Here is a 64,797-nt window from a genome sequence, read left to right as displayed (position 1 = left end):
AGGAGGTGCAAAAAGGCATGGAAAGCCAAGACAACAACGAAGATCTATCAGAATTATAAAGCAATCCTGCCCCTAGTCAGTGGAAATGAATATTAGCTGGTTAAATCCCAACACCTACAGCACCAGGATGATGAAGATGAAACAAGCAAGACAATGATCCCAAACACAGCCAGGGAAACTCTCAATTGGTTTCAGAAAAAGAAAATAAAGCTGCTAGAATGGCCCAGCCATTCTTGAATCCATGACTTGACTTGAATCCAATAAAAAATAAGAACTAAAGATCAGAATTCATAGAAGAGTCCCACAGAACCTTCAAGATTTGAAGACTCTGTGGAAGAATGGGCCAAAATTACACCTGAGCAATGCATGCGACTAGTTTCCATTTTATTACACATAACTTAATGTTTCTGTCATTACCAACAAAGGCTTATACAAAGTATTTAATAAATTTCAGTAGTTCAATACTTTTCCCCTGTGTCATTCCATTTTATTACACACAACTTGATTTCTGAACGTATTTGTTTTGTTTTATTTGTATGTATGGAATACTTGGGTTGTAACCGACATCTGGTGAAAATTTCATGACAACAGCACCTTCAGAAATATATTTACTGAGAAAAATGGTGACGCGTTCAATACTTATTTTACCCGCTGTATATATACAGTGTTGTTGGGGGCAACGCATTACAAGTAACGCTAGTTACGTAATCAGATTACTTTTTTGCAAGTAACTAGTAAAGTAACACATTACTTTTTAATTTACAAGAAAATATCTGAGTTACTTTTTCAAATAAGTAACACCGGTTACTTTTCTTTCCCCATTTTTTGATTGACAGCTCTTCTGTCCCCATGATGAAAGAAATCGGGAACAAGATGTCACTGTAGTTGTAGAATAAATGTGAACATGCATTAATTCATCTCACTTGCAAAAAAACAAACAAACAAAAGAACAGATTCAGTATTCCTTAAAATTAATAAAAACAGTGAAATGCAACTCAGAATGTGATGCAAGCCTGCAATAATTAAATGTTAAATAACACAAATATCCTTTATATATTTAATCCCATTTTATTAACCAATGTCTTTGCTGCTGACCTTCAATGATCCAATTCAACCATACTAATAAGCAAAAATTACACTAGATAAACATTTGTGCTTTTTTTATTGCTGAATTGTTGAACTTTCTTCTTCTGTGTTCTGTACACATGTGAATTTACTTTCTCTTCAGCCTGAGGCTTATTCATTTCACTTTTGGTGTGCAAGAACCTTTTTATATTAAAAACAAGCAAGCCCTGCCCAGATTGAAAAAGTAACACAAAAGTAACGTAATGCATTACTTTCCATAAAAAGTAACTAAGTAACGTAATTAGTTTAATTGCATTACTTTTAGAAGTAACTTTCCCCAACACTGTATATATATATATATATATATATATATATATATATATATACACACACACACACACACACACACACACGTCTGGACCTTCGTTTATAACACATCAATTTACCAACTCTTTTGGCAAACACTTTTAGGGACTAAAACTCTCCTGACTTCTAACTCCTATTTGATTCTAAGATCAAACCCATAGAGAGTACTTTGACTCCCAGATTCCTCCTGCTCTCTGATTTGGTTTCTCGGGATGCTTTTGTTTCTGACATTCTGGAGAAATAAAGTGGCAGCTCAGGTGCTTTGTTAGAGAAACACCTGGCACTGAGAGAAAACAAACAGACACAATCAAACGGAAATGTTCAAATCAGACATATAATTAGTCAAACACACTATGATATTGTATAAGTAGCTTTCACCTGATGTTTTTGTCCCACATTCTTTTTCAGTCTGTGCTACCTTTAAATGTAGTATATAACATTAAAAATATTCAGAAATATATGGGGGGGAAAAATTTATCACTGTTTCCACAAAAAAAAAAAAATAAGCAGCACAATATTTTTAACATTAATAATAATATTCATAATAAAATATAAATAATACAAATCAGCGTATTTGTTTAGTTTCTGATGGATCATGTGACACTAAAGACTGGAGTAATGATACTGAAAATTCAGCTTTGCATCACAAGAATAAATTACATTTAAAATATATTACAATACAACACATTTGTTTTAAATTATAATATTATTTCATAATATTACTGTTTTGACTGTATTTTTGTATCAAATAAATGCAGACTAAAATAATTATAGAAAAAAAATAATACAAATCTAACTGACCCCAAAATTTTGAACAGTAGTGCATATGTTACATTATAATTTTCTTTATGCAAAATACAATAAAAAAAAAAAAAAGACATTTCCTTGATTACTCTTACATATTCTGACATTTGTTCATTTTTTGATATTTATTTGTCTGTAATCTGTGTTGTTTTGCAGCTCAGGAGCGTTTGGGCATTGTGCATGAGAAGACGGATTATGAGCATCATGGAGGCTTTTGATTACTATTTAGCCCCCAAACCATTCAAGAACATTGATTTATGTGACCGGGTAGAAAATCCGTGTTTTCCATAGCCTGCGGGAGAGAAATGAGAAGAGAAACGGGACCCCGTCGAGGATTAATAGGGAGTGCTATCATTTGTACACAAGTTTGCCCCAGTCTCCAATCTGGAATCTAACTGTGTGTGGAAAAAGCACCAGAAATAGATGGATCTTCGCTGCCACTTAACAGCCTACAGTTATAATAGCAGGCACCCATGATATCAAATCCCATCAGGGTTATTTATTTACAGTACTGTAAGTTCAATAGCTCATGGTTGAAATGCTGATGGTTTGCTCAAATGAACATGCACCTGTCTAGTATGTGCCTTAGCACCTGGAAAGACATATATGAATAGTACAACTGTCATTTTACGCTGGATGCAGTAGGGTCTATTTTGGTTTGCAGAAAATATTTCATACAATATTTCCTATTCAGTACCAGTACATCTTCCATGAAATATCGTAGCATTGTAAAGACTGCATGAAAAGCAATTTGTGTCAATGGCAATCTTACACAGCGGTTTGTGTTGCTCCATTGATATTGATTTTTTAAAAATGTCATATTTCTGACCCAGCGCTCTCTCTTCAGATGCTGAAATGAGAGACACATTAAAATTCTGACCACACTGAAGATAACGTCCCTGTTGTTGTGGTCAGCACCGATCCATACCACCTTTTTATTTCACTGGAGATCCATACTGAAGCTCTTGGTGACTGTATGAAGTCAGCTAAATATATCATTAATAAATTTCACTCTTTTTTAAAGAATCCTGACAAAAATGCATCACTGTCCCAAGTGCATCCAAAGTTTGTTTGTTTGTTTTTGTTTTGAGTACCAAATCAGTATATTAGAATGATTTCTGAAGGATCACGTGAAGACTGGAGTAATGATGAATTTCCACATTATTACTGTTTTTACTATATTTTTGATCAGATAAATACAGCCTTGGTGAACATAAAAGTATTATTAAAAAATGTAATGGAAGTATATAAGTTACATTATCATGATAAAACAGAAAACTGTTATTTTAAATCGTCATAATATTATACAATATTACTGTATTTAACTGTATTTTTGACAAATAAATGAAGCCTTGGTGAGCATAAGACTCATTTAAAAACAAAAAAAAAAACATTAAACACAGACCCCTTGTTTTAAAATAATGGGTACCATATTATAGATTACGTTTTGACTATACACAAAGATGTCTCGTCTGTTGCTTTTTCGGTATTTTTCTATTTATTTAAAGTAATTTATAGTCATATGTTGTCATAAGTACAATTTCTATGCATAGAAAGCTAACAGAACAGCCTAACAAAGTCCACTCAGAGTACCTTATCTACCACATAGTGGAATGGAGCTGTTTATAAAGTTCTTGCCCTTGAAAATGAGAAAATAGTGAGGAAAGAAGGAAAGGAAGAGAAGATTGCGATTGAGAGGATTTATTTTTACACTTTGAACTGAGCTTGACATTGAATCAGTGCTCTTCTTCGATTCGTCTCTTGTTTATCACAATGGACTCTATTATGAGATTGATCCAGAGGCTGCAATGAAGCACTAAAGCTCTATTTAAAGAGAGTCAAGCTCTTGAGGAAGCTCCACAGCTATGTAAACAACTTATTTGTTGGATGTTAACCGAGTGTATTCATCGAGATTAAAGTCACTGCCTCTTAACTCTCCTTTTTTCTGTTCTTCCTTCTCTGCCGTCTCTTTGTTCTATAGTTTACCATCAGACACACATTAAATCCCATCCACTTTGTTGCTTATTTTGGCCATGAACTGACCAATATGTAAAGTAACCAATCACAGATTGTATTGTTTAGGGGCGTTTGTCTAAAATACGTACAATAATTGACTGATGTACTGACTGTGTGTATTTCTAGTAATTGTATGAAAGATATACAATTCTATTTTCAAAATAGGCTTCTTTTCTGTTTTTTTTTTTTTGTTTGTTTGTTTTTTTGTTGTTGTTGTTGGTAGATTGAACACTAAATTTCATGTTATGACTTCAAAACATTTTTTCTGTATGATTAATACTTTTCTTATAACGTAGTAAACTATATTAACTGACTACAAATACACTGCCTAAAACTATAATTGTTCAGAATGTATAGCTTTACTTGTTATTAAGAAATACTTAAAATGTAATTGTTCAACAATGTGTAACTGTTCAATAATTCAATGTTGTATTCAAAAATAAGAATTTGGGATTATATATATATATATATATAATGTTGTTTATAATTACTATATGGTTAGGTTTAGGATTAGGGTTTGGTTTAGGGTTACTTGCATGTAATTATGCATCATTAATTGTTATTTTAAGTCACATTTTTCCCCATAAGATCAGACAGGTGCTAAAAATAAATAAATAAGGAATAAATCTCACATATTCTCACATCATTTATGCGCTTATCACTCATCATTTACTTCCTATGTCATTTCAAACCACTATAAACTGTTATTTTCTCTTGAATCACAAAAAAAGGAATTTGTAAGAATCTTTATGGCAACTTTGAGCCATTAATATTTAGTATAATGACTGCTGTATATATGACTGTCAGTAATGTAATTGTGTAAATACATAATGCACATTGTCCCTTATATTACACTATAAACTGTGTAAATTCATAACTGATTCATTAGGTGTCTACAATACTACTTTTTTTTTTCAATTGCGATTCAAATGTTTTGAAATGACTTCACAGAATACATACATAATTAAATAGCAACTCCATTATGACTGTGATAGTTCAGACAAACACTTTTACTCATTACACATTACTTGCTGTCTATTCTGATAGTGTCTTATTCTGTACTTTCACCGGGCATTCACTCTCCGAATATCAAAACTTCTCTTTAATGATAGGCCTAGCCACCTGTGGCTAAAATTGATCAATCTCTGTGTGCTCAGAAAAGAGAGAGAAATCGAAGTGCATAAAGGGAAAGGATATAGAGTCTGCAACTCTTGCTTTGGATTGAAAGTATGACAGTGTACTAGAATTAGGAAACTGATAGCATCGTATATCTAGAACCTGTGATCTGTAAACAGGCAGGTTCTTTACAGAGATAAAGGGATTTTCACAAGAAAAAAAAAATGAATATGTCAGATTTGCTTTGAGATCAGGATTAGTTATTGTCACTGCAGTAAAATGTGGCAACATGTGATTGTGATTATGTCAAAGGATTACGACAAACAAATCTAATTCTGTTAATGAACTGACAATTATAATTAGAATGTGAGTTCCTAATCAAATTGTGACTGCATTAGGGACTGTCATGAATAAGGTACAAACCGGAGCCCAATTACTTTTTTTAAGAAGCATGGGGCAAAAATCCCATGTTTTTAGTGTTAAAACTAATAGATACCATATGATTTCATAAAAAAAAAAAATAATAAAAATATATATATATATATATATATATATATATATATATATATATATATTGCATTACAAACTAGAAGCCCCTATAAAATTTGCAATTTCAAAATGTTAAAGATTTTATAAATCTTCTTGTGTATTTACATTTAATGTGTATTGCTAGAAAAATGACACAAATCAAGGTTTCAAACTGTTGTAAATGGTAACAGGGTTGCAAAACATTCTATAAAACATGCTTTTTGCAGGTCTTAAAAAGTATTAATTTGTCCTTTTACAAAATCAGAACTTAAAAAGGTTTAAATCAGAACAGAAAGTAATACATTCATAAAGTCATGGCATTACATGTTGCATGTATTGCTAAAAAAAAAAAAAAAAAAAATCAACATCTTCCTGAAAAATCAGTATCTTTGTATTTTTGTCTTGTTTTCCAATACTAAAATCTAAACACCCTTAAATCAACATTTGCTTGCAGAGATATCAGAAGATACAGTAAAAGTTATTTCCATATAGTAGTGGCTGGGGCAGAGGTATTCAAGTCCTTAAGCTATTTTGTAATGAATTAAAAAGTAAAGAAATCGGTTGGAAGTTATATTTTCAAACTTTGGAAGTGTTGCTAATAAAACTCAATGTACACTGTATATGGTGATCCTTTCCATTTATTCCTTCAATTTTATTGACTTAAAATGGTATTTAAAAAGTGTTAAATTTACCTTCGTAAAACCCGCAGAATCCTTGATAAAATGAACTATAAATAAAACAGATTTTCCTTTCACTCATTGGTTGAAAAAGGCAAAAAGAAACAAAAAATTAGAAACTTTAATAATTTCAGATTCTGTCTTGTAAGTATGTAACTGCACCTTAACACAGTGTACACTGTATATGAGCAAGATGATGCAACAAAACCAGTTCTAGTTTTGTTTTTTTAAAAGCAGCATGTTGCTATTTTGTAGCGCGCACACCATATTAAACTGTTTGTAGGAAAGCCTGTGTGAAATAACTGTTTTTAAGCTTCTTCTTCCAGTGTAGTTTGGTATTATCTTTATTCATTTGGGATACAGTACAATGTCACAGGTGGATACAGACATTTTGTGCACTCAGTAAACACAGGTGAAATGAATGAATAAGGTTACATCGACCCTCCTCAGAGAGCGTAAGTCGCACTAATAAACATATGTATGGCACATTGATTATCCACATTCAAAAATAGTTCCTCCCAAACAGAAGTATATTCAGACCTGATAGGAATATCATAGAAATGTCATCACTGTAAACAATATTTTTATGATCTTTAAAAAAACAGCATAAGGCAAAGTAAGAAATGTCACAGGACAACATTCAACACGCTCAACGTCTCCGGTATGGAAACAGGCCGAAGCACGGCCAAATACTTGTTTACATAAATGAATGTGAGCTGAATTTTTGTGCGTCTCTTTAGAAAAACACAGAAATGTGGCTCACATCTCGAAAAAAGCCTATGTCATATATTGCCATCGCTTTAACAAACAATAATGAAGCTTTACATGTATCGGTTCAGTCTTACAAACATAAACGTCTTGATCATTTATGTAATACAAAAAAATCTGGCTATAATAAAAATGACTTCAATGCGAAATTACTAAAAATCTTGGATACTAAAGTGCTCTACAGATAATAAACTACTGGTCTGATTAACGAGAAAAGAGATCCATCCTCTTTTGTACAAACCAACATTCTCATTAAAATCCACAGTTATATGTACTTAGCATTTGTCAACCCACATTTCCCATTCGCTTTCATGTATTGCTTAAATATATACTCAATATTTCCTCCTCAGGAAAGATGACGCAAACAACAAACCTCATAAAAAATGTATGCTTTTTCATATACCATTTTCCATGATGCCAAGTAGACATGAAATACTTATATATATATATATATATATATACAGTGAGGAAAATAAGTATTTGAACACCCTGCTATTTTGCAAGTTCTCCCACTTAGAAATCATGGAGGGGTCTGAAATTGTCATCGAGGTGCATGTCCACTGTGAGAGACATAATCTAAAAAAAAATCCAGAAATCACAATGTATGATTTTTAACTATTTATTTGTATGATACAGCTGCAAATAAGTATTTGAACACCTGTCTATCAGCTAGAATTCTGACTCTCAAAGACCTGTTAGTCTGCCTTTAAAATGTCCACCTAAATTAGATGCACCTTTTTGAGGTCGGTAGCTGCATAAAGACACCTGTCCACCCCATACAATCAGTAAGAATCCAACTACTAACATGGCTAAGACCAAAGAGCTGTCCAAAGACACTAGAGACAAAATTGTACACCTCCACAAGGCTGGAAAGGGCTACGGGAAATTGCCAAGCAGCTTGGTGAAAAAGGTCCACTGTTGGAGCAATCATTAGAAAATGGAAGAAGCTAAACATGACTGTCAATCTCCTCGGACTGGGGCTCCATGCAAGATCTCACCTCGTGGGGTCTCAATGATCCTAAGAAAGGTGAGAAATCAGCCCAGAACTACACGGGAGGAGCTGGTCAATGACCTGAAAAGAGCTGGGACCACCGCTTCCAAGGTTACTGTTGGTAATACACTAAGACGTCATGGTTTGAAATCATACATGGCACGGAAGGTTCCCCTGCTTAAACCAGCACATGTCCAGGCCCGACTTAAGTTTGCCAATGACCATTTGGATGATCCAGAGGAGTCATGGGAGAAAGTCATGTGGTCAGATGAGACCAAAATAGAACTTTTGGTCATAATTCCACTAAACGTGTTTGGAGGAAGAAGAATGATGAGTACCATCCCAAGAACACCATCCCTACTGTGAAGCATGGGGTGGTAGCATCATGCTTTGGGGTGTTTTTCTGCACATGGGACAGGGCGACTGCACTGTATTAAGGAGAGGATGACCGGGGCCATGTATTGCGAGATTTTGGGGAACAACCTCCTTCCCTCAGTTAGAGCATTGAAGATGGGTCGAGGCTGGGTCTTCCAACATGACAATGACCAAGCACACAGCCAGGATAACCAAGGAGTGGCTCTGTAAGAAGCATATCAAGGTTCTGGCGTGGCCTAGCCAGTCTCCAGACCTAAACCCAATAGAGAATCTTTGGAGGGAGCTCAAACTCCGTGTTTCTCAGCGACAGGCCAGAAACCTGACTGATCTAGAGAAGATCTGTGTGGAGGAGTAGGCCAAAATCCCTCCTGCAGTGTGTGCAAACCTGGTGAAAAACTACAGGAAACGCTTTGACCTCTGTAATTGCAAACAAAGGCTACTGTACCAAATATTAACATTGATTTTCTCAGGTGTTCAAATACTTATTTGCAGCTGTATCATACAAATAAATAGTTAAAAAATCATACATTGTGATTTCTGGATTTTTTTCTTTAGATTATGTCTCTCACAGTGGACATGCACCTACGATGACAATTTCAGACCCCTCCATGATTTCTAAGTGGGAGAACTTGCAAAATAGCAGGGTGTTCAAATACTTATTTTCCTCACTGTATATATATATATTATATGCTTTAATATTTAATGTACATTACAATGAACCATATATTTTGAATGTTTCATTTAAGTTCCGATTAAAAATGGAACATAAGGTTCATATACAGGTGTCCCCCAGTAACAAGCGTAATGTGTGTCTTTTATAATAAAGAAGCTTTTAGTCAAAATATATGTCCTGTCGGCATCGAACAAGGCAACATCAAGAAGGCATCGGTTTGCATTTCATGTCTTGGGTCATTTGCCAGCATATTCAAGAGATATGTAAATAAGTCTTTACGGCAGAAATTATCAGGAAACCTGAAAATTGACTTAACACCTTCAATGAACCGGTTTTATTCATTCCAAAATATAGATTCATTTTAAAATAAAAAATGTAAACCTTAAATTGACTGGTTTTATTCATGTCAAAAATATAATCTAATTTCATAATAAATGTAATAATTTTAAATCTTAAATAAACTGGTTTTATTCAGGGTAAAAAAAAAAAAAAATTAAACCTTACATTAACTGGCTTTAAAAATGCTCAAAAATGCAATTGAACTGAATAATGCATTAAATGATTATATTCTATTCACATCAAAAATATAATTTAATTTAATAAATGTAATTATTTTAAACCTTAAATTATTTGGTTTTATTCAGGGTAAAAACAACTGAATTTTAAACCTTACATTAACTGGTTTTAATAATGGTCAAAAATGCAATTGAATTTAATAATCCATTAAATAATTTGAAACTTTATAGATTAGCTGATTTTATTCATAGTCAGGAATTTTAAATAACTGGTTTAAGGTCAAAGAAAAGTGATTTAATTAAATATTAAACTATTTTTATTTTGTATTTCATTTATTACTAAAGACGAATCTATTAAATCTTATTATAATAGGTTATACCAACAAAAGTATTTTTAAGGGTTAGGGCAAGTAGAAATAGATCTTTAAGGAAACTTACCACTTTTACAGTGTGATACACCTAAAACGAGGCCTACAACACTGCTTTGCTTTTCTTGCTTTTTTTTTTTTTTTTTTAAACAAGCAGCTTTGTGAATAATTAATTCTGTTGGATCTGATTTACCAAGCACAAATAAAACTCTGGGGCAGACGGGGTTACCAGCCAATCTGGTAATGATATAATGAGAATTTCCTTATCAGGTATTTCTATTCTGGATGAGTTTTGAATAGCAGCTATTCTCTGGTCAAAGATAATTTGCTATTTCAAGCGATAATATTTTGCTCGCGGCTCGGGAACATTATTAGCATTCCCCGTTTCTATTAATGAATAAGGAATCGTGCCTGTATAATGGGGGAAACCTGTACATTGCTGTCCTGTGACTTCTCTTTGACTGTCACTCGATCGTAGTGCTCGTGTGTGCGCTGAGACGGGTGTTTCCATCCATTGCATATTTCATTTATACCTGGACATCCAAATATAAGAGTTTCATGGTGCTGTAACTAACAGCTAAATCAATTCAGGCCCTGGGCAGAGTTGAAAACTAATGTTATACCCTGGAAAATGCCCTTCAACAGAATGACACACTTACAGCTGATACATATTCAAACCCTGACATTCATATTTGAAACATTATTATCATCTTAGATACTCCATTTCGCTATCATCATGTCAACCTGCACACAAACTACTATATTTCCCAGGAAAACAATGAACGATGTCACAAATGGCACATTCATATGGACATATGAACAATATATTTTGAAACAGCAGTGAAACACTGACATACCACAGTGTTTGCTCTCAGGTTATATTAATACACATATTCCTTACAACGAATAAAAACATCATGATCATCCATTTAGGTTTGGCGATAAGCTTAAATGGACATCGATTTGGTTCGAAAACAACCATTAAATCATTTCCTGATATGTCAGAAAACAAATACTCTTTTTATAATGTGTCTCAATGTAGTCATTTGGTATCACTTCATGCCAGTCGTGTCATTTCAATTAAAAAGCTCCTAATTATCAACTCTACGTTATAACTACAGTGCAAATGTTCACAAAATGTAACAGTTACAGTACATTTGCACCGATGAGCGTTGTTGATCGTTCAAACAGTTAGCCTGAAAATGCATAGTGTATTTCAGGTGAAAAGAAAATCATTTTGATCCACATACTGTAAAACACTTAAAGAAATAGTTCACCCAAAAACGAAATTTGCTTGTTTCTTCATCGGAACAGATTTAGAGTAATGTAGCATTACATTGCTCATCAATGGATCATCTGCAGTGAATGGGTGCCGTCAGAATGAGAGTCCAAACAGCTGATAAATACATCACAATAATCCACAAAAAAATCCACACGACTCCAGTCCATCCATTATTGTCTTGTGAAATGAAATGCTGCATGTTTGTAAGAAACAAACCCATAATTAAGGCCTTTTAACTTGAAAACTGTCATTTCAGGTCAAAATATAAGTTCAAAATCCATGATAACATCCCCTGTTGTCCTGTCACATCAAAATCAACTGACATAATTGTTTTGATATGTTTTGGACTGTTTTCACTTATAAATGGTGCTTGATCTGTGCATGCTTCTCTCCTGATTCAGACGAGACGACTTAAGAGAAGATAATAATACAGATTATGGACCTCCCGATGGATTTGTTTATTACAAACACGCAGGTTTTCGCTTCACAAGATGTTAACTGATGGACTGGAGTCGTGTGGATTACTTGTGGAATATTGTGACGTTTTTATCAGCTGTTTGGATTCTCATTCTGACGGCACCCATTCACTGCAGAGGATTCATTGGTGAGCAAGTGATGAAATGCTAAATTAACTGATCAAATTTTCATTTTTGGGTGATCTATTCCTTTAATACTCTACAGGTATGTCACTAGTGATATAGTATCGCTTTTGGGTTCTTTCACGCCCCCTTTGGCCATATGGAGTACTACGACAATCATCTCAGGCATGTGTAACAGGTAAAAACCAACAATAGCTACTCAACAAACACAAGACTAACATTGCATGACATGAGCATGCCCTAAACAGCCCTTATTATCATGCAAAGGGATCAGTATACTGGATGTAAAAGATGTCAGAAACGGCCCCGCTGCATATCCAACTCTTCGCACGTGTAAGACGGGTCTTTCTTCAGAAAATTTGTTTTGGGGTCTAATATATAGATGAATGGATGCACAGCTGAGCTCTACTGGTACATCCAGGCTACTGTAAATCCATGCATCGTCATGCATCGAAGAGTAGGATCCTCGGTTGGAGATGTCCATGCGGTTAAACTCACCCAAAACATACTGAAGAGGGAGAGAGAGCGGTTGAAGGGGAAATTTTTAAAGTCCTTTACAGCATAAACTTCTTCATTCTCTCTTTTCTTGTACTTTTATCAGACCTTTTTGGGTAAGACACAGTATGTGTGCGTTTATATATCTGAGTGCATTACATTTGCTGTCAAATATGAATAATTCTCTTCAGTCACAACATTTGGACTTTTCAGCTGCTCCAGTTTGTGTGTGCATGTTTTTTTTTTTTTTTTACCATTTTTAGCACTGTTATATGTTGAATTGGATCTACGTTGTGACTGGTCCATTCGGTTACTTCATACCACTGCGAAGCACCTGATTGGCTGCGATAAGCATGACACTGATGATGAAAGCAATCGCGAAGGCACAGATCAGACTCTTCCGAACGCATGTTTGCTTCACCTGCTGGGTCGGACTTTCCGCTGAAGAAGCAGAGAGAAATATATGAGAAGATCTGGAGAAATATGGTCGTAAGACAAGTTTTGGAGGTGATTCATTGAAATGAAATGAACAATGTGGGACATTTCAAAGTGTTTGAAAGATATACATCACTGGATGCTTTGAAAAAAAGTTTTATAAATATGTAGGGCTGCAAGAAACCACATCTCCTTGCCAAAACCTAGTGAGATGCATTCAAATTAAAATTAAAGGAGGCATCACAAATATCCTTCACAGATAAGACTCCATGAAGGGGAATGTGAATGAAAATGTACTGAAAAGTAATGTTTGTCTTCTTTGTGTTCAACTGTGGGTTTGTCAAGTCTTTTGTGGGTTACACTTTATTTCGATAGTCCACTTTAGACATTCTACTAACTATAAGTAACTTTTTAACTACATGTCAACTAATTCTCATTAATTTGCTACTACATGTCTACTAACTCTCAGAGTAGACTGTTAGGGTAGGTTTAGGGTTAGTAGAATAAGATGACATATACTTGCAAAGTTTCTCATAGTCAGTATGTTGTATGTTGTGGACCCATCAATATAAAGTGTTAGAAGAAATTAAGCAGGCAGTCTACTAATACTCTAATGACATGTAGTTGCAAAGTTACTTACTGTTAGTAGAATGTCTAAAGTGGACTATCAAAATAAAGTGTTACCCTTTTGTGCATTTTACTTACAGTAAGAAGAAGTGCTATTTGTTTGATGTCACAAACTATCGTTCAAAAGTTTGGGTTTGTACGATTTTTTGAAATGTTTTTGAAAGAATTTTCTTATGCTAACTAATGCTACATTTATTTGATCAAAACAGATAAAACTGCAATATTGTGAAATTGTATTACAACTTAAAAGAACTGATTTCTATTTTACTATATTGTAAAATGTAATTTATTCCTGTGATGCAAAGCTGAATTTTCAGCATCATTACTGAAGTCTTCAGTGTTACATGATCCTTCAGAAATCATTATCAATATGCCGATTTGCTGCTCAAGAAAATTTCTTGTTATTATCAATCTTGAAAATATCTGTTCTGCTTAACATTTTGAGAAAACTACTTTTTTCAAGATCTTCGATAAATAGAAATTTTTAAAAAACAGAGTTTATTTGAAATAGAAATCTTTAATAACATTGCCTTTACTGTCACTTTTGGTTAACTTATTGTATCCTTTCTGAATAAAAATATTAATTTATTTAAGCAAAAATCATACTAACGCCAAGCATTTGAACAGTAGTGTATGTAGATCAAGATATTGAGATTTTGGGGGTCTTCATCCACCAAAATCCTAATTTAGAACTTCTATACACCTTACAAAATTGAACCTGATGATGAAATGCTTATTTTTACAGGGCTGTAATAATAATTCAACTCGTATTCCATCCAGAGTTTTACATTAAGAAAGGAAAAAACATTCTTACTGTCAATGTCAACCTGGCAGTCCTCAGGATTTTCGATGTGATTCTCCTCTGTCATGATGATATTCTCGATGTCCTTCATAGTCAGGTGGTCACAGAAGGTGTCATATAAGAGTCTCTTCAGCTCTTCCACAGTCAGCTTCTGCATATCACACTAAAAACACAGACCAAACGGTATTATTTCATTATGAAATTCTCTATGAGATTCTTCAATTAGTCAATTAGTCGAAATACATTACATTAATGCAAAGCATTAAAGGTATACAGTACATTTTTATCAGTTCATGCATTCTTGCAACTTGATCAAAAAAAAAAGTCAAAATGAAACAACACATGCAACCCATTTCATTTCTATAATATGTCACATTTGAGAATATAACATGATTTTGTCCTTTAGGAATTAATTGGATTATTAAAAGTGGACTGAAAGACAGATGGGAAGTTATCTTTTCAGAAAGTTGTTTTGTTTTGCACACATTTTGATTACAAAGACAAGTTTCTTTTTTTTTTTTAAATAACATGCACTGATGAATTTCTGACCAGGAATGTTTTGTAAAAAAGGAGATGGGGTTGATTTAGATTTCAGTGCACATTCATTCATAGCTCTGAACCCATAATTACACAGAGAGACGTTTAAGAGAGGGAGACCCCCATAGCTATTTGGGGTCAAACGCACTGCAAAAAAATGCACCAGCAGTGAGCTGCGATTAGAGAAACAAACCCTTTGGGGTAATCACCATATGGCCCGTGCAAATGATATTCTGCTCGTCTCACTCGAAGACATGCAGCACATGAGACTTATAAAATGTATTAATAAATATTGCTTAAAGTCATCATGTCACATAGAATATATCTGAATTTAAATGTATTCAGATATGTAAATTTGGAGGATAGGAGGCCCTTCATAAGAATCAGTTCCCATAAGGTGATTCATGACTGTTTGTTGGATTTCACAGAGAGCATTGAAAGTGTATCTAATCTTGTTTCTGTGTGACAGGGACAGTGCTGTTGTGCCTGTTGTCACTTGGAATAAGAGAGAAGTGTCTAATAATCACCTTCCAGAACACAGAGTCAAAATTGGTTCCGTTGAACTTGTCAGGCATCCCAGCAGCCGAGAGTTTGGGCCCCAGGAGAGTAACAAATTCCTCAAAATCCACCTGACCATCACCTAAAAAACAGACCATGAAGTATTAGATGCATTCTAGCACCACATCAAGTTCCAGCGTGTTGGCTCTGGAATATGAAACGGGTACAGAAATGGTCAGAAATCTTATTTTTATTTTTATTTTTTTTCTGTCAGGATCGTGTGCTGTTAACAACTGAGTAGAGAATGCCTGCATTTGAATTGAATTTGGTGGAGGTGTCAAGGTGATGTTGAATTGTAATTTAAATTGAATAAAGAATCAAAATGGGATGAAAAAAATCATATTGCTGTAAAGTCTTTTAATAGTACATTTAATTTTTAACTATGAATGACCCATAAAACTGTAATCAAAAACTATCAAATAGAGTTTGTGAAAAGCTAATAATTAATTACATCCTAAAAAAATCTAAAATACAACACCTACTAATGTTAAATGTTTTATTTGTTTATCTGATTTTCATATGACTTAACCAACATCAGAGAATATTACTGAAATACTAACTTAACATTTCTGGTTGTAAAAAATAGAGTATGTCTAGAAATATTAGATAATATCAATTATCAATAACACCAACATAAATTCTTTTTTTTTTTTTTTTTTTTAAATATACAGTATTAATCATATTTCATTTATTTTTTAACAAACTGACTTTCATTTTGTGATTCTGTCAATATTAAAATGCTACTGCTGTTGATAGTAACGAGTTTGAAGATGTATGTCTGAAAAAAATAATTTAACATATCTGGGAGTAAATAGTTGTAATCAAGCGAAATAAATGTTTAATAATGATTTAATAACAATCATATAATTTATAACTAATAATTATAATATTAATTGATGACAATGATTATTATTTGGTTAGACTCATAAAACTGTTCTGTTTTATTCTGATTTTCTGAATTTCAATTCACAAATATTCAACAGTCACTGCTTAATTCTTGAATTTTGTTTGCTGGTCATGGAATTTTGCTAATTAGTCCATTGTTGGATCAGTTTGATTAATTGTTCTCTCTCTCTCTCTCTTTGCTAGCTTCAGTATTTTTAGTGTCAGATTGAGTGTAACTTCATGGAGTGGGTTTAGTCGAGCTGAAAGACCCTCTCTGAGACACTCTTTAAAGCACCTCTGCTACAGCCATCAAAGCTTTCGACTTCAATTAATTTCAATACAATTACTGTCAAACTTCAAAACGCCTACTGTGAACAGTGTTCTCATTATTAGCCCATGCATAATCCTTATGTCTCCATGCATTGTGAGGAATATGATAGTTTGGAGCAATAAAAGGTTACAGTTATTTAGCTTTTTTTATTTGTTGAATATCTGTCAATGGAATTGGCATCCCTACAGCGCCGAGAAATGCATATGATGGGTGCCTGGTGGGCTTCCTTAAAGGGATACTTCACACCAAAACTGAAAATTGAAAACATTTGTTCACCCTTATGTTGTTGCAAACTTTTTATGACTTTCTATCTATGCAGAACACAAAAGACAATATTTTGAAATAAATCAATTGAGATGTCTCTTCTTTTCTACGCCACAGAAAAATGAAAATCAAGCAAGTCTGAACAACACAAACAATTTAGCACATATTCACTAAATACTTACATTTTTGGATGAACTACCTCTTTAATTAGTCTGGTGCATTGTAAAAAAATAAATAAATAATAATAATAATATATATATATATATATATATATATAAAATTATTTTAATGGTAAAGACTGTAAACATGCTATGCAAAAAACCTGTAACTGCTTACCACTGAGTTTTCCTGTTTTACACATAAAAAAAAAAAGTGAAATACTGTTAAAATGACAGTTTTTGGAAGTTAAAAAAAGTGTGTGTGTGTGTGTGAACGTCATCTTACAATTTACAGTGAAAATCGTAAATTGCCATTGTCAGAATTCCTTGTTCGACACTACACCTTTCATGTTTTTATTTTTTTATATCACTTATACATTAGGGTTACATGTCGCATTTTATGTTGTTAAATTGTTACCATGATGATGTTTTGAATTTGCATTTATACGACACTGTTCACCTACTATATGAGTCAAAATCTGCTAAGGTGTGATAATGGAACAACAGATTTAAAAGAAAAAAAAAATCACTGTTATTTGCAAAATGATCTACTTTTTCATGGGTTTAAATAAAAATATTTATGTTATAAGAGACAACAAAAACAACTTCATGCATCAAAACCACATAAATTTGTTCTTCACTTTGATGACAAATTGACAAGTGATTTTTATAAAATGTAGATCACTACCATCTCAGTTTAAAATATTAATGAAATTATGAAAGTTTGAAGATATACATTTTTACATGATTTGTAAATGATTTACATGATTTAATTACCCCTTTGCAGGTTTTGATATATACCGTATATTAGTATTTACTTCAGCTTAAAAAACTATGTGTGGTGTGTATTTGTGATGGTTGTCTATGTATTATAAATTTAGATTGTAGTACTTCATTAGGCTGGTATATTAACATTATATCACTTAATGAAATATACATTTTTTACTCTTATTTTAAGTTCATTCCATAAAACATTACGGTGACCACAGCTGCTGGGTTTTTTAACTGTAAATTTCACATATTTTTTTCAGCACATCAGCTGATATCCCATGCTGAGAGCAACTATCTATTCTTGTTTTTGTTTTTTTTCAGCATGTCACTGCATTCACAGTCTTGTGTATGTGTCTCCTCACCATCCATGTCGAGTCTTTGAATGATGACCTCCAGCTCGACCTCATTGGGCATGTACCCTAGAGAACGCATGGCCATGCCGAGCTCTTGCTTTGAGATGAAGCCATTCCCATCTCGATCAAACACCTTAAACGCCTCCCGGATTTCTGAGAAAGAGAGCAACACACCGATCTGGTAGACACCACTTTAAACATCCAATATTAAAACTATTACTCTGCAACGTTGTTATAAGAGACAGATATTAAAATCATCACACCTAAGTGACTCAAAGAAGAGGGATGATTGCAGTATATTGATTTTTCACACAATTCACTTTCAACTTCAGCAAAGCACAGTCCTTCTTGACTTGATTGATTTAAAACAAAGGAACAAGATGATTTCCGTTGCATCCGAACAGGCTTGTTAAAAGAAGTCAAAATGCCGCAATACATACGGTTGGTTGAGCCTACTTGTTTCACCATATATGCATTATACATCATCATTAAGTCATTTGCAATTTTCCACTTGTCATGCCATGATGCCATATTCATAATTATGAAATATGAGCCACTCTGTCAGCAAGATATTACTATAAATCCAGATAATATATTCAATACGGAGTGTGAACAGAAGTATTCGCTACTGTGCTTTGCTCACTGTGCTGTAGGTTTGATAAATGGCTATTTGGACATGGGGTCCAAACAAAAACAGCACATTAAATCTATCGCTCCCCTGAGTTAAGGAAATTAGGAAGGAAATATGAGAAAAATACAAGAAATGATGGTACTGCGGTCCAAATAAGCCAACAGCAACAGATGGTGAAAGCAACTTTACTCTGCATTACGGTGGAAGTAAGCAGATTTCAAACGGAAGCGAAGTGTGGGCTCTAATTTGCTCATTTCAAAGCAAAACAATTTAGCTGCAAGCAACACATTTGGAGGCCGGAAAAAAAGAAATGTTTAAAAGAAAAATAAGATGGATCTAGGATGCCCTATCAACCAGACGAGGGAAAACTCAAATAGAATATTCAGAGTCATTAGCATTTGATTTTAGTGATTATTAGCAAGCTCATTATTCAAGAAGCTCAACAAGTAGATCATAAGTGTTCAAAACACATTAACAACTAGAGACAGGAATTAAAAGTTTAACCATTCAGGTTCCAATAATGGTTATTTTAGTACTTTTTAAGAAAAACAATGCAATTTAATTGTGAGATCATTTCGATAATAAATACATTTAAAATAAATTATGTATTTAAACAGATATTTAATAATTTATTAAATGACAGAATAATACTACTAACAAAACTGTGTTTCTTTAACTACATGTCATATGAACAACCAGTAAGGGTTAAAGATGAAAAGGGATTTTTAAGCTTCAACACAATAAAATTATATTACAGTTTACATTTTTTTCATGCATTAGAATGTGTCCTATTTCATTTAATATTTTTTATGATAAAAAAAAAATAATGACTATCATAGATTTTTACTATGATTTATGGAAAACAACCCACTAAAATGTCATTCAGTGTAACAATAGTTCATATACCAAAAAATCTTGTCAGGTATATTTATAATTAGAATCAGTAGATGACATTAAAAGACTCTCCAATCTTTGCCACTATCCTTCAAACCACTATATTTTACCCATTTTTTCAGCAATACATTTATTTAAAATATAATAAAATAAAAATATATAATTTAGTAAGTACGGGACAGAATGAGTATATTTCATGTTTTCATAAATATACAGTCATGGCCAAAAGTATTGGCACCCTTGGTAAATATGATCAAAAAAGGCTTTAAAAATAAACCTGCATTATTAATCCTTTTGATCTGTTATTTAAAAAAAAAATTAAAAATAAAATAAATAAAACACAAAAATCTAACCTTTCATTGAACTAAAACAATTGAAAATGGGGGGAAATCTCATTATGAAATTAATGTTTTTCTCAAATACACGTTGGACACAATTACTGGTACCCCTAGAAATTCTTACAAGTAAAATGTCTCTGAAGTATATTCCCATTCATATTTACAATTCTGAGCACACCGTCGTGATTATGAACATGAAATTATCCAGCCATGGCTTCCTGTTTCACAGAAACATAAATAGGAGGGAAAACAAAGGCCAAATTCCCTTATTCATCCATCACAATGAGTTAAATCAAAGAATATAGTTCTGATGTGCAGCAAAAGATAACTGAGCTTCACAAATTAGTGAAGTGGCTTTAAGAAAAGAGCTAGAGCAGTGAAAATTCCCATTTCCACCATCAGGGCAATAATTAAGAAGTTCCAATCAACATAAAATGTTACGAAACTGCCTGGAAGAGGACGTGTGTCTATATTGTCCTAATGCATGGTAAGTAGGAGAGTTTGAGTGGCTAAAGACTCTCCGAGGACCACTGTGTTGTCATGTGACATTGGTGTAAAAGGTGCTGGCTCCTTTAAGAGTTACAACTAGCTGATGATGTCATCAATATAGGACCAGCTTAAGTCTATTGCATGGAAGAGAGCAGCTTGTTATTGTGGTTCCTTTCATCTTAAGTCATCTGCTACATTTTTTGTCTTTCGGAAGTATCGTTGGTATGTACGTTTATGTTAAAGTAAAACAACGTCTTCCTCGCAGACAGATCTACAGCAACAAAGGTCAGAGTGTTTCTTTTAATGTGAGTCAAAAAAGGGAAAACCAAGCAATTCAAAGATCGGCTTGCTCTACATTATGGAAGATTCAAAGCTACCAGCTCAAAGCAGTCTAGTGACTTGGTCTAATCAGTCAACATCCTCCAAATACTCAAAGGGCTCGACTGCTAATCCTGCTGTTGCTATTGCCCTTGCTGAAGATGAAGAAGCCAAAGCTAAAGTTAAATATGCAGAAAAGGAAATGCAGATAAAGATGCAAAAGTCACATTTGGATGCAGAGAGAGCATGTTTAGAAGCACAATTATCAGTGCTGGATGTTGAAAGGGAAGCTGCTATGGCAGTGGCCAAAGCTGAAGCACTGTCGACAGCACTAAGCAGTGACAAAGTATCAAGCCGCAAATCCAGCAGTCAACACACTTCAGGTTCTCATGCCACTACTCAAAGAACTAAAGAGTATGTACAAGAACAAGCTAGACTGCAAGCTAACAAACAGCTCGATACCCCTGTTTTTTCAGAAGATTGGTGGCCACCACCCCCACCAACTGAGTCGGTTCAAGAGAATAAGCCACAACTGCCGCCATATGAGTTACAGGCACCCGATTCAGGTGAAGACTTTAGACGTTGGGAAGTCTCAGAGAATGCCATCGACAACGAAGCATATATCCAGGATAAGCAATCAGAGGAAGCTAGCAGAAATGCTCCCTACCCTGATAAGTATCACCCTAGGCTGCCACAGAGTGTAAAGTCATCTCCCTCTGTCAAGAACAGACAAGATCCTTACTTTGCTCATGTGAGACCACCTGATGATCTCAGCCACTTGCCAGTGTATGCTCACTTGAATTCTAACATGAAGTCACAAGATATGGCTATAAATGCACACAGTTATCCCCAGATCAATTAATGTGCTCCAACTCCACCTCATGTATGATTTCACACAAGCACTCCTCATACAAACATTGATGCAAATCGGGACATGTCTGACCTTGTTAGATTCATGGCGAGAAGAGAAATTGTTTCCACGGGCCTCTTACAATTCGATGACCACCCTGAAAATTACAGATCTTGGAAAGCGTCATTTTTTACTGTCACTAAGGATCTCAATCTCACAGCTAAAGAGGAGATGGATCTCTTGGTCAAGTGGTTAGGAGCAGATTCTAGGGAGCAAGTGAAACGCATCAGAGCTGTGCATGTGGCAAACCCTGACAGAGGTCTCTTGATGATTTGGGAACGGTTAGACTATTGTTTTGGTGCACCTGAGGTTGTTGAAAGCTCACTACTCAGGAGACTGGTGACTTTCCCAATGATTTCAAATAAAGAATGGAAGTAACTCAGGGAGTTATGAGACCTTCTTATGGAGCTTCTAGTAGCAAAATCTGAGGGAGTTATTCTAGGTCTCGCGTGCTTGGACACAGCTCGTGGCATAGCCAGCATAGTTCAAAAGCTACCTTTCAATCTGCAAGATAAGTGCAAAGTTAATTTCCCTCCATTTTCTGTACTTGTCAACTTTGTTGTAGAACAAGCCAGAATGCGAAATGATCCTAGCTTTGCCCTTCCCCTTCAAGCTGATCATTTAAGGCCAGAACATACCAGGAACACTAACAGAGCATCCATCTCAGTTCACAAAACGGACGTTTCCCCTCAAAGGTCGTCGACTGGTGAAACTCAAGGACCTATGATAGACTTAACAAAGTTCTGTCCTATACACAAGAAACCACATCCTTTCAGCAAATGTTGTGGGTTCAGAGAGAAATCCATTGAAGATCGAAAAGGCCTTTTTAAAGCAGAATGGAATTTGCTTTAAATGCGTATCCTCAACAACACATGTCGCAAGGAACTGCAAAAAACTTGTCAAATGTTCTGAATGTGGTAGTGAAGCACACCATTCTCTACTGCATCCAAATCCTGTGGATAGGCCTGCTAAAACTCAAACAGTCACTAAAGAGTATGGCGGGGAGAAGAAAGACTCTTCTGAAGATGATGTGTCTACCAAATGTACAGAAGTCTGCGGTAGCAATTTGAGTGGCAAAACATGCTACAAAATCTGCCTTGTCTCAGTGTTTCCAAGTGGCCAAAGGGAGAAGGCAATCAGGGTTTACGCCATCATCGATGACCAAAGCAATCAATCATTGGTGAGATCAAAATTCTTTGATGTTTTCAATGTGGATTGTGACAGTTCTTCCTATTACCTCAAAACTTGTGCTGGGGTCTCCCAAAAGTCAGGGAGGAGAGCACATGGGTTTCAAGTAGCATCAGTTGATGGTCGAGTCATTCATTCTCTACCTACCTTAATAGAGTGTGACGACATCCCAAATGATCGCTCTGAGATACCCACCCCTCAAGTTGCCCTTCAAAATCCACATCTGAAGGATATTGCAGGACAGATTCCAGAAATTGACCCGGACGCTCCAATCATGAAGAGATATCATAAAGGTGCATAAAGTGATGAAGCACATAAATGGACCTCGCGAAGCCCCTTACGCTCTGAAGTTAGATCTTGGTTTGGTAATAGTGGGCAACATATGCCTAGGCAAGGTGCACAAACCTGATAGAGTCAATGTTCTCTTCACCAACACCTTGGATAGTGGTCGCCAATCACTTTTCAAGCCATGTCCCACTTATCACATCAAAGAAAATGTTTGTGATAAACCTTCAGGTCTTCTAGCTACGGCTGTTGTGATGAAGCATGTATGGAAAGATGAACATCATGTAGAATGGGATGTCTTCAAGAGAACAAAGGATGACGAGAAGCTAGCTCTGTCTGTCGAAGATCTGACTTTCCTTTGTATAATGAAGGAAGGGCTTCTACAAAGATGAAAGAAATAGCTGGGTGGCCCCCCTTCCATTTAAACCTCAGAGGCGACGCCTACCAAACAAGAAGCAGGCTCTAGATCAGAGATTGCTCCACCACTTAAGCAGCATGATGAGTATTGGTACTTGCCGCTTTTTGGAGTTTATCACCCAAAGAAGCCAGATCAGATCCGGGTGGTGTTTGATTCGAGCTGTCAGTAAAATGGGGTTTCCCTAAATGATGTATTTTTGAAGGGCCCAGATCTCAAAACGGACTCTTGCGCTTTAGAAAGGAAGTGGTAGCATTCACTACAGATGTCTAACAAATGTTTCATTGTTTCCTTGTCAAGCCAGAGGACAAGAACTTTCTCAGGTTCTTCTGGTATGACGATAATGACCCAGAGAAGACCGTCATCGAGAACAGGATGAAGGTCCATATCTTTGGGACCAGTCCTTCTCCTGCTGTTGCAATTTATGGCCTCAGACAAGCAGCAAAGGAGGCTGAGTCAGAATTCGGAGCAGATGTTGGAAGGTTTGTAGAAAGGGATTTCTACGTGGAGGATAGGTTAAGATCACTACCGTCTGCAGCAGCTGCAATTGATCTCCTCAAGAGGACCCAAGCAGCCTTGGCACGTTCTAAGCTGAAGCTCCACAAAATTGCTTCAAACAGCAAGGAGGTTATGGATGCGTTTGCTTTGGAGGAACAAGCTAGTGGTCTAAGAAACATGGACCTAGGCAAGGTTGCAGTGTCAGTACAGCGTACCCTTGGAGTTAATTGGAGTCTCCTTACCGACACGTTCACGTTCCAGTTGTCATGTGATACAAAGCCATTCACACATCGTGGAGTCCTCTCAACTGTGAACGGTTTATACGACCCCTTTGGGTTCGCAGCTCCAGTTGTCATTCGTGAATAAGCTCTGATAAGAGAACTCACAAATGAGACATGTGACTGGGATGCGCTTTTGCCTCCAGAGAAGATGGGACCTTGGCTGCAATGGAAGGACTCTCTTCAAGAGCTTCAACATCTCCAGATTCCAAGACATTATACAAAAGGTTTCTCTTTTGAAGCTTCACAGAGAGAGCTTTGCATCTTTTCAGATGCTTCTGTCTAGGCTATAGCTGCAGTAGCTTATCTTAGAAGTTCAAGTCCAGATGGGAACTGCAAGATAAGTTTCATCTTGGGAAAAGCGAAGCTAGCTCCCCAGCTAGAGCTGACCATCCCATGTCTTGAGCTCTGCAGCGCAGTGTTGGCTGTGCAGATGGCTGACCTTATAATGTCCGAAATGGATACAGAGTTTGACAATGTGAACTTTTTTTCAGACAGCAGAGTGGTCCATGGTTATATTCATAACGAAAAGCGCAGGTTCCATGTTTTCGTAAATAAGCGAGTTCTAAGAATCAGAAAAAGTACACACCTGGCATTGTGTGGCGAGTGATCAGAATCCTGCAGACCACGCGACAAGATCTGTACCTGCAGCCTATCTGAAAGACACAACATGGCTTACCGGTCCGCCATTTTTGTCATGCCCAAACCAGACATACTTCTCCTCAGGCCCGTTTGACCTTGTTGATCCTATGACAGATGTTGAAGTCCGTCCTGAAGTGTCAGCATTTTTCACCTTAACGAAGCACAGTCAGCTAGGCTCAGAACACTTCAAGCGTTTATCCAATGGGAAGGAACTCCTTCGTGCTATCGCGTGTCTAATACACATTGTACAGACCTATAAAGGAGAGAAAAGATGGAAAAGATTGCAAAGGATGGCATTGTTGTTCGACACCATACAGTGTAGACGAATTGAGCCAAGCCAAAAATACCATCATTCGTGCCGTGCAACAGGAAGTTTTGCTGAGGAATTCAGATGTATCAAAGATAACAAGAATAATCCGAAGAGCAGTCCTCTCTTCACACTGAATCCACTCATAGATGAGAATGGACTTATAAGAATCGGCGATCGTATGTCTCGAGTGATCACTGGATTTGATGAAAGTAATCCCATCATCATTCTACGACGACACCACATTGCAATCTTGAATGCAAGGCGCATAGGGGTGGCAGAACAACCACAGCTGGAGAATTGCAGAGAAAATAGTCTCAGGGTCAGAAAACCTTAAAAAAAAAAAAAAAAGTCAAACAGCCCCTACATCACCACGTTGTTCAGGAGGGTTTCAAGAAAAATTATCCTAGCTCATCCAAAAACAAACTCCAGCATATTCAGTTATCAGACACGACTGGAACTTCAAATAGCACTGGCTTCTATGGTCAGATGAAACTAAAAAATTAGCTTTTTAGCAGCAAACACTCAAGATGGGTTTGGTGAACACCGAGATAAAAAGGTACCCCATGTGTACAATGAAATATGCTGCTGTATTTTTGATGTTGTGGGCCTATATTTCTGCTGGAGGTCCTGGACATCTTGTTCAGACACATGGCATCACTGATTCTATCGAATACCAACAGATAAAAAATCAAAAAATGACTGACTCCGTTAGAAATCTTATAATGGGCCATGTCTGGATCTTCCAACCGTGCAATAATCCAAACACAAACCTCAAAATCAACACAAAAATGGGTCACTGGGCACAAAACCAAGCTTCTGCTATGGCCATTCCAGTCCTCTGACCTGAACCCCACAGAAAATGAGTGGAGTGAACTGAAGAGAAGAAGCACCAACATGGAGCTGGGAATCTAAAGGGTTTGGAGTGATTCTGGATGAAGGAATGGTCTCTGAACTCTTGTCAGGTGTTTTCTAACCTCATCAGGCATTATAGGAGAAAATTTAGAGCTGTTAAACTTGCAAATGGAGGTTTCAGAAAGTATTGAATAAAAGGGTACCATTAATTGTGGCCAATGTGTATTAGAGAAAAACATTTATTTCATAATGATATTTCCCTTGAAGAAAAATTAATGATCCGCACTCACGAGAACAAACTTCTTTTTCGTTTTATTTTACAATCATTACCATTAGGGAATAGACACAAACGTTTCGGCTACCAAGCCGTCCTCAGTGTGTGATAATGATATTTCCCCCCATTTAAAATTCTTATTCTCCAATGAAAGGTTAGATTTTTGTGAATTTTTTAAATAAAAGATTAAAATAATTAATGAAGATGAATTTTCACAGGCACCTTTGATCATATTTAGCAAGGGTGCCAATACTTTTGGCCATGACTTTATCTGTTAAGTTGAATGACGATGGAACATTATTTTCACCCATATTTTTACATTTTATTTGCACAAAAGTTATTTGAAACATTAAAGTAGACACTTTAAAACCAAAATGAGACGTTCCATCTTTGACCCAACTGCACTGCATTTGATTAAATAAAAAGAACCAGTTGATAAGAGTTGTTCATTCACACCACTAATTATTTGTTGTTTTTTCTTCGATTTGCTTAAAATAACAGATTTATGATGTTAGAAGCGAGGCTTCTTGAAACTAACTGACAGTTACTGTACTTTGTTAAAGCTACTGAGGATATCTACTGGTTAAATCTGCATAAAAGCAATGAGGCACAGCAAAATCTGACATGCCGTATTCAATAAAGAAACAACTCCAAGTGTTTTCTTGTGTCATCTATTAAGTGTAAACTATGATATCATTAAAATACAAAATAAATTATCTATATCATATACAATATAATAGAATCTCCCCAGCATGAAAACACTGATATTTCTGAATGTCATTCAGCTCCATGCAGTATTTAAAGTAAAAAGTTATTTTACAAAAAAAACAAATGCATTAATGCACTGAAAACATATACACTTGGCAGTAAATTTTAGACAGTTCATAATTTTAATAGACTGACAGCCATACCAGTGAATAACTGAACTGTGACAAAGTAAAAAAAAAAAATAATAATAATAAAATACTAAATAATTAATTTCAATGGTAATGGTAAAAAGTTAATAACTATTGTGCAGTTTAAGTAAGGAATAATTGACGACGGCCGTTGAATTATTAGAAAAATAATGCGCACCCGAGGTGTTCGCGTCATGGCCGTTAAACCTCGGGTGTGCATTATTTTTCTATTATGCCATCTTTAATATGTGAATGCTAGCAAATGACAATGGCATAAACGGAATAATCAACGTTTATGCCATGAGATGCTTCGCGGAGGCAACCGCGGAGGTTCTTCGCCTCCACGTAGTGCATTCAAATCGTTTAATGCACAGCTAACCTTTGATTATCCCTTACTTATGCCATGGTCTGTCTGAATACTCGATTCTGATTGGCTGGCAGGTGTTGATTAAATACGTTTAACTGCACAGGTAGTTCCAGGTCAGTTTAATCACGTTTTATATTAATGCGCTTCCTATAAACATTGGTAACCATAGTAGTCAAGTCAAGTCAAGTCACCTTTATTTATATAGCACTTTTAACAATACAGATTGTGTCAAAGCACTTAACAGTATCAAATCGACGATAATCACTAGAAATTAAGTGACATACAGTTCCAGTTAGTAGTAATCCAGTAGTAATACAGACGAAAATAACCGTAATTTTTATCGTTCCGCTCAAATATTGCAGCGCAAATGACCATGGCATAAACGGGATAATCGACGGCTAGCTGTGCATTAAATGATTTGAATGCACTTCGCGGAGGCAACCGTTCGTTCTTCGCCTCCACATCATGCATTCAAATCGTTTAATGTACAGCTAGCCGTTGATTATCCCTTACATAATTCAATGGACCGAAGTCAATTATTCCGCTTATACTACAGTTGCCACACCTCAAGACATCGATCAGATGATATTAAACCTAGTAAAGGAGGCTTCAGCTGTTGATGCAGTTAATACAGGTAATAAGTACAGGTGCATCTCAATAAATTAGAATGTCATGGAAAAGTTCGTTTATTTCAGTAATTCAACTCAAATTGTGAAACTCGTGTATTAAATAAATTCAATGCACACAGACTGAAGTAGTTTAAGTCTTTGGTTCTTTTAATTGTGATGATTTTGGCTCACATTTAACAAAAACCCACCAATTCACTATCTCAACAAATTAGAATATGGTGACATGCCAATCAGCTAATCAACTCATAACACCTGCAAAGGTTTCTTGAGCCTTCAAAATGGTTTCTCAGTTTGGTTCACTAGGCTACACAATCATGGGGAACACTGCTGATCTGACAGTTGTCCAGAAGACAATCATTGACACCCTTCACAAGGAGTGTAAGCCACAAACATTCATTGCCAAAGAAGCTGGCTGTTCACAGAGTGCTGTATCCAAGCATGTTAACAGAAAGTTGAGTGGAAGGAAAAAGTGTGGAAGAAAAAGATGCACAACCAACCGAGAGAAAAATCGATTCAAGAATTTGGGTGAACTTCACAAGGAATGGACTGAGGCTGGGGTCAAGGCATCAAGAGCCACCACACACAGACGTGTCAAGGAATCTGGCTACAGTTGTCATATTCCTCTTGTTAAGCCACTCCTGAACCGCAGACAACGTCAGAGGCGTCTTACCTGGGCTAAGGAGAAGAAGAACTGGACTGTTGCCCAGTGGTCCAAAGTCCTCTTTTCAGATGAGAGCAAGTGTTGTATTTCATTTGGAAACCAAGGTCCTAGAGTCTGGAGGAACGGTGGAGAAGCTCATAGCCCAAGTTGCTTGAAGTCCAGTGTTAAGTTTCCACAGCCTGTGATGATTTGGGGTGCAATGTCATCTGCTGGTGTTGGTCCATTGTGTTTTTTGAAAACCAAAGTCACTGCACCCGTTTACCAAGAAATTTTGGAGCATTTCATGCTTCCTTCTGCTGACCAGCTTTTTGAAGATGCTGATTTCATTTTCCAGCAGGATTTGGCACCTGCCCACACTTCACTAAAACAATTCACTAAAAAGTTTTTTTTTTATTGGTCTTATGAAGTATTCTAATTTGTTGAGATAGTGAATTGGTGGGTTTTTGTTAAATGTGAGCCAAAATCATCACAATTAAAAGAACCAAAGACTTAAACTACTTCAGTCTGTGTGCATTGAATTTATTTAATACACGAGTTTCACAATTTGAGTTGAATTACTGAAATAAATGAACTTTTCCACGACATTCTAATTTATTGAGACGCACCTGTAAGTTATGAGACAGAGAGAGAGAGAGATTACCTCTGTGCGTCTCTCAATAGTGTTCATGAACAGCACCGTTGTTGTTACCTCGCTTGTGAGAAGTCATGTAGTTTTTAAGTTGTTTAAACTACTGATAAATTCGTCAGAGTAGTGCTAACAACATTAGCGTGATGTATGTTAGTGTGAGCAAACTGTAACTGTTATGTGCGGTCTGTGAGGGACAGCGGGAGAGATAGAGTATGTGCTTTCCATTTTGTGGCAAGACATGGACATGATCTCTCGTTTTTATCCTTTTGTTTACTATATTTATTTGTTTGGCCAGTGTCATTGTGGGTTTTGGTTATTTTGCTGTTGTAAGACCTTTTAAATAACAGAAATCATTTGGCGAAGTGATATGGTCATGTAATGCGGTCAAGAGCTGCCTGGAACTACATTATAATTGCACACCTTAGAACGTCCGTCAGCCAATCAGATTCAAGCATTCAACGTAGTATAAAACACTGTAAAATACAATTGATAGAAATTACAAGTTTGAATAATGTGGCTCAACTTAGCACACCACAAAAATTATAATTATCATTAAGAACACAAAAAAAAAAAATCTTGAAGTCTTCAATCTGATAAATAATAATGTCTAATAGTTACTTACGGAGTACAGAAATAGACAACAGGCCTCTTGTCTCAATATATTCTGACTGACAGGCAGGTAATTACTGCTATGCAAAGGTGATAATTTGAGACTTTTTAAGGGACCTCCATCATAGAATGACTCAACCCACATGTGATTGCAAATATACATGACAAACATTAAATTGACATTCACATGGCCTACCAAATTTTGTATTAGCATTCGTTTCGACCGACTGATTCACTTTTAACCTTTACCCTTCAATTTAATTTGAGAAATGAGATGAGTATCCTTGGAATGTCATTGTGTAAACAATACATTACGCTCTGTAGGAGTTCTTTGGAATAGAGAATCAGAACCTCTGTCACAAACTCAGTTTATAAAAACACCATAATGATGTGTGAAATGTGGGGAAATTTGAGAAACTACCGAGGCTCTATAGTGGACTCAACCATGTTCATTGTGCAACAAAGCTTTTGGGAAACCCACCTCTGCCTGTTGCTAGGCAACTGCACAACTGTTCCAACCCACTATTGTAAGGGTTGTGATTAGACCACGGCCCTTCCAGCATGATATCGCACACTTGTCACAGTATATCAAAAAGTTGTACCCGCTCATAAAAATAGCACTTTCTATAAAAATAATAATGATATCTATGAAAGTCAAGCATGCACATGAAAATGATCCAGCGTGGCATGTGTTTTCAACAATGCAATTTAAAAAAATACAGCTTTTCAGAATATCTGAAGGAATAGTTCACCCAAAAATTTTAAATTGCTTAAAATGTATTCACCCTCAGGCCATGCAGTATGGAGATGAGTTAGATTTTTCATCAGAAATGATTTGAAGAAACTTAGCATTACATCACTTACTCAACAATGGATCCTCTGCAGTGAGTGGGTGCCGTCAGAATGAGAGTCCAAACAGCTGATAAAAACATCACAATAATCCACAAGTTATCCACACCACTCCAGTCCATCAGTTAACGTCTGGTGAAATAAAAAGCTATGTGTTTGTAATAAACAAATACATTATTAAGGTGTCACTTCTTGCCAAAATACAAGTCCATAATCCATAATAATGCTTCCTCCAGTGAAAATGTCCATCCCATGTTGCCCTCACACATATACTGAAATGTTTTGGACTGTTTTCGTTTGTAAATGGTACTTGATCTGTGCATACAGGTGCATCTCAATAAATTAGAATGTCGTGGAAAAGTTTATTTATTTCAGTAATTCAACTCAAATTGTGAAACTCATGTATTAAATAAATTCAATGCACACAGACTGAAGTAGTTTAAGTCTTTGGTTCTTTTAATTGTGATGATTTTGGCCCACATTTAACAAAAACCCACCAATTCACTATCTCAAAAAATTAGAATACTTCATAAGACCAATAAAAAATTAAAAAAAAAACATTTTTAGTGAATCGTTGGCCTTCTGGAAAGTATGTTCATTTACTGTATATGTACTCAATACTTGGTAGTATTGAAATAAAAAACCTTTTGTTTTAATTACTGCCTCAATTCGGCGTGGCATGGAGGTGATCAGTTTGTGGCACTGCTGAGGTGGGATGGAAGCCCAGGATTCTTTGACAGTGGCCTTCAGCTCATCTGCATCTTTTGGTCTCTTGTTTCTCATCTTCCTCTTGACAATACCACATAGATTCTCTATGGGGTTCAGGTCTGGTGAGTTTGCTGGCCAGTCAAGCACACCAACACCATGGTCATTTAACCAACTTTTGGTGCTTTTGGCAGTGTGGGCAGGTGCCAAATCCTGCTGGAAAATGAAATCAGCATCTTTAAAAATCTGGTCAGCAGAAGGAAGCAAGAAGTGCTCCAAAATTTCTTGGTAAACGGGTGCAGTGACTTTGGTTTTCAAAAAACACAATGGACCAACACCAGCAGATGACATTGCACCCCAAATCATCACAGACTGTGGAAACTTAACACTGGACGTCAAGAAACTTGGGCTATGAGCTTCTCCACCGTTCCTCAAGACTCTAGGACCTTGGTTTCCAAATGAAATACAAAACTTGCTCTCATCTGAAAAGAGGACTTTGGACCACTGGGCAACAGTCCAGTTCTTCTTCTCCTTAGCCCAGGTAAGACACCTCTGACGTTGTCTGTGGTTCAGGAGTGGCTTAACAAGAGGAATATGACAACTGTAGCCAGATTCCTTGACACGTCTGTGTGTGGTGGCTCTTGATGCCTTGACCCCAGCCTCAGTCCATTCCTTGTGAAGTTCACCCAAATTCCTTAATCGATTTTGCTTGACAATCCTCATAAGGCTGTGGTTCTAATGAGGATTGTCAAGCCATAGCTTGACAAGCCATATGGCCACAGCCATATCACCCTGCAGCCCAAGACCGGTTGCCCATGGAAGCTAAGCAGGGCTGAGCCTGGTCAGTACCTGGATGGGAGACCTCTTGGGAAAACTAGGTTGCTGTTGGAAGAGGTGTTAGTGAGGCCAGCAGGGGGTGCCCACCCTGCAGTCTGTGTGGGTCCTAACGCCCCAGTATAGTGACGGGGAAACTATACTGTAAAAAGCACCGTCTTTCGGATGAGACGTTAAACCGAGGTCCTGACTCTCTGTGGTCATTAAAAATTCCATGACACTCATCGTAAAGAGTAGGGGTGTAACCCCGGTGTCCTGTTCAAATTCCCTCCACTGGCCCTTGTCTATCATGGCTTCCCAATAATCCCCATCCACTTGATTGGCTCTATGACACTCTCTCCTCTCCACCTGTAGCTGGTGAGCGCACTGGCGCCATTGTCCTGTGGCTGCCGTCGCATCATCCAAGAGGATGCTACTCACTGGTGGTGGTTGAGGAGAGACACCCCCACATGATTGTAAAGCGCTTTGGGTGTATTGCAATACACAATAAAGCGCTATATAAATGCCTCATTCATTCATTCATTCTCTTGGTTGGTTGTGCAACTTTTTCTTCCACACTTTTTCCTTCCACTCAACTTTCTGTTAACATGCTTGGATACAGCACTCTGTGAACAGCCAGCTTCTTTGGCAATGAATATTTGTGGTTTACCCTCCTTGTGAAGGGTGTCAATGATTGTCTTCTGGACAACTGTCAGATCAGCAGTCTTCCCCATGATTGTGTAGCCTAGTGAACCAAACTGAGAGACCATTTTGAAGGCTCAGGAAACCTTTGCAGGTGTTATGAGTTGATTAGCTGATTGGCATGTCACCATATTTTAATTTGTTGAGATAGTGAATTGGTGGGTTTTTGTTAAATGTGAGCCAAAATCATCACAATTAAAAGAACCAAAGACTTAAACTACTTCAGTCTGTGTGCACTGAATTTATTTCATACATGAGTTTCACAATTTGAGTTGAATTACTGAAATAAATTAACTCTTCCACGACATTCTAATTTATTGAGATTCACCTGTATTTCTCCTTATTCAGATGACTTTTTCACTGGAGAAAGCAATATTATGGATTATGGACTCCAATTATTTTAGTCAGAAGCAATAGTTTTAAGTTAAATGGGTCTTAATAATGGACGTGTTTATTGCAAGCATGCAGCTTTTCACTTTACAAGATGTTCATTGATTTAAGGCATGTGATACTTATGGATTTATTGTGATGTTTTTATCAGCTGTTTGGACTCTCATTCTGACGACACCCATTCACTACAGAGGATCCATTGGTGAGTAAATGATTTAATGATATATTCTGATAACGAAACCTGTTCTGATAAAGAAACAAACTCATCTACATGTTGGATAGCCTGATGGTGAGTACATTTTCAGAATTTTTTTTATTTTTGGGGTGGAAATTACATTTCTGTTATCATTTACTCACCCTCATGTTGTTCCAAAATATTTTGACTTTCTTTTTAACTGGACCTGGACTGGGTTTTCAATTTTAAAAAAATGAAGCTCATTATCAAGAAAGATTACCAACTTTAAGCTATCATTTGACTTCAAAAGAGCTAAGTTGTGGACTACTTTTATGTTTTAATGCTGCTTTGCAACCTTTTTGGAAAAGGAAAAAGAATGGTTATGTTTTGCAGAAGAAGAAAAAAAAACATCCAGTTTTGGTAAGTAAATGAATGAAAAATTAATCATTTCTGTGCACGTTGCAAAGATGCATCAATGACTCTGTTTTCAAATGACTAGGTTTCAAAATATTCATCATTCAACTCCATCGACCAGGTAGATTCAAACAGCTAATGTTTTATTTACTGTTTTACTCAAAATCAACCACGAACCAATGTGCCTTGACCCACACCTGTGGTATAATTTACATAATTACAACTTTCAGCCCATTGCACATGCAACGTTCATAAATATAATTACACTTTTTTGCCTTTGAAATAACACAGAAGACAAGAAATTTAGTGGCATGAGGCAACAACAACAATACAAGAACTCGAGTGAACTCAAATCTCTTGTGAGGAACAGATAGCAATCCGATTAAGGGATTGCCACAGGTTTCCTTGGAGTGAAAAGCACTTCGATTGGGGAAGTCCATGCCAGAGCAAAACGCCTTGCCAGCTGCTGGCAATGATTAGATTTGTTAGGAAACCTCAGTTCTTTACCAATTAAATTCTGACCTACCATATGTGTTTGTTTGTAAATGTTTTGGGGATTTTTTTTTAGTTTGGCTCCTGGAGAAAACTCTACATTTCTAGAGCTAAAGAGATGTTTTTGGTTTAATACAAGTAGCTCTATTGACAATATTTGTGGCACAAACCTGATTAAAACTAAATAATTTATAGAAAAATGTTACTGCTTTACTTTAAGTAGCGATACTTTGTGCATGGAAAGTAATAATGGCATATATAATGTTGTGTTGAAATTTCATTTGAAATGAAATTATTCATATTTCAATGTTTATCACCTGTTCCCAAGTGCTGCTAGTAACTGGTAACTACAATGTGCGCTTTAAAAAAAAAAAAAAAACATACAAAAAATTCAGCTGTACTAAACCCAGAACATTTATTTAAACAAACAAACTTTATTTTAATTTGAATAAGCTTTAAAGCGTTTTAAAATAACTGTAAATCAAACATTAACACTGGTGTTGTTTTAGTATTATTTATGCATTATTAAAGTATTTACAAATATTTTTAATTTAATTTTAGTTTAAGTTTTAGTAATTCTATGTGCTTTTATCATTTTTTATTGTTTTATATATTTCTAGATTTTTTTTAGTTTTATAAATTTTAGTACTTCAACTAACAATTATTTATTTCTGTTTGTTGCCAAGGCAATCCAATTTTTCCATCTTATATTTATACTTTTTTTTTTCTTCATGGAGATTTATTTCAGATACCAAAATTGTTTTTTTAATAGTTTTAGTTTAACAATAACAACTCCAATCTTAAATCACATAAATTCATTGAAGACATCCTAAGAGATCTCCAAAAAAGGCTTTACTAGCTCTGCTCTAAATGTGTCATTCTCTGATGTTGTTTACTTCTGAATATGTCTACTGATTTTATTGTAAAATATTAAATAAATAAAACAGTCAATGTTTGCCTGATATTATATAACTGTCATCCAACCCCTACACAGAACTAGTCAAAACACTGTTTTTCACTGGGGGGAAGAGATGGATATATATATATATATATATATATATATATATATATCAGTGGGGATTTCTTTAAGACTGCAAGGGAAGCTCGGCTTCCCCTATAATGTCAAAAAATTAATGGTCAAATATGTACTATTGTGTTAATATTTTATTGACTAAAAATGCGTTAGAACACGTTCATCTCGAAGACGAGTTCGTTCAGAATCAGCTACATATAGCAGGTCGCTGACTCGATTTCCTACTCATTCATTCCCGTAGCGTCAGTGCATTTCCCCGTTGAAGCCTAGCGTCCATTGACTTCAATAGGGCTGCTTTGAACAGTTTTTTTCAGTGCTTCCAAACTAGACGGTCATTGGATAAATGCTGCGATTATGTCCCGCCCACGGACGCTCAGCGTCTCTGGGGGTGAATGGAGGAGTGGGCTGGCCTGGACGCTGGGCTTCTGTGTGATGATTGGAGGGTCTGTCGAAAAACTGCATCTCCTTTTGATTGACAGCGATTTTGTTCTATGAAAAGTCGGTGACGCTGTAGCTATTCGAGCTCAGTCCCATAGCGGCTTTGCACTTGGTTCTTATCAATCATTATATCTTTTTTTTATTCATTTATAATAAGGCAATACGACACGAGCAAGAGTGCTGTTTTTGTTTCGTTTGTGTTCGAATCTAAATCCGCGTTGATTTGGACGAATCACTGATTCACTGAACCATTCATAAAAACAGTCATTTGATTCGCTCCTGAAGGATTCAGCCGTTTTGAAAGAATCATTTGAATGACTCAGTGATTCAATCACGAACTTCTGCCACCTGCTGGCCGTGTTTAGGTTTCCCGTCTAAAAGTAGGCATATTACATTATTGAATATTTCTATATTCAGAATTTAGTATTTAAAACATTAATCTCATAACGTTATTTATGCAATTATAAATACAGTCTAAATGAATAAGTGCCACATCTAAATGTCACTTCATGCAGCTTCTGTGCAGTGCTAAGATGAGTTGTGTTTAGATCATTTCATGGATAACAATAGCCAGTCATTCATCACATTAATTAAGTATTCATAGAATAATATTGTCTGTTTTCACTTACATCTATTTATTTATTAAATTTTGATTCATTTTGTAGAATTGAATTATAAATTAAGCTGGTATAGTTTCGTAAGGCATTTTTATGGTATCGTGACAACCCTATTCCTATTTAGCACCCAAACTCTGGAACAGTCTACCTAACACTGTTCGGGAGGCAGACACACTCTGTCAGTTTAAATCTAGATTAAAGACCCATCTCTTTAGCCTGGCTTACACATAACACATTAATACGCTTCTATTATTCAAATCCGTTAAAGGATTGTTAGGCTGCATTAATTAGATCAACCGGAACCGGGAACACTCCCCATAACACACGATGTACTCGTTACATCGTAAGTTGAATGGCATCTACGCTAATATTTGTCTGTTTCTTTCCTAGTCTGTTTCTCAGTCCGTATCCGATCAGATGGTGGATCAGCACCAAGAGATGATGTCTACAGCCCTGATCGTCAGCGGAGACCAGGACACCCAGATGACCCCAGAGATATATCCCCAGATATATCAACCAAAAATAACAAAATAACTAAAATATAATAAAATACCTAACTACATAATACTACTATTGTTAGAAATTGCAACAAAATTAAAATAGAAATATAAACTTTTGAACTGCGGGTTTCGTCTGGTCAGAGGAGAACTGGCCCCCCGACTGAGCCTGGTTTCTCCCAAGGTTTTTCTCCATTCTGTCACAGAGGGAGTTTTGGTTCCTTGCCGCTGTCGCCTCTGGCTTGCTCAGTTGGGGACACTTAATTTCTAGCGATTATCGCCGATTTGATTGCACAGATACTATTTAAACTAAACCGAGCTAGACAATGACATCTCTGAATTCAATAATGAAATGCCTTTAACTGAAAATTGAGTGTTTAATCTTATCATTATACATTACTGACACTCTATCCTCCAATTTGATACTGTTAAGTGCTTTGACACAATCTGTATTGTAAAAGCGCTATATAAATAAAGGTGACTTGACTTGACTATACACCATATTCCTTGTTTCAGTTTAACCTAATTCCCACATTTCCTCCGTCGAGTTTAATATCTTTTTTTTTTTTAGATTGTTTGTTCATTCATTCATTCATACAGTAGGCTAGCGTCACTGGTAAAGACACCTAGTTGGTACGACAGGGTCACAGAGCATTTTCTTGAAAAGGAACGTAGGGCAGAATTTACGTATAAATAAATGGACAATTTTTATGATGTAGGCCGAAAATGAGCTTCCCCTCTTTGAAAGACCAGCAGCCGCCACTGATATATATATATATAGGCCTGGACAAAGTGTAACTATAGAACAGAGATGAATGAAGTTTTCTTCAAAGAGAGCTAATTAATCACTTTCCAGTGTTAACTTTCTCTTTGTGAGCCTCTTATAGAGGGATTAAACTAACATAGTCATGGCAGCCAGTCCAAATTGCTGCTCAGAAAGAGAGAGATAACATATCCATACTTCTCTTTCTGTCCTACAGTGAGATAGCGGATGTAGAGAGAAGAGCTGAACTCCCTCTCACGTGGCAATCTTATCTGATGACCATATGCTCAGGGGTTTGCCAATGCATTATGACAGCCAGAAACGGATTCTATGTATGGTGTTTAATTTTACAGATTTAATTTTAGAAACCAAATATTCTTCCATATAACATCTGCTGCTTAAATATCTGTTCATCAATGATCTGCCATTTTGTTCCAAAATTATTTACAAAAATAGTCTAAATCCTGTCAACATTTACTCACTTTTACAGTATGTCATTCCAATCCATAAAATTTATGAAGATTAGCACAATGTACACTTTTCATTTCCATAGTATAGTTTCAGTAAATGTGGACGTCATATGGACCAAATTCATATACCTTTATCATTTTTGGTATTTTTAGAATTTGACGCAATGTGAACATTCTGCATAAAATTTCAATTTTTTTCAAACAGGTTTAAAAATGACAAGTTCATGATGTTATGAGTCAATGATTGTATAATGAAATTGTGACATCACGCTACCAATAAATCACAAAGTGTTTGGATCACATTGTGCCATCGTCTTTAAATACCTTTTGCTGTCCCTTTGTTGTTCTGGGATTTTACTGATATTGAACCTGTGTTTAATCCCTGTGCACCTTCCCTTTAAAAGTCCTGAGAGCTTGAAAGGGCTCGCAGGATCTCTATCATCTGAAGGCAGGGTGCTTCTAATACACGCTGAAGCCCTGTTTGATGTATGAAGGTGCAGTTGCACTTCAAAGCTGTAATGTGTTCTCACAGTTCTCATATAGAGATGCTATTGAAAGAGAAAGACATGAAAGTGCATGTGTGGGGTTAAAGAACTGTCAAGCCTTCAACACAAACTGCTCTCTTTCTCTCAAACACACTTGCAAACAAATTATGCAAGGAAGACTTGAATATAATACATTATGTATGCAATGGCTCACTCATTAGTTTTTCATTTAAAGTTACTCATCTATTATGAATAGACAGACAGACTACAGTGACCCAGTAGTGCACAACACAACACAACACAACACATAGGACTAATCTGTGGTGTGGATTTGTTTCCATTGTGTTGCAGCTTGTTTCTGTTGTGACTGGTTTCCGTTGTGTTCTGCTCATTTTGTTGTGTTGCGGCTTGTTTCTGTTGTGTTACGGCTTATTTCCATTATGTTGTGCTAATTCCATTGTGTGGCAGCTTGTTTCCATTGTTGTGCTAATTTTGCTGTATTGCTGCTCGTTTCTGTTGTGTTGCGGCTTGTTTCCATTGTGTTTTGCTAATTTTGTTATGTTGCGGCTTGTTTCCATTGTGTTGTGCTAATTTCGTTGTGTTGTGGTTTGTTTCCATCGTGTTGTGACTTGCTTCTGTTGTGTTGTGGTTTGTTTCTGTTGTGCTAATTTCATTGTGTTGTGGCTTGTTTCAATCATCTTGTGCTAATTTTGTTGTGTTGCGGCTTATTTCCATTGTGTTTTGCTAATTTTGTTGTGTTGCGGCTTGTTTCAATCGTCTTGTACTAATTTTGTTGTGTTGCGGCTTGTTTCCATTGTGTTTTGCTAATTTTGTTGTGTTGCGGCTTGTTTCCATTGTGTTGTGCTAATTTCGTTGTGTTGTGGTTTGTTTCCATCGTGTTGTGACTTGCTTCTGTTGTGGTTTGTTTCTGTTGTGCTAATTTCATTGTGTTGTGGCTTGTTTCCATCGTCTTGTGCTAATTTTGTTGTGTTGCGGCTTGTTTCCATTGTGTTGTGCTAATTTTGTTGTGTTGTAGCTTGTTTCCGTTGTGTTGTGACTTGCTTCTGTTGTGTTGTGGCTTATTTCCATTGTGTTGTGCTAATTTTGTTGTGTTGCGGCTTGTTTCCATTGTGTTGTGCTAATTTCGTTGTGTTGGGGTTTGTTTCCATCGTGTTGTGACTTGCTTCTGTTGTGTTGTGGTTTGTTTCTGTTGTGCTAATTTCATTGTGTTGTGGCTTTTTTCCATCGTCTTGTGCTAATTTCATTGTGTTGGGGCTTGTTTCCTTTGTGTTGTGGCTTGTTTCCGTTGAGTTGCGTTAATTTTTTTGTGTTGCAGCTTGTTTCCATTGTGTTGTGCTAATTTCATTGTGTTGTGGCTTGTTTCCATTGTGTTGTGCTAATTTCATTGTGTTGTGACTTGCTTCTGTTGTGTTGCGGCTTATTTCCATTGTGTTGTGCTAATTTCATCGTGTTGCAGCTTGTTTCCATTGTGTGGTGCTAATTTCGTTGTGTTGTGGTTTGTTTCCATTGTGGGGTGCTAATTTCGTTGTGTTGTGGCTTGTTTTCAACGTGTTGTGACTTGCTTTTGTTGTGTTGCGGCTTATTTCCATTGTGTTGTGCTAATTTCATCGTGTTGCAGCTTGTTTCCATTGTGTGGTGCTAATTTCGTTGTGTTGTGGTTTGTTTCCATTGTGTTGTGCTAATTTTGTAGTGTTGCAGCTTGTTTCCATTGTGTTGTGACTAGCTTTTGTTGTGTTGTGACTTGATTCTATTGTGTTGTGCTAATTTTGTTGTGTTGTGACTTGCTTCTGTTGTGTTGTGGCTTATTTCCATTGTGTTGTGCTGATTTTGTAGTGTTGCGGCTTGTTTCCATTGTGTTGTGACTGGCTTTTGTTGTGTTGTGGCTTGATTCTATTGTGTTGTGCTAATTTTGTAGTGTTGCGGCTTGTTTCCATTGTGTTGTGACTAGCTTTTGTTGTGTTGTGGCTTGATTCTATTGTGTTGTGCTAATTTTGTTGTGTTGTGACTTGCTTCTGTTGTGTTGTGGCTTATTTCCATTGTGTTGTGCTGATTTTGTTGTGTTGTAGCTTGTTTCCGTTGTGTTGTGACTTGCTTCTGTTGTGTTGTGGCTTATTTCCATTGTGTGGTGCTAATTTCGCTGGGTTGCCGTTTGTTTCCGTTGTGTTGCGGCTTATTTCTGTTGTACTAATTTTGTCGTGTTGTGGCTTGTTTCAGTTGTGTTGTGTTAATTTGACTGTGTTGTGGCTTGTTTTCATTGTGTTGCGGCTTGTTTCCGTTGTGTTGCGGCTTGTTTCCCTTGTGTTGTGCTAATTTTGTTGTACTGTAGCTTGTTTCCATTGTGTTGTGCTAATTTCGTTGTGTTGTGGTTTGTTTCCATTGTGTTGTGCTAATTTTGTAGTGTTGCGGCTTGTTTCCATTGTGTTGTGACTAGCTTTTGTTGTGTTGTGACTTGATTCTATTGTGTTGTGCTAATTTTGTTTTGTTGTGACTTGCTTCTGTTGTGTTGTGGCTTATTTCCATTGTGTTGTGCTGATTTTGTAGTGTTGTGGCTTGTTTCCATTGTGTTGTGACTGGCTTTTGTTGTGTTGTGGCTTGATTCTATTGTGTTGTGCTAATTTTGTAGTGTTGCGGCTTGTTTCCATTGTGTTGTGACTAGCTTTTGTTGTGTTGTGGCTTGATTCTATTGTGTTGTGCTAATTTTGTTGTGTTGTGACTTGCTTCTGTTGTGTTGTGGCTTATTTCCATTGTGTTGTGCTGATTTTGTTGTGTTGTAGCTTGTTTCCGTTGTGTTGTGACTTGCTTCTGTTGTGTTGTGGCTTATTTCCATTGTGTGGTGCTAATTTCGCTGGGTTGCCGTTTGTTTCCGTTGTGTTGCGGCTTATTTCTGTTGTACTAATTTTGTCATGTTGTGGCTTGTTTCAGTTGTGTTGTGTTAATTTGACTGTGTTGTGGCTTGTTTTCATTGTGTTGCGGCTTGTTTCCGTTGTGTTGCGGCTTGTTTCCCTTGTGTTGTGCTAATTTTGTTGTACTGTAGCTTGTTTCCATTGTGTTGTGCTAATTTCATTGTTTTGCAGCTTGTTTCCATTGTTTTGTGGCTTGTCTCCTTTGTTTTGTGGAGATTTCTTTGTGTTGTGCACTACTGGGCCAATGTAACAGACAGAGAGATAGATAGATATTATAGACACTGTAGGTAGGTAGGTAGATGGATGGATAGATGGATAGATAAGGTTTAGTCCATTTTAAAAACACAGCCTGCACTGACTTTTTAAGAAAAGCATATAAATGCACTCATTCATTCCAGCAACACTTTTAATGACTCCACTCCCACACTTGGCAATTCCCATCAGTTATATTCCATAATCTTTCATTTTCCCGGTGGAGATCTATCAACGGCGTCCGTCCTCCTTCCACAACAGGCTTCCCTCAAATGAGCTCTTTATGTAAAACTCTTAAAAATCAATTTCTTCAGAGACAATCTTGAACTTTGTGGGTTGACAATGTGAGTGTGTCTTTATACTAGCGTGTCTATGTGCGTCTACGCCAGTGTGTGCATGTCCTCCGGACTATTTTTAAACATCTGTGGCAGGCTTAATCCATCTTGTGTGGTAAGAGGGCCCAGCAGATCTGAATATTACATTAACCATATTTTAACAAGACTCTAGAGTATTCACATAAGCATTAAATACAGCGCCAGGCCGCTGTGTTGGAGGGGGGTTACTCTCGTTTTGCATTCTGATCCTGTAAACCTCCAGAGAAAGCTAAATCACACATGGTTTTGGGGTTGTGGGAAAGCGGTTGCATTTGCCTCCCGGTCACCTGAATAAAGGCATCTGAAAATGAGAGTTAAGCAGTGAAATTCATCCTTATTCTTATCATGTTTCACTCATATACTTCATCATGTTTTTGAAAACATGAGGTCAGTGATGATAAAAGAATCTAATCAAAGCAATTTTCCAGATTTCCACTGTAAAATAAAGATAAAACGATTAAGGGGTGAATTCACTGAGGATGAATTGTGTCTGCTGATGGCTCTGTTTATTTGCAAGCACTGTCTGCATTGTTTTATTTTCTGATTCACTAAAGGAATTATGTAAATCAAGTAACGGCATAACATGGCACAAAATCTGTGCCAAACGCAATTTGCATGGCACAGTTTCTACATAAAATGATCTACAGTCAGAGTCAGAGTGCAGAGGTTAACATTCTTATGAACATCATAGTCACTCAAAATTTTCCTGTCACTCTCCACTACATTTTGGATGTAAAAAAAAAAAAAAAAAAAAGAGGCAAAAGTCACAAAAATGAAAGCAAAAAAAAAACCACTGCAAAAGTTTTTTAGTGGTGTTTTATGAGGAAAAAGAAAGAAAATTCATTAACTTTCATAGAAGGTGGGACCCTAGTCATATATTAACGCTAGGGCTGTGCAATTAATCGAAATTCAGTTTCGATTTCGATTTCGGCCTCCAACGATTATGAAATTACAGTAATCGAGATGAAACTATTATTGCGCCCCATTCCGCCCCCTTTCCAGCAGTGCGCTTTCACTCCTCCATAAAAGCCCAATTTCACGTGTAAATCAGTAAAATCATGGAACGAGACACTTGCAAAATGAGACGTGCTTGGTTTATTAAAGTTGATTAGATTTATTCATGTTTTTAAAAGCGTGAAAGAGAACTTGCGGTGTTCCTCGGGAGGATTTCTGTGTATGCACTCAGAGACGGAACAGAACACGGACATGTAAAGTCATCTTTTAGCGCCTAAACGGTCAAATACACGCAAAAATGTTTCAAAATGCGGCGCTTAGTGATTATTCACGTAAACCCTCGTCTGATATGTAATAAATGAACGTAAAGAGTTGAGAATGAAAATACTTGTGTAACAGTAAATTGGATCCGTGCGGTTCTGACAGCGACTGTGTGCTTTATATTAATCAAACAACAAAAGACAAAGAGAAAATCACTCACTGCTCTTGACTGAAGGACTTTTGTAGCTTTAATAAGAAACAAAGGAAGTTTACTTCTTACAGTGAAGACTATGCAGTTTTATTTTACATTAGGTTATTCAATTTCTCTAAAGAATACTTTAGACTTGCATTAAAAAAAACTTAAAGCACAGTTTGTTTCATTTGTATGTTTTTTATTATTATTATTATTATTCTATTGTATTCCTTTGCTTTTTTATTACTGGCAGTTTAATTATTTTCAATAATTTTGAGGACCTTTTTTGTTTTGTTTTATTTTTAACTAATATTAGTTACTCTAGTATTCTGCTGTGGTATTGAGAATTGTGACATTTCGCTGGTCTCTAAAATGTAGATGTCATAGCAACATTATTTACAGAAAATATATATTTGATATATATCACTATCTTTAAATAAATCTTTCATATAAAGTTTTGGTCATATGGCCAAATAATAATCGTTTTAAATAAACGTGATTACAATATTGTCCAGAATAATCGTGATTATGATTTTTGTCATAATCGAGCAGCCCTAATTAACGCCCATTAACAATACCCTGGCAACTGTTCAATCCTAGTATCTAGCGTTGGGGTTAACACATTACAAGTAACACAATTTACATAATAAGATCATTTTTTTTCAACTAGAAAAGTAACATTACTTTTTAATTTACAAGAAAATATCTTTTTCAAATAAGTAATGCTAGTTACTTTGTTACTTACTTTATGTCCTGAAGCTTATTAATTTCACTTCTGTGTGAAAATGCTTTTGCATTTGCCAACAAGATAAATATAACTATAATATATATATATATATATATATATATATATATATATATATATATATATATATATAACTTTTGTATTAAAACAAACAAGTAAACTTATCCCAGACAAGAAAAAGTAATGCAAAAGTAATGCAATACATTACTTTCCATAAAACTAAGTAATGCAATAATGCAATTAGTTACTTTTTTGGGAGTAACGCAATATTGTAATCAACACTCACATGTTTTTCAGCCACTAGCAACACCAAACAGTCTTGCAAAAACATGTACACAAAATAAAATAATAAAATTCCAGAAGCCTCATACACTATATTCCCACTTCTCTATGGATATTATATTAAATAAAAGCAATTTTGCAATATGTATTCAATTTTTTTTTTTTTTTTTTTTTTAAGTGTCCACTGCCTAGACCAGATTACTTGAGCCACATGGTTTCATAGAAAAATGTGAAATTTGACTTCAATAAAATGAGATTCTCTTTTGTTGGTTCTCGTCCTGATAATTGCAGGATGACAGAAGTTTGACTCAAGGCGGAAGGCAGATGTCTGCAGTCATTGTCAAACATTCACAAAGGAACGCTGATCTGCTGTCTGAAAAACTGCTCCTAAAAATCTATCACGAGATTTGAAAGAGAAGAGAGGGAGAGAAAGATAAAAGCTTCATGAGTCCATATGTGCTACTTTCCCCTCTTTGACATCTTCTGATTCAGTGTACTCTGAACCCTCAGCCTGCTTACATTTTTAGAGCTGGCTCTGTAAATCATGAGCCAAAATTTACATCACAACTTTGTCTCCGCTCCTACTGTGATTTGAGAGAGCTATATTTGACCTATATGAACTTACGCCCCCATAACGCCTACCCTCCGAGTTGAGCCCTACATTACAAGAGCCAATGTGAATCACAAAGCTCATGCAGACAAAATCATCTGGATAAGCCCCGAAAGCGCTGATCACGCTGCCAGTCAGGATTTCGGCTGACATAGTAACATTCTGTTGAAATACTCAAAAACATAAAGATAAACACTTCACGTGTTATTCAGATTCTTTGTGTTTCTCAAAGGTTTTTGTAGGATTTTAATCCAAGTAGTGAATCAAAAAAATGCTCTGGGTTCAATACCAATAAAGAAAAAGATTTGATATATTTACATTGATGCATTTACATCCACTTTTGTATTACAAGCTGAAGAACTGAGCGTGACGCGATAAAGTTAAGCAAATAACCATCAAACGGTGCTTTCACACCAAATGAGAAACGATTGATCATTTCAGTTAAAGGGATAGTTCACCCAAAAATTAAAATTTGATGTTTATCTGCTTACCCCCATCCAAGATGTAGGTGACTTTGTTTCTTCAGTAGAACACAAACGAAGATTTTTAACTCAAACCGTTGCAGTCTGTTAGTCCTATAATGCCAGTCTGCGTTATATATAATCTATTCAGAGTTTGTAGTAAAAAAAATAATAATAAAATCAACTTTTTTGGACATTCATGTTGCAAATTTTCAGGAATGACATTTCCATATTTATGCGAGATTCACTCTTGAAATAGCAGTGACTGACATTTCTGAAACCACACCTGTAAAAAGTACAGAAAGAAAATGCATTATTCTAACAGCAGAAGTGAGGACAAGTTGTTTTATTAAATGAGGAAAGGAAAAGAAAAAGACAGCATTATTGGGTACACCCTATTCTTGAGAAAAGAGAAGAGCACGGAGAGTTCCATAGATTGACGGTGAGTGTGGTGTTGTTCTTTTTGCCTTGTTAAAAGAAAAAAAGAATCAACACACGCTTTGTTGCGCCACGATTGATCGCACCCAGTGTGCATAGCTCCATAGGGATCTATTGGTTTTATTCAAGAATGTCATTGTGTTGTACATTTGCGTTGCTTAATTGCACTCAGTGTGAAAGGCCCTATAGGCAAAATTTTCTTTGTAATCACTTTGTTTTACTCCTGAATGAATTAAAGTTTTTAAACGAACCAGTTAAGTGAATAATTCAATGATTCATTCATTAAGACGGTCACTTCATTTGTTCCTGAATGATTGGAAAAATGTTGTATTTTTTTCTATTGTGCATAAATGTGTGTGTTTGTAATTTAATGTTACCAATGTTTTGAAAATGTGAAACCATTTACCATGCCAATCCTTGAATCTGAATCAGTTTCTTGTCGCCATCTACTGGTGTAACAATGTAACCTACAGAGAGTCTGGAATGCAAATCTAATACTATCACTATAAAACTAATTTTTTCATTTCAAATAAACCAACTAACCAGTCCACTGCTGTTTTGGTAATAGTACTGGGTGTTATCAAAAGCAAGGCTGCAATGGTACAGTTCTATTATTGCTTTTTATAAACAGCTCATTAGCAATTTCATTATTGTGAAATAAACAGCTTCACCCTAAAATTAAAACAGCAAGTTTGATCTTGACAGTGCCTGGACATGTAGGCTCTACGGTGATCCATATTTCACCCTTCCCAAAAGAGTTGAAACATAACAACTCCCCCCCCCCATCTATCAACACCAGCCTATTATCTCTTGAGCCGCTTTACCTTTAAATTACAGTCCAAGTGTCCAAGGCACAACTTGGTGTCCATCCCAGAGGGCCATTTGTTGAAAGTGCAGTGCCTTCACTTAAATGTCAAGTGTCTTGTTTTGAGGTTGGGTATCATAGAGGATTAATGGTATAGGTCAGTGTCAGGTTTTGTATTTGATTGAATGTACATTCTGTTAAAAAAACTGCATCACACACGTACACTGAGAGTCTAGTCAGAAGATCTTGTATACTGTAGTCTAAAAACGCAATTTATTTTCTTTCCCCACAAAACAAAATGGCATCCTATTTCAAAAAATAAGATTTGGAGCATCATTTTGGAAAGCCACTGAGGCAGAACCCTCTTCTAGTTCTCACCAGTGGATATGTTGGTAATTGAAAATCAGAGTGTGTGTAAATTGCCCCTCCTGTCCATGCACCACAAAACAAGCTGCCCGCACAGAGAAATGCATGAGCAGCTTTAAATGCACCACAGCTGCTTTATATACACAGATTGTTTTTTGCAAGAACATAATTGTTAGACACTTGTTTGGTTAGTTTTATTATGCTATTATATTATTGTTCCAAATTGTGGAATATCAGTATTTAAATGACAAAACAATCACACTCACAGAAATGTCACATCTAGGTCACTTAAAACAGTCAAATAAAAGCATAAACAATGATAATCGCATGCCTCTCAGGAATGCTTTATTCTGATTGGTCAGTCATGACATTCTAAAGTCAGATTCCTGCATAATAAATTGAATTAAACTGAAAATGAAATAAATATTTCTGGTTACGAAGTAAGTGGAATAAAGTACAATTAGTCGACCATTATTGCAAAATGAAGCCTTTTAGGCTAATGCTTGATCACTCCGTTGGGGTTTATTTTATGATAATGACCATGACTGTGCATTATTCTTTACATATTTCTTTAATTTGTATTTGAATCAATGGGAAAAACATGTCACTCAATAAAATATCTTTAAAAACATTTAACAGAATGTGAAGAAATGCAGATAAAATGCATTACGGTATAAAAAAAAAGATAAAATAAAATAAAATCTGATAACAATAGTATAATACGTGGTGATTGGCTTTTTTAAATGCAATATTGCCATATTATGTGTTATTATATAACAATGAAACATAACACCCTCCCTCTCCTTCTCTCTCTCTATATATCTAAATATAGTACATGCACTTAAAAAAAAAGGATATATTTTGTGTAGTTTCACAACAAATCGAGCAAGCGTTCTGTAAACTTAGCCAGAGGATTTAATTTGACTTTAACTCTGCAAATCCCTAATGCACCTTTATGGGAAAAACAAGGGCATTTTTTTTTTCATTTCTAACACTCAGAATATTTCCTGCGTCCTCTTTTTTGTGTGTGTCCTCAAGCTATTGTATTTCTCAAAAATGGAAAAATGTTTCTTGCTCTGCAAATAAATCAGATCACAAAAGGGAGATGAAAAATGAAGTTATTCCGCATTTGCATTAAATGAAAGATCCAAACAGAAGATATGCCATTGTCCATCTGCTTTCTCTCATTTACCATCCTGAAAAACAGGCAGCGTGGGAAAAGAAAACGTGATGGAGGGAAAAGAAACTGGAAGCAGACCTTGGCTGGTGGAGGGTTTGTGTGCCCTCCTGTTCATCTATCAGTTAAATACGTTCAAGTGAATCACTCTTCTGTTTGTGTGTCTATTTCTAAACCAGTCTACCTGCCAAACAGCCATTTGATCTTTCTTTACTCGTACTCTGACAGGAAACGGATTTGTACCTTCTGCACTGTGTGCTGAATTTACCCAAACTGTGATTTTACTCCTACAGCAGCCATTACATTTATAGAGAGAGAAAGAAGTGTAACAGAATGAATGTGTTTTACAGCAGTCAGAACATTTATTAGTGTGGTCTAATGCAATTACAAAATGCTGGGCTTTCAGAATCATTAAGCAGGTTGTTAGTAGCACATAAGTATTACTTAATATCCAGGGCATGTTTCCAATTACGTATTACTGAGTTACCTAAGTAATATGTACAAGCATTCATAAAATTACCACTTGTAAGTCCATTATCTGCATCTTAAAAGGTTCTTTACACTTGCTTTCAAAGTTTAAGAGAAAAAACTCCCATAAAATGATACTCTGCGGGAAGAATAGACACAAAAGGAATAGTTCATCCAAAAATTTAATTTTGCTTGAAATTTCCCTCAGGCCATTCAGGATGTAGACGAGTTAGTTTCTTCAATGGATTTGGAGAAATGTAGCATCGCATCACTTGTTCACCAAAGGACGATTCCAAGGGCCCGGCGAGGGACAGGGGGCCCGAGACGCATTTTTTACCAAGGGGACTGAATGCCATACTTGATTTGTGTAAATCCAGACATACTCAGACACATTGGAAAATTATGAGAGTTAATATTTAATGTAAGCCTGACATCATTTGTTCAAGATCATTTAATTTAGCACTCTACTAAATTAAAATGACTTTATTTCTTTATGCCAGAAGGAAAAATCAATAACCAATGTTTGGTAAAAAGCCCCCCCAAAAAATTAAGAAATGTATTCAGATGTCCTTGACATTTTGATTGCATCTAGGAACATAACTAAATTAACTTAAAATTATACAAGAAGACTAGAACAAACCTGTTATAAGAAAACGCCTAATTTAATTACATGCAAAAGTTTTCCTCAATTTAATTAGGTTAGGGTTATTGAACATTTTATACTTTGAGTTTCTGAACACACAAAAGGGTTTAAATAATTCTAGAAACCATTTTAAAGCTATTGCATTTAAATAGCTTTATTTCTACACATAGCCACATCTGTAACGCTTACATGGTTCTCCTAGTATGCAAATTAATCAGTACTAGTATTAATCAAACGATAAGTAGTTCTCATTAGTGAGAATGATGTTAGTTACCCTTATGAGCAATTTTTATGAGCAAACCCAATTTCCTATACTGTTATGGTAGTAGATCACTGGAAAATTGCTTGAATTTTCCCCAGTACTGAAACCATCTGTCAGTTGGTTACGCTACTGTCAGCCAAATCAGACAGATCTGCATCCATCAGTGGATGTCACATCAGCACAATACATTCCCTCTAAGATACATCATCTGAATTCAGCATGCAACGTGTAGAAACTTCAAAGTTGACACCATTTCCAATGTTCTTGATATATAAGCCAAACAAAAATAAATGAACTATGTAGATATATAAAAGAAATATAACTTTGCAATAAATACATAAATCCAAGATATCAGACAAAGTGGAAATAATTAATATTTTTAATTTGTCAGTTTAATTATTAAGTACAACACCGTTCAAAATTTGGGGGTCAGTGAGATTTTTAAATGTTTTTGAAAAAAGTATTTTAAGCTCACCAAGGCTGCATTTATTGATCAAAAATGCAATAAACAAAAAGTACTATTGTATATTATTAATACAATTTAACTGTATTTGAAATATTTTGTTACATCAACATTTTGTAGCATTAGAAATGCATTTACCTTGACATTGCATTTACTTTTGATCAATTTAATGTTTCTAAAAGTATTAATTTCTATATAAAAGTTTTTTATTAAGTTTAAAAAGTTTAAGTTTAAGTCGCTATTCACTAATAATCTTTTCCATCCAACTTCCAAATAGTGATCTCTGTTGTGATTGGTTACACCCTCTGCATACCGACGTAGCTCACATTGTCTGTCACAATGGTGTGTGAAGCTGCTGAATACTAAGTAGACATTGTGATGCCATAGATACTGTGATGATTTCTGAAAAACGTTTTTTGCAGCCTAGTGTCCATAAACGCTGGATTTAAGAAGGACCATCATAAGAAGAGCACAGAAAATCCTGTTTTCTATGATACGCCCTCTTTAGTTTCATCCATTTTTGACTGAGAAGCACCTGAGGCCGAATGTGACTTGGTGTTTGTAAAACATCAGTACAACAGTCCACCATGCTGTCAGCGTGTGCTTGATCAAGAGGGGCTGGCATGCTCTAAGAGGCGGCAAACGACACCCTTACCATCCCTGTGACAATGGGCTTTGAGATTGCTTTCTGAAATCCATCCACAGCACCAAATTTAATCACAGCTTTATTTGCTTCCGTCACCGCTGCCAACCTCTTTTAATGAAATTCCAAACAAGCTTGATGTCTGATTGTCATGCAGTGCCATAGAAAGACCATGTGGCGCGTGATGTGGGATGCGGTTAACAGCTGGGTAATTCCTGGCGCACGGAGGACCCTGCACATTAACTGAATTTCACTCTCACAATGCCATGAGGCTGCTGGTTTGTACTGAATGCACATTCAGTGAAAGCCTTACCGGTAATGGATGTTTATTTAGTTGATGTGAATCATACAGTATGGGTCACTGGTTCATAGTGAATAAACTCCAAAGAAAAAGCGGCATTCTACTTCTTGTCAATCATGATGGGTAAAAGAAGTGCTTATCTTTTAAATAAACAAACTCTGAACACTAACTGTGAGTTTTTTAGAACATTCTGGCCAGTCTTTTTAATGACAAAATGACGAAAACACATCATAATAGTGACGTTTCCGCTAGATTTACAATACGTGCATGAGGAAAAAATTGAAATGTAAGCTGTTATCCAATGAAAGTCTTGCCATTCATACTTGTGAGGGAAGTAACAATGAATTTGTATGTGAAATTTGCATACAAATATTTTCAAGAACAATTCAAGATTAACCAGTAACTTTGTGTATTTAAAATGTATTTTAAAAAAGGTAGAAACTACTACAACCACACCTAAGCAGAAACCACATACTCATGGTGGCTGTCAGTCGTGACCTTCTTTGCTTATAGAAGGTTGTGCCAGACCCAGATCATCACTGCTGCATAGTTGCATTTTTCCAGTTGCTAAGTATGTTAATGTAGTGATTACTTCCATTTCTGGCGCTATGGCATTTCTGTGCGGTGTCTGAGATGTTAGCGTGTCTCTAATAAGATCGGTCACAAACATGATCCCTGCACGATCTAATATGTAGCGTCTTATTAACTCACTGTCATGCATTGTGTGCAACACATTTCTTCTCCCTCTTCATGTTTCGTCCATTTTCTCCACTGCTAAAGAAACTCTTAAGCCTCTTAAAAGTCCTCGTCTGTACTCCTAACAATTTTGGACCTTAAGACCTCTTTTTAGGGTTAAGATGTTTTATGAATTACTTTTTTCTTTAGTAGGATCTTTTCTTTAATTTTAAGAGGAAACACCCACATTTCTAAGAATTTAGAATTTTGTTACTAGGAGCACATCTTAGCACTAAGATTTTTCATGAATACGGGCCCTGATGTTTTTGTTTAGAACTATTTTGGACTGTGTTTGATCTGTGCATATTTCTCTCTGGATTCAGACTTTTTCACTGGAGAAAGCAATATTATGATTATAACTTGTGTTTGTGGTTTGAAGTTAAAAACTTCAAACTTTGTTTCTTATAAACATGCAGCTTTTCATTTCACAAGACATTAACTGATGTACTGGAGTGGTGTGGACTACTTGTGGATTACTGTGTTGTTTTTATCAGCTGTTTGGATTCTTATTTTGACGGCACCCATTCACTGCAGAGGATCCATTGGTGAGCAAATGATGCAATGCTAAATTTCTCCAAATCTGTTCTGATGAAGAAACAAACTCATTTACATCTTGGATGGCGTGAGGGTGAGTACATTTTCAGATCTTTTCAATGAATCAATCGATCCAGTTCACTAAACAAGTACAACAGATTCATTCACACTAATTCACTGACTTGATTCAGTCACACTGGTTAACAGAATTGAGGATTATCAGCGAATAATGACTCATATAGCAGTTTGTTCTTCACACAAAGCTTTTGTACAGCCTCGGAAGACTTGGAATATAGCACATAAGTCATTTTAATGAATTGGAAAGCTTGAAAGCTTCATTCTCCATTCATCTCCTTTAGTGTTCCACTGAAGAAAAAAAAGTCATACAGGTTTGGAATGAGTAAATGATGTCAGAATTTTCATTTTTGTGTGAACTAATCCTTTAAAGGACGTTATCAGCGGGTTAAGATGTCCAGTGTGTGTGAGCATACAGTCAGGAGATAATGTCATTTAGATGAACCAGACTTAAAGCAATCTTCATCTGAGAATAATAATGAATTCTTCGAGGTTTAGCGGAGGCTCTTATCCTCATTCTTCATTTTGTATAAGGACGGGTTTATGATGAAATATTGCTAACTAAAATAAAGATGCATAGATCTAGCTCACAAATTACATCACAGTTTCTGCCCCCAGCATGTCATACGAGTTCAAAGCAAAATATCAAAATCTGGCTCAAACTCAAGATTCACAAATAAACAACTATATATCCTAAGGACAAGAATGAGCATGGCCTACTTCATAAGTGTGAGCACAACTGCACCAACAATTTAGTCCATGAGCTACATTTATATTTGCTGAACAAATCTGTATAAAAGCAAAACTGTAATGAGGATGAAACCCAGTGATTTGTCTCCTCATATTTACACTCTGTTTTCCATCTCTTTGGAAATGCTACACAAACTACAGTATATGATCTGGGGTGACCACATGCGGCACAGTTTTCCTTTGTGAACATGCAGGCACATTTGCAAATAGATTGACTGTCACATTCACACATGGATATTTGTGTATGTACAGAACGCACACAATCATGTACTACAGGAAACATCCATATGTGGCCCCTCACGTCTTGCTCTTGCACTTTTTCGCCATTTAGCTTGTGTTAGTTCAGACCGGCAGGTTTTCAAGGGTTAAGAGCATGAGAATCAGCCTTGAGATTTTGGGCTATATTTTATTTAACTGGATGCACTGATAGAAAACATCCCTTGATGAATGGAATTGCAATGAGGTGCTGAGATACTTAATTAAAGCTTAATCACAAAAGATTGATCTGGAAAGACACTTTGAACTGAGCTGACAATCACACCAGTCAGACGTCAATATGCAAGGTTTAATGGAAAAACTAATCCAAATGAATGCGTTTGATGGCACATTTTCACATTCACAATTACAAACATTTATATTTTTTCAATTAAATAATAAATTGATTTCAAATGTTGTCAACATGCGTAGACGTTAAATGAAAAGCATGGGATTTTGATGCAATCTGATTACACTGAGCTGATTATAGTTTGCATTTCACATGTAACCTACCTAAAGCATTGCATGGTGGTAGAAACCCCCCCGGCATTTTCTTGTGTTTTGTTTAATAAAAAAAAAAAAGACATTTATTTTTCTGTATTGAGCATGCTGTGGCTAGTTCAAATTACATTTTACTGATTTCTTTTAATTGGATACTTATCAAGGTAAACCAGTGGTTTTCAATACTGATCCTGGAGGTCCGCAGCACTGCACATTTTGGATGCCTCTCTATCAGACGCACCAGTTCAGGTCTTGGTACCACTGTTTATGAGCTGATGATATAAACCAAGTGTGTTAATTAAGAGGGTCATCCAAAATATGCAGGGATAAAAAATGTGTTAGGGATATTCCATGCATTGGGAAACACTGGGGTAATATGTATAAATCAAGCAGTCTATTAATTTGCATATGGTATAGTGTAATATGTTTCAGATTCTAAAAATTAAAAGTGTTGGTTTTATGACATGGTATCAAAAACTCTTTCAATGACACAGGTGTCACTGCAAATGAGAGGTCCACGTTAGTGCTGCGTATCACGAACAGGTCTTTTTCCTGGCTTATGAGAGACCTACTCTCCTTAAATAACACAAAACATCATTTTAATCAGAAAAGCTAAACATGAGACTATTTCTGTTTTTATACTATTATATACAGTCGGATACTCATCAGAGTAAACTTTCCCACACAGATGAGAAACCGTGCTATGGAAATACATCTTTAGTTTAATATGGTTTAGAAACTAAAAACACTACTAGTATTTCCTTAGAATGGTGTGTCAAATATATTTGGATTCACTTCTAATTTACTCACACACATCCTGAAAAACTAAGTTTGAAGTCAAAGAGATGCCAGAACTGCTGCATACCACTCACAGGTCTTTCTGCATGGTTTGTGATAAAGCTACTTTCCATAAATCACACCATCAGATTTATCCACCTCAAAGAGAAACACAGGCACAGGTAACAGGATTTTCACCCGTTTTAAGTGAACTACGCTGTGCGTGGTGCTGAATCCTTCAAAACTGTTCTAACTAAAAGGGGGGGGGGGGGAAGTGTTTCTTTTTACTGTTCACTTACAACACATTTTAAGTGGAAATTGGGTCATTCAGATATGGGGGGTGGGGGGTCACCGAACAGGTGCGCAAAATACCGACCTTCTGTCCAGGAAACAGGTCGAAATATACTAAAGCAATGCAAGAATTTGTGCGAATTTATTCATTTTTTATATAAAACACAAGCGAATATGGGCTTCAAACAACACCAGGACCCTCTAACTCACCTTCCACCTCATCCTCAGGCAGATTGACCGGTGCCCGGTACGACAGGATATCAGGAATGGTGCAGATACCCCGGTACATCAAAGTGGAAGTCACCGGATGCATAGGCATTTTTGCAATTTATGTTGACCAGCACGTGTGTATTGATCCTCATATATGAGATTTACTGTCCAGAAGGCAACTTTTCACCCCACATCAGATCGGACTGAAACCCTCACTGGAAATCACGCGTTGAGAGGATTCCATGGAAAGGTCCGATAGAAGGCTATAGGCAACTCTCGCAGCGTGCGCAATTACGCAGCCCTCTCCAAGAAACCAGGTTTAGGGATTTGCAAGTCTTCACAGGTCACTGGTGCTCTAAATGTAAGGCTTTTGGGTTCGAATCTTCACAATATAAGCAAACTGCCGGGTCTTTAGTTTGTTGTAAAAATGACAAAGACAACGAATAACGGCGGCTCCATCGGCGGGGAAACTAGCAGATCCACATAATCCACCAGCTCACACGACGCGCATCAAACAAACGCGCATTTTCATCAATGCGACAAAGTATGTGCGCGTTTGGCGAGGTTGCGTGGATCGATTCGATCTCCAGGTCGTTAGACAGTGATCTTCATATGATTGTTTTCTCCTCAATCGCTTCTTAAGACACAGCAGTTGAGCCTCGAGCACGCACTTGTTGGACAGCGTGTGCGCGCTGCCAAGAACAATGAGTTAAAAATGCGCTTTACGCGTGTGTAGTTGAAGGTTAGGGTCTTTTTCTCTAAAGAAATCCAGTTTTTGTTTTTTCCTGTGTAAAAAAAAATCTAATATTTAAAAAAACAGGAAAAGATGGCACCGACATAATCAAACTTTCCAGCTAATCACAACATGCAGATAAGCGAGCAGTGCTGTGCGTGGGGAGACGCGGTGTCCGGGTTCCCTCGCGATGGATCTATATTTAGTCTGAGTGTAAGCTGCTGTTCTCCACAAGGTATTTCCCGCCGCAGGTGTTGGGAGGCGTTTACACAGGGCGCGTTCTTGCGTTCAGCAGCTAGACGGAGCGTAACAGATTGGAACACTCTTGACGCGTTTTGAAAAGTTGATCTGCTTGTTTTTAACATGGCAGGATGTCTTAAAATGTGACATTTTCTGAACATGAATATTATTTGCGTGGGCATATTTATTTTTAAGCCTATAAAACACTGTCAAAAACTTATATTTAATTAATTTAAATAAAATTTAAAGCGGAACATTTACTCATTAAATCAAATTGAGTATGTCTTTACAAGTCTCATATAGGCTATTATTATTTCAAATAGTATTAGGCTATTCTATGTTTAACTCAATGTGTTTCTTGTTGTTTCTTGAGAAATTTACTTGCAATTTCTGAGTAAAATAATTGAATCACCGCCAAATCAATGAACAAGGAGTTAATACTGAGCAACTTAAACCTTTTGAATTAGCCTAGTATTCACTTGAGTCAATGAATCAGTGACTAACCCACAAAAGTTTCGAGCTGTGTCCGAAATCGCACACTGTCTAGCATGTAGACTACTATATTTGGTTTGAAATTTATTTCATAACTGAATTCAGACGTGCTTTATAAGCCATGTTGTCATGTGAGATCACTGTGGAAGTACAACCGGAAGACGGAAGACAACAAACGCAGTGCTAAAAAGAGGAGGGGCTACATCAGGTCAATATAGTGTAGAAGTAGGCATATTCAGACACAGTGTCTTTCCTGAATGAATAAGCTCTTGGAAAGTATCGTTTAAACCAATGACTCAGTGACTAATGATTCATAAAGAGCATCACAATTGTTTCATTCCTGAATGAATCATTGTTTTTGTCCCTTACAGATATATGAACAATTGAGTGGCATTTTCAAAATGTCTGGCCCTGATATAAACACACAATTAAAAAAAACATGCACAGAAGGGAGACAGGAACACATCTTGAGTGAAAAATAGCACTAAACGAACACATCCTCCATATGAACGCCCCCTTACACAGAATTCTATGCGCAACACCACTATCAAGCACATAAAACCCCTCTCATTCATTCTCATTCATTTCAGTGCATGTATTTCTCCACGGGCAACTGTGATAGACGTGATTTCCAGACCCCCCTGAAACAAGAAGAGATGTGACTAATGTTTTCACAGGCCTGGGACAGATCCCATCCCCTTTGGCATTTCTTTAATGGAAACTCGTCTTCAAAAATTCACATACGGTTTGATAAGCCGTGAGTTACTGCTGTTCTTAAACTCAAAGGCTTTGTCAGATTTGTCCAAACAAGAGACTGAAAGCATCCCAAACTCTAGCGCGAGACAGCATGCCAAAGATGCTTATTATTTTGCATGTGCAAGAGCATCCTGGTGGAAATGCATAGCACGTTGCAATGCAAACATATTAATCAAAAGGTGCTTGGCATGGTGGAAGTCATCCACCGCACACTAATCTGTCTCAGCGTGGGTGGGTTATCTTTGCTTTTCTGCCCAGATTTCTGATATATTCGCAAGCAGGTGTTTGATTCCCTAGTAGGGATTTTCCGCATGCATTCTTCGTCAAATGCACTTAGTAAAAAACATATGCATTCTTTCTGAGACATATGAGTCTTATTACGAGTTATCTGGTGCTGTGATGGATTTGGGTGGTGTAATGATACCATTGTCTCCTCCAGCTGTGGACCAGAGCTCCAGCGACAGGACCCAGGTGCACATATCAAGACCTGATGGCCTATTACGTCCGATGGACTCTCAACCTCCAACGCCAAGATTTTGAGGCATTTTCTAGCCCCTCCACATAGTGACAGGTGTCCCGTGTTTTGCACACACACATACTCACACATCTCAGTGGGAGAGCGTAAACTTTTCACCGTGTCACCCACGTCAAACGCTGAGTGACAAGAAGAGAAAGGGACTTCTTTTTGTCTCTCTTCACTGCTCCTGAAGCTCTCCTGGGTGCATCACCTGCTTTGACAGAGAAACACTCCTCCAAGAGATTTTCATTTTTAGATCCGGCCCATTGGTGGGAAGCATCAGCTGTGAGCTTAATGTCAGAGGTTAATGCATTGCCCATAATGCATTGCTCGTTCTTAGTGTGATTAAGGCCAATAAGCCTGGTGTAAATTATGTATTATGTTATCTTGACAACATAAACCCCATGCAGGTTTGAAAACCTAATAACAACATGAACGCTCCAATGCATGCTGTCTTTCCTTTCTCATAAATAAACAAACAATAAAACACCTGACTGGCTTCACAAAGGACTTTCTTAGAAGGTGAATCCCACCAAAACATGTCATAAGCATTACTGCTATACAATCCTTTCTTTTAATTAAAGGAATAGTTCATCTAACACTCAAAATACTGTCAATATTTAGACTCATGTCATTCTAAACCTGTTTAACTTACTTTCTTCTGTGGAACACAAAATCTTCTAGTTTTGGTTGCCTTTTTCTCACCATGCTTTGCAATCGTTTTGAAGCTTGAAAGCCTCATTCACCAGTTTTTGTAAAGTTACCATTAAAGTTTTAAGTCTTCTGAAATCATACAATAGCTTGGTAGATCAAACCAAAATTTAAGTCATTATTCATTGTTAATCTTCTGTTACAGTGCAACTGGAGTCAGTTGAATCAGATCAGTCCGATCCATAAATGAATCAATCAATTCATTGCTGATCTTTTCTACAATAGATGGTGACTGAGGGGTTTAAGCTTCAGCATCAATAAAGTTATTATAAGTCTTCTTAAGTCATATAAAAGCTTTGTAGATTGAAAATGTAAGTAATTATTCACTGCTGATCTTCTGGTCCAGTGCAACTCAGTCAGTAGTTGAACCAAATCAGTCCGATCCATGAATAGCCAATTCATTGAAAACGTTTGAAGTTCAAGATTCAAAGCGATTGTAAAAGTATCATTAAACTTATAAGCCTACTGAAGTCATACAATTGCTTTGTAGACTGAAAATGTAAGTAATTAATGTAAGTGCAGCTGAAATTAGTGCATTGAACCAGATCAGTCTGATCCATGACTGAATCAATTCATTGAAAAATAATGTATTCATAATTTGGACTTAATAAATGACTGGGATGTTCAGGCTTCAAAAACGTTTCCAAAATGTCATGGACACGATTCATATGAATCATGCATTAAGTCTTCTGAAGTCATACAATAGCTTTGTAGATCAAACCGATATTTAACTGAATATTCACTGCTAATCTTCCATTTCAGTTCAAGTGGAGTCAGTGAACTGAACTTGAGAACCAGATCAGTCTGATCTGTAAATTAATCTAATCTGTGATTTAACTGATTCATTGAAAAAAAATTCTACTCAAAAAAATGATGCATTCATAATTTGGACATATTATGTTATATGTTATAGTCGTATGGACACTTTTATGATACTTTTATTATGCTTTTGCATTCTTTTTAAACCTTTAAGTCTCAGCCTCCATTTAATGCAAATGCATGGAAAGGAGAGGCGTTAAAAAAGCTATACAAGTTTAAAATGTCATGAAGGTGTGTAAATAATCATTTTTCCTCCCATTTATTATTTTAAATTAGCATAAGGCTGAAAAAAACTACCGGAATGTATAGATACTTAAATTTAATTAACAATCATTTTCATTAAATATAATGTCAAAAAGCATCTAAAAAATCATAACAGCTCAAAAGAGACTTTCATTAAACGAAACTAATAATAATAATTTCCTTTCATTTATTCCTTTCGCGTAATTATTAATCGCATTATTTTTTTCATTTAATAAATAATAATTTTCATTAATAAAATAACATCAAAACGATTAAAGAAAACTTTATTACTATTATTAATAATAATAATAATTGGTTTTTCTTTTGATATTAGGGGAAAATGTAACCCGGACACATCTGGCTTCCAGGAAATTTACCCTATTAAACCTTTGTTGCATATGCCTATAATAAATTTTGTCCAAGTAAGCACACAATGCCTTCAGAGAGCCGGACGAGTCCCTGCATGGGTTCCCTTTCACTCCAGTCCATATTGATCCCTGTATTGGCAGTGCCCACTAAATACAAAAAGCAAACGGAACCTCTTAGTAAACTCTATTCAGACATCTGCACAAAACCTCCACAGCACGGGGCAGCATCCAAAAGGTCACTCAATAGATTCCACTGGACTTTATTAGAACACATAGTGAAAGGTCTATTGTTCACAGGGCATGTTTCATTCATGTATAGCGCACAGAATCGAATGGCCCTCCAGAGGGACTGTCTGGAAGGTTTCACAGCGCATCATTGCTCTTAGTTTATATGTCGGTCTCTAGAGGGCAATGTGGAGAGCCAGTGGCTCCTGTCTGCTGGTGGGCTCCTGCAGCGGCAGACATTGGATTCTGGCTTCAGAACATTTCTGTGGACACTGACTCAAATTAGAAAAACAGCGTGAAGTGCCTGTCCACATATTTTATTCATTACCTCAAGTTTTCAGTATGCTCTCTGGAAGTTAAAAACTCTTTAAAAAGATATGTAAGTAGTTAAAGAGTGTATTTAGTGGATGGTTTTCATCTGAAGCCAGTTAGAGTGACACGGTCAATCCCTCGGAGGCAATCCCGCAATGCTAATGCTTTCCTAGACGCTTCAAAGTAATAAAGATTGTGACCTCTGAATTTTTCTTGTTCTTGAGAAGCTTGAGAAGTTCTTGAGAGCTCACCAGATTCTTCACCATTATTCTATTCTATTCTATTCTTAGGCAGTGCTTGGGGTACATGATTTTTTTAAATTTTATTAATAATAATTATGAGAATTTTCTTTGTGTATTATTTTGTTCTTAATAATAATATAATTCATATTTTTAAAGCACTGATCTACCATTCCAAACCACTTATCCTAAGCATGAACTTCAGCTCATATTTTGTATTGCTCAATTTTTGTTCAGAAATCAGAGAAAAAAACAAACAAAAAAAATTCACGTGTGACAATAATAGTGAAAAAAACAAACTAAGACAAACTAAATACAGAAGAACTGTGGCAACATCTCCAAGATGCTTCAAGAAACCTCCCTGCAAAGTTACCTGAAAAACTATGCGCAAGTGCACCTCGGGCAAAAGCTGCTTTAAACGCAAAGGATGGTCACACCAAATGTTGATTTAATTTAGCTAATAGAAGTTAATTGATAAAGAAAATCTATTTATGACATTACTTTTGACAGCATCCTCATTTTACAGCATTTTTACACCAGTGCCTTAAAACTTTTCTTTGCAAGTAGGTCTCTTGAAGCATCTCGGAGACGTTGCCACAGTTCTTCTGTATTTAGTCTGTCTCAGTTTGTTCTGTTTCTTCATGTCATTCCAGGCAGACTGGATGATGATCAGATCAGATCTCTGTGTGGAGCACTGGCTGTCAGAGAAAAATCTCACTGGATTATTACAATTAATGGCAAAAAATGAATGTTTGGAAATGTAAACTGATATTTCCTACTGACACACTACAGCAAAAGATAGAAATAACTGACTTAAAACCATTTTTAGCTGGTGAAAATACTAGTGTTCTAATAATTTTGGCCACCACTGTCTTTTTATGTATTTATTCAATTTGTATTTCAATCTATTCAGTGTATTTATTCAAATTGCTTTGAATCAGCATAAATCTATTTATTGTAAAAACAATTAAATTTATTCTGTTAAAAAGCATGAACATGGTTAAAATATGTCTAGCTGTGGAACATGCATTATTCAGTTAGATCAAATGAATGAGATATAGAGAAATAGTATTTAATGAAAATAAATATATACACCTGGTTATTGTGTACATAAAACACATTCAGTTTATTAGTACTTTTACATAAATCTTATTTGTTTCATTGATGCATTGAATTAAGTGTATTAGCTTGTTTATGTTAAAACTGAATGAAAACTTAATATGCATTTAAAATATATCCATTTGAAATTTAGGCCTAAATATCTGGAATTGCACCAGAGAGTAATTCCCCAGAATATATAGCAATCATCTAGGAATGCCCTAGCAACCACATAGCAACGAGCTAAAAATGACTCTGAACATCTTAGCACCCACTCACAGTACAGGCAAGCAGCACTCATATTTTCTTCAGAAATGTAAGAAGCTTGTTTGAAGTGCTGTGCGCGGATGATGGTGTGATGCTCTGGGCTGTTTCTGCCTGCAGGCTGCATGCGGGGATCCAGGCAACATTCAAAGTCAATAATATCACTGATGTCTCTGTAGAAAGAAAATTTTAAAAATCTCTCCTGCATTTGCCGGCTACTCTTCTAATAGACTGGATAAATGAGAATGGACTAAATTGCAAAGCTGCCATCTTCTTTACATGTGTCCTGCCCTTGTAGACATCATCAATTAAAGCAGTTATTTTTCTACATGCTATATATATTATACAGAGGTGTAAAAAGTACTCAAATTTTACTCAAGTGAAAGTAAAGATACTCAGTGAAAAGTATCTGGCCAAAAACATACTTGAGTAAAAGTAAAAAAGTACAACTTTAAATTGTACTCAAGTATTAAAAAAGTAGAAGTACTTATTTTTTCTGACAGACATACAGAAGTTTTGTTAAAGGGAGAAAAATACAGGTTTTTCAATTCAAATTGATTTGTATAGCGCTTTTCACGATACAAATCGTTGCAAAGCAGCTTTACAGAAAATTTAAGTTCCTACATTATATTTAGGAGTAGGTTATTGGTGGTACAGCAAAAAATCATGCAGTTAAATTATATATATATATATATATATATATGACTTTCATTTATTAGATGAACACACAAACTAAGATCTAAATCATCTAAACTAAATCATCTTTTTTCGTATAACAAGTATGGGACGTCCAAAAATGACGCTTCAAAAACTACACAAAGTGAATATGACAGTAACTCATACAAGCCCTGTTAATGAATCAGTGTCTTCTTAAGTGAAACAATGAAAATTACAAATACTAATATTTTAAACTTGACCGTCGTGTTCACTTTGTGTGTTTTCTGAAGTGGTCCTGTCCCCTTGCATTATAAGGACTAATAATCTTTACTTGTGTTCATCTGAAGAAAGAAAGTCATAAACATCTGGGGTGACATGAGAATCTTAATGTTTGGGTGAAATATCACTTTTAATAACAATGTGATGCAGAGGTTAGAAACATATTCCAGACAGAATGCAAAAATGGGTTGAATTAATAAAGAGAGTCATAGAATTAAAACATACAATATTAACGTTTTGAAAGGCCACTTTTTTGTGTTGTCTACGTCACTGTCTAAAAGGATAATTAATCTTTTAATTGTTTATTTGGGGAATTTTTTTGTGGGGACTTTTCTCAGGAAATATTGCTACATAATTATTTGCGACTAATTATATGAATTAATGAGCAAATTGTGTAATTATTAAGATTAAGAAAATATACATTGAGAGTCCAAATTCCTACTCAATGCATCATATAATGACATATTATTAATACAACTTATCCACTACCTGGTAAGTATGTCACTAAACATGAATTACAATTAAGTAAACGTACAATGTTCATTTAAACACTTTTTTTGGAGATTTGTAACATTTAATTAAAAAAAGAATTCCCACAAAAATATTAATTATATATTTTTTAAATTATCAATTATTTTATTTGCACTCAATCTTGTGCATTCAGCCAATGTATTGCACAGCTAATAGCTCTATCAAAACAAAGAATAATGAATAATCTTTTCTGGGGGAAAACGCAATTTTGCTACCTCAACATGCTTCCTCAGATTTTGAACCCAGACA

General features: G+C 36.0%; 1 protein-coding gene across 1 annotated transcript; it reads right to left on the bottom strand.

The window, feature by feature from the left end:
• Positions 1–12,204: 12,204 nt before the first annotated feature.
• On the bottom strand, positions 12,205–57,018 carry LOC131541162 (calcium-binding protein 7). Its single transcript, XM_058776735.1, has 6 exons — positions 56,065–57,018; positions 18,369–18,512; positions 15,567–15,679; positions 14,515–14,665; positions 12,893–13,079; positions 12,205–12,651 (listed from the first exon to the last, which is right to left on the bottom strand). The coding sequence occupies exons 1-5, from the start codon at positions 56,171–56,173 to the stop codon at positions 12,949–12,951; spliced, it is 648 nt and encodes a 215-aa protein (XP_058632718.1). The 5' UTR covers positions 56,174–57,018; the 3' UTR covers positions 12,205–12,651; positions 12,893–12,948.
• Positions 57,019–64,797: the final 7,779 nt, after the last annotated feature.

The sequence above is a fragment of the Onychostoma macrolepis genome, chromosome 05 (assembly GCF_012432095.1).
Source record: "Onychostoma macrolepis isolate SWU-2019 chromosome 05, ASM1243209v1, whole genome shotgun sequence".
Classification (NCBI taxonomy): Eukaryota; Metazoa; Chordata; class Actinopteri; order Cypriniformes; family Cyprinidae; genus Onychostoma; species Onychostoma macrolepis.
This window is presented reverse-complemented; position numbering and strand designations above follow the sequence as displayed.

What these genes read in the sequence shown, in the direction of transcription:
- LOC131541162 (XM_058776735.1), bottom strand. Translation starts at nt 56,173, where the DNA reads ATGCCTATGCATCCGGTGACTTCCACTTTGATGTACCGGGGTATCTGC. An exon ending in TCAAAGACTCGACATGGATG is followed by an intron (nt 15,680 to 18,368) that starts GTGAGGAGACAC and finishes TCTGTTTTTTAG; the next exon opens with GTGATGGTCAGGTGGATTTT. An exon ending in CTGCCAGGTTGACATTGACA is followed by an intron (nt 13,080 to 14,514) that starts GTAAGAATGTTT and finishes CTGCTTCTTCAG; the next exon opens with CGGAAAGTCCGACCCAGCAG.